This window comes from Bidens hawaiensis, unplaced genomic scaffold, assembly GCF_021521415.1.
Source record: "Bidens hawaiensis isolate Kalapana, Puna unplaced genomic scaffold, B.hawaiensis_p1.1 tig00001511_1, whole genome shotgun sequence".
In the NCBI taxonomy this organism is placed as follows: domain Eukaryota; kingdom Viridiplantae; phylum Streptophyta; class Magnoliopsida; order Asterales; family Asteraceae; genus Bidens; species Bidens hawaiensis.
The window spans coordinates 1528007-1600095 of record NW_027491085.1 but is presented as its reverse complement, the minus strand read 5'-3'; the positions used below and the strand labels follow the sequence as shown (position 1 = coordinate 1600095).

Below are 72089 nucleotides of genomic sequence, written 5' to 3'. Positions count from 1 at the left end.
TTACCGTTTTATGTGTTTATGCGGGTTTTGCCGCCTTCCACACGCAACGACTTACTTCTTACCATATTTATGCGGTGAATACCGGCATATCAGCCTGGGAAGTTCATAACTATAAAGGTAAGGCTATCAACACAATGTGAAAGGAGAATCATTTCCATTAGAAGTGGCTCTAGGCCTTTTCTTTACATGTTTGGAATTGATCTACATGTAACATTTGCGTAATTGAGCTTCGTTTCATGTTCTTGGGATAGGAGTGCCATCGAGCCTTTCGAGCCGGTATGCGCCTTTTCCCAAAACTTCTTTGATAATGTACGGTCCTTCCCAGACCGGTGCCAGTTTTCCTGGGCGCTCTTGGTTTGAAGCCTCGTTGTTACGCAATATGTAGTCTCCTACATTGAAGTTGCAGAGTTTTACCCGCGTGTTGTAGTACTTTTGCATTTGTCGCTTGTAGTTTTCTTCACGTGCTGCGGCTAAGTCTCTGCGTTCCTCGGTTAGCATAAGGTCTAACCGTCTTTCCGCTTCATTGTCTTCTGGCTGAATCAAGACCCTTGGTGAGGGCAAACCAATTTCGACTGGGACCATGGCTTCAGTGCCATAAGTGAGGCTGAACGGGGTTTCTCCCGTACTGGCCTTTTTCAGCGTTCTGTTTGCCCATAGGACGTGTGGAACTTCCTCTACCCAGCCGGATCTGTGTTCCAGGAGTCTTTTCTTTATGCCTTCAACGATGCTTTTATTTGCTCTTTCCACCTCACCGTTACCTTGCGGGTGTGCCACTGAGGTAAAGGTGTGGGTGATTTGAAGTTCTTCTAGCCACTTTTGTAGCTTCTTGTCAGCAAAGTTGGTGCCGTTATCACTCACCAAAGTCTGTGGAAGTCCAAAACGACAAATAATAAATTCCCAAATAAATTTTTTAATATGTTTTGCGGTTGTTTGGGCTAAGGGTTTTGCTTCTATCCACTTGGTGAAGTAGTCGATGGCTACCACTAGGAACTGAACGTTTCATGCTGCTGTAGGAAATGGGCATGTCACATCGATGGCCCACTTCTGAAATGGCTATGAAGAGGTGACTGGAACAAGGTCATTCTTCGGGCGATGCATGTTGGGTGCGTAGAGCTGGCAAGACCTACACTTTCTGATGTATGCCAGCGCATCCGTATGCATCCCCGGCCAAAAGTATCCCGCGTTGTTTAGCTTAGCTACAACAGCGCGTGGACCTGCGTGTACTCCACAGATGCCTTCGTGTACTTCCCTTAGGAGGTAGTCAGCATCTTGGTTGTCCACGCATCTTAAGAGTGGGCCAAGAAAGTTATGTCTGTAAAGGATGTCATCGATGAGTTGATAGTTTAATGCTTTACAACGTATTTTTCTTGCCTGTGTTTTTGACTCTGGTAGTATACCCGCTGCAAGGTAATTTATTATTGGTGTCATCCACGTTTCTGTACCGGTTTGGATGACACAAATTTCCTTGTGCGGGACTGATGGTGCTTCAAGGAGTTCAATGCGGATGTCCTTTCCCAAATGGGTGAAGGCTAATGATGCAAGCTTGCTTAACGCATCCGCAGATTTGTTTTCGCTACGCTTGACGTGTATGACTTTACAATCATTAAAATCGCGCATAAGGGTTTTTGCTTGTGCGAGGTACAGGGCTATTGTGTCGTTCACGGCCGTGTACGTTCCGTTTATCTGGTTGGCTACTAACATGGAATCCACGTGGGCTTCCAAGTTTTCACTCCCATTTTACGCGCAATTCTCAGCCCTGCCAAGAATGCTTCATACTCGGCTTCGTTATTCGTACTTGGAAAATCCAGTCGAATAGCGTAAGTGTATTCTTGGCCTGCTGGGTTGGTTAATTTCAAACCTGCGCCTGAACCCTCATTGCTGGCTGCTCCATCAGTGTAGAGTCGCCAGACATTGATGTCCTGTGCTGGGGAGGGTTGAGCCTCCTCCTGGCACTCTTTCTTCCGCGAAGCGGTGACTTCTGCAATAAAGTCGGCCAGGACCTGGCCTTTCATAGCTGGTCTTGGCTTGTACTTTATCGCATATTCCCCCGACTCAATTGCCCATTTGGCTAGACGTCCCGATAATTCGGGTTTGCCTATAACGTTTGCGAGTTTGAAGTTGGTGAGAATGGTGATTGGGTGACCCTGGAAATATAGTCTTAGTCTGCGTGAAGCTTGTACAAGTGCTAAGACTAATTTTTCCAGGGTGGAGTACCGGGTTTCTACGTCTGTTAGGACACGGCTAACGTAGTAAATAGGCATCTGGATACCTTTCCGCTCTACTAGCAGGACTGCCCCGGTCGCTCTATCTGTGGCAGAAAGGTATATGATTAATTCCTCCCCCGCTTCTGGTGCTGTGAGCGTTGGGAGCTCGATCAAGCGTGACCGAATTTCCTGAAAAGCTGCTTCCGCTTCTGTTGTCCAGCGGAAGTGCGTTTTCTTTAAACAGTTTCTCAATGTTGACACGAATGGGAACGACCTGTCCGCATGGTTTGACAAAAAGCGGTTAAGTGCGACTAGGCGTCCATTCAGTGTCTGAGCTTGCTTGATGGTAGTAGGTGATTCCATTTTGATAATGGCTTCGACCTTTTCGGGGTTCGCTCTGAAGCCATCTTTAGTAACAATGACTCCCAAGAACTTCCCTTCTTCCATCCCAAAGGAACACTTGCTCAGGTTGAGCTTCATGTTTATCTTTCTGAGCGTGTTGAAAGTTTCTTCGATGTCTTTCAACATCGCTTCTGGCTCAGGGCTTTTGATGACCAAATCATCCATGTAGACTTTCAAGTTTCTCCCAATTTGGGCATGAAACTCTTTGTCCATCAGGCGTTGGTATGTGGACCCTGCATTCTTAAGTCCGAATGGCATCATTTGATAACAAAATGTGCCATCGGGCGTCCGAAATGGGGTTTTGTCCTGATCATCTACAGCCACGTGGATTTGATGGTACCCCTTATATGCGTCAAGGAAGCATTTAAGGCGAAACGGTGCTAATGAATCCACTTTGAGGTCAATTTCGGGTAACGGGTAACAATCTTTGGGGCATGCTTTGTTTAAATCTTTGAAATCTATGCACATGCGCCATTGTTTGTTAGCCTTCGGTACCATAACGGGATTTGCAACCCATGTTTGATATCTACTAACGCGTACGATGCCCGCGTCAAGGAGTTCCTTGACTTGGGTTCTACACGCGTTAGCTTGTTCCGCCCCCATTACTCTGCGCTTTTGTATGACTGGCGTAAAAGTCGGGTCACACTTGAGCTTATGCTCTGCCTTACTTCGAGGTACACCAGTCATGTCAGCTGGTGTCCACGCAAAGATGTCAACGTTTTTCTGTAGTAAGCGTTTGAGCAAGGTGCGCGTAGGATCAGTGATTGTTGAGCCAATTGTAACAGCCTGGTCAGGGTATTTGCCATTGAGGGCCCATTTTTCTGGTTCGGTGATGGTTGGTTTAGCCATCTTTGGTTTGGGTTTAGTTGAGATGGATGCGATGCATACCTGGGGGATACCGGTGATCATCGCTACACCCTCAACAGTTGGCCATCCCATCATGCCGTGGACTGAAGATACCACGGCGTTGAATCTTGCCATCCCGTCTCTCCCGAAGAGAATGTCGTATGTGTGGTGTGGCTTCCTCATTACGACAAAGTCCACGTCTTCTGTGCGGGAGTATTTCCCGTCCGTGAGAATGACGGGGAAAGATAGGATACCCAGGGGGGTGCTTGTGCTGCCGTCGAACCCTTCCATTGAGGCGTAAACCGTTTCCAGGCGTTCTTTGTCTTCGTCGTCTAACTTGTCGAAGAACTGCTTGTACATAACCGTTGACGAGGCGCCGTTGTCAGCAAGAGTGCGGGATGTTATGTAATGCCCCAGCTGGCTCTTGATGACGATAGGGCCTTCCTTGCTGGGTCCTCCTGGCACTCGCGGGAAGCGCACCTCAGCTTCCTTCCATTCGCATGTATCTGTCGTTCGTCTTTTTCTTCCTCTGATGTTGCCATGAACCATGTGGATGCTGATGTCAACGGGCTTTCGTCCGTTGCCTTTATACCGGTTATCATTCCTTCCTCCATTCTTGATTGATGCCACAAGGTGTGCAAGTCTTCCATCCTTGACGAATGTTTCAACAATATCCTTCAAGGATGTACACTCCTCTGTACTGTGACCCTTTGTCCCGTGGAAGTCACAGGATTTGCTCTGATCCGCATTAGGTCGTTGCCGGATCATTGGAGCTTTTGGCCATGGGAGTTTTTCGGTGGCAAATATCTCCGTGACGCTTTTGGTAAGTGGCGTACACCGGTGTTTTCGGCTTGAAGGGTGCGTGTTATCCCTTCCGCCAACAAGAGGGCGAGAGCTGGATGAGGTGTCAAAGTTTACCTTTGACTGCCAAATACCTAGCTTCCTCTTTTTGTTCTGCCGGGCGATCCGAACATTGTTTTCTCTGGTCCTCTGCGTGTAGAGATGTGTACTCTGGGGAAGATCCCTACCCAGTTGCTTCTCCGTCTCGGCAAAGCGCTTGGCCGCCGTCATGATGGCATCCCATGTGGATGGCATGCCGTCCTTACTCGTCAACGTGCGGATAAGCTCTGGGTATTCGGCGCCCTGGATGAAAGCGGCGCGAACAAGATCTTCACTTATGTTGCCCAGACTCAGCTTTTTGGAGTTGAAGCGAGTGATGAAGTCTAGTAAAGATTCATCTTCCTCTCTCACGTAGTTGAGGATCGTCCACTGCTCTTCAGTATATTTCCTCTGGTTGACTGAAGTGTTGGCTGAACTTGTGTTGAAAGTCCGCCCAATCATAGATGTGGTGGACCGGTAAACGATCAAACCACGCCCTGGCCGCTCCAACCAGCGTCATCTGGAACATATAACACCACGTGGGTTCCGTCCAGTTACTGACGGTTGCCCCTGCTATGAATCTGTTCAAGTGATCGTCTGGGTCGGATAGACCATCATAAGTGCCGATGTTGGACATCTGTTTGGCACTTCTCGGGGCTATTGCTTCCGCAATGTCCCTTACAAACTTGGATGTTCCCGCATTTGCAGCAGTTGGTCTAAAGGTTTTGGAGAAGTCGCGTGTTTCCCCCCGCGTTCCTTGGTTTGAAGGTTTCTCCGAAATTCCTTTTTGGTTGGAAGTTCGTTTCCTTACGCTTCCCTTTCGCCCTATGGCGAGGGTTCGCGTCGGTGTCGGATTCCTCCCGATCATCATCCGAGTATTCGCACTAACTGTTCATGTTGAGCTGTTGTCGAGTGCTTCCGAATTCGTCAGCCTGCTGGAGTGAACGCAAGCGTTCATCCAACTCAGCTTGGAATTTCTTTTGACGTGCTTCGGCCCATGCCTTAACTTGATCGAGTGTTTGGCGAGGGAGCCTCGTCTGTTTCTCCAACTGGGCATCAGTGAACCCCAGTGAAATATTGTTTACTGCACTTGCCCCGGCTTGGGTAACCGGGGTAGTGTTCGTAAAATTTGTGTAACCGCCGGTGTTCCCCCCAGTAGCTGGGGTTGTGGTTACCGGGGTTTCTTGGTCATTTACTGGCCTTGGGACCGGAGTAACGTTAACCATTTTTTCAGAAGTTTTGAAAAAACTGAATTAGTTCTAGCTTTTATGCACGGATGACGCCAATGAAGAAACACTAATCGACCCCGAGTAGATTATGGATAATCTGGGGGTTAAGTAATGTTTTCCACGAGGGTTAGGTCCGGCAAAGAAGGATGTTCTTCAGATGACCTGCAAAACAGACACCGTGAGCTCGTCACTGAGAAGGGGGGGTTCCTCCTTGTGACCACCTTCCGGCGTGAGAATCAGACTAGATTACTCTGAATATAAGTGTATATTGAGAGAAACAGCTAGTGAAGGTAAAATACCAGATGATCCTACCGTTCCAAGGTGTTGGAGTATTTATAGCCGAAGGTAGGTTTCCAAGCAGGTACAGCCAGCTGTATAATATTCCTGTTCTACCAACTACGGGCTACGCACGTGCCATGCTGGTTGGTGGGTAGGCAGCGGCTGATAGTGACCAGGCCGGCTGTGTACTATTCCTTTTCCACCAACTGCAGGCTATGTGCATGCCACGACAAGGGTTGGTGAGTAGGCAGCGGCTAATAGTGACAAACAGTACTAGAGCATGCTCCTCGTACTGTTTGTCGGTGAGCTGTCACCCTGTGATTGGTTCATGGGCTGCTTTGGTCAGATCTTGTCTATTTTGTCCATACCTTGGCAGGTATAGTACAAAAGATCTTCCAGAAGCATACGGACTGGCTCATTTGGGCGGGAGTGTTCCCGCCTTGCTCATTCCTTCAGGTGACACTGAATTATTGAGTTAGTGCCTTGTGCGTGTAGCCTTGCTATTAGTGCGGGTAGCCTTCCCTGATGGCTTGTATCCGCAGCTGCGGGGACAGGCGGGGTACTTCACCATTGGGAGGCTTTCCCTGCGTGAACAGCTGGCGTACTGCGCGTAAATGGATATCTATGTTAACTTTTTTAGTTATGTTGTTTATGCACATATTTACTGTGTTGTTATGTTTGTTGTTAATTAGGTTTCTATCTTTATGTAATAGTTTTAACCTTTCTTGTGTTGATAAAGGATTCTGGAGTGTGATCAAAACTTCATGAGATTCGAGGTTGCGAACACGGATGGGATTAGTACTTTTGTAACCAGTAACTATTTTCTGTCTGAATTCATCCGGGTCGGGTTTGGATCATTATGAAGTAACATTAACTTGGCCCTACTAAAACTTTTTAGATGTTGGTGACTTGGCGCTAACCAGCTTCGGCTAAATATCACTCGGGATTTGACGTTTCGGGCTCTCGGTGCATGCCCGTAAAGATTTACGTGTTATAGGTTGCGAAGATCTGGACGCATCAAAAGTCAAGCCCATATTGACCATAGTTATATTCTGCTAAAGGCCCTATACGATGTGGGTTATGGATTTGAGAAGGCCCAAATTTTGGGTGTTGAAATTATACGGTTTACTTGTATTATTACCTATTTACCTATGTTGTAACTTGTAAGATTGATATCGCTTGTCACTACCGATATTAACAACTTAGTTCGGGTTCTATTTCGAGGTTCGGGCTCATACAATTTGGTAAACGTCACCAAATTGGGTACTAATGTTCTCACAACTCACACGAACAACCTTTCATGTTGTTTTGATGGGCCCAAAGGTGGAAAAAAACTGGTTTCCGGACCGACCCTGTTGTATCCGACCCAGTACTACAAACCGACTTTTGTGTTTCTCCCAGATCTCGTCGGATCCAATTTCACCTCTACCCGGTCAAACCCGATCGACCCGACCCTAGGGGAAACCCGATAAAAACCCGGTAAATCAAGTCAAATACCCGACCATACCCGAAACCGATTCCTACCTGACCCGGTTCCTGACTTTTGTTGACAATACCCAGAGCCGGTTCCTACCCAATTTTGGATCCTAAAAATATCCGGTTTTTACCCTATTCTCGTTTGGGCCCCTCTAATGTTTGTAACATCCTTTTTTCATGGCATAGCCCTTTCTCAAAAAAATAAAATAAAGAAAGAAACAGATTTTTCAAACCGGGAAACAAAAACCTAAAGGGTCTGCTTAAAACCAACTAGTTTTTAGGACCCCGCGCTTCGCGGCGGGAACGTTAAATCGAATAAAAAACATATCTAAAAACGTTAAACCATAAAATCGCTGCAAGTCGACGAGAAGTCAGTCTGTATCAAGTTACGACACTGAAACTAAACAAAGGAAATAAACCTGTTAATGCCAAAATACCACAAATTATCATATGTATAACCCAAAACTCGGTACATTACAGCTATGAACCCATACAAATTCGGTTAGTATTAGCGTTACCAACACAAATTCGTAAACATATATTAGTAAGCCAATAAAAATATTTTAAATGCGAGCTATCAAACATCGAAACGCGGATATAAAACCGTGCGACGATAGGATATTTTAAATCATGAAAAAAATTTCGGTCATTGTATATATGATCTATATAAAATAAGAAAATCGTTTAACCGCCAAGTAAAACGTGTAAATCCGACACTTGCCAAAGTTTTGTGTTTAAAAAATATAGTTTGTTAAATATTTAAGTTGGTTGAAAAATAATAATAAAGAAAAATAAAAACCTTCATTCTTATTTATGAAATTATGATTAATGATTTAGTAGTTATAATAATTAATAATTATTAAAATATTAAATAGTAAAATGAATAGCAGGTACATGAACAAAATCCTCTATTTAATATATATATACACCTTGTTTTTATCCCCTGTATTACGAAGGCTGTTTTACATTACTCGTTTTTAATATTTATATACCTTTTTGGGTTTAATTTTATTAATTGTAATGAAATTTATAATATACTTAGAGTTTGTTGATAAAAAAGTTTCACAAATAACTAAGATGTTATAACCCGGTTTAAAAGTTATCTGAGTTTGTTAAGACCCAAGACCCGCTTATTTATTTTACTATAAAATTGTTTCTTAATTATAAATAATATATAAAAAAAATCATATGATAATTTTTAGTATATCTAGGATTTTCACATCAATAATTTTGTAAGAATAATTTTTAATTTAATGAGATGTTATAACCCGTTTAAGGAATATCTGGGTTTGGTAAGACCCATAGCCGTCAATTCGGGTCAAATGCATGAAAAGTCTCCATTTAAAAATCAAACAAATCTGGTGACTCCAAAAAAATGGCGAGTGACCAAATCGCGACACGTATAATTTTTATGTCCTCGTTTATATAAATTATTATAGAAAGATAGCCGTGAGTCAAACGGTCAAAACAAGGTTTTTCAAACGGTGAAACATAAAACAAACCGACCAAACCGTGTTTTATTTCACGGTTACGCCAAAAGTGAAACTCCTAATTAAAATTAAAGCTACACCATTTTTGAAAACACTTTGTAAACACACAATTTTGGATTTTTTTTTCCCTATTTGCATGGATGGGAATAAGTCATTCACATATTGACTAAATATCACTGGCTATATATACCGAGTGTGCATCTCTTTCAGACAGGTCACGTCTGGGTCGTGGTTGACCAGTCCAAGCAGTGTGGCGTATCATATACCCGTAACATGAGGTATCAACCTTAAATTATAGCAAATGCCAATAAAAATCATTCATAGTCAACCATAAATATAATAAAAAACGAAATAGAAACATTACCGCTCTTAACAAATTGCTACTTGCACATATTCTTAACAGTTATTTGGAATTTAATATTTATAGTTCCTTAAACTTAAATATAGATCCCTTCACGTATTTTAGAAGAGTATTGGCTATGAAACTCTTAAAAATATTAATGTTTGTTAAAGAGCTTGAGTCTAAATATTTCTTATTTATAAATACCAACCCGCCACTCGTGCGCTCTCGGCCACCACAGCCATGACACCCACTCTAGCCGATATCCCACCGGACATCATTCGAAACCACATCTTACCACGACTAGACGGTCGATCTCTTTCCACCGTCGCCACTGCATCATCCGATCTTAACACCCTATGTTCGGATAATAATCTCTGGTCTCATATTTGCATGTGCATGTGGCCCTCTATAACCCACCCGCGTGTTCATGCCATCATATCCACCTTCTCTAACGGTCACCGATCTTTCTTCCAAGACTCATTTCCTTCGCTAATCACCGACGTCAACGACAGTAATTGTTATCCATCTATCTCCAATTTAAAACAACCAGATTGTTTGTCACAACTTATATCAGCTGTCGATATACGATACCAAACCGATATTATATACTCTACAGTACAATTCACGGACACCACAACTGACTTCATATCATCTGAGTTACACATTAAGTTAACAGAAGATCATGGAATCTCGCGACACATTGACATGAAGGTCGGTGTGCTTGCGGGTTTGGACAAAGCAATATTCGCACATCTAAAAGAATCGGTGACATTAAACTGGATTCTTATCGATTCAAACCTGAAACGAGCAGGCAACCTATCGAGCATTAAACCGACCATTGTAAAAAGAGATTGGGTGAGTAAAGATATTATTCTCAATTACGTCACCGTTTTACCTGGATCATGTGACCCGAATGAGACGGTGGAATGTCGAATACAGGTGACTTTGGGTGTGGGTCAAAAATTGCATGTGAAAGAGGTGTCAATGGAGTTATTAAACATGGATACTTGTTGGTTAAATGGTAGGGATTTTTTGGTCGTGTCGCAAAGGGCGATTTTGGGGGAAAATAGCGTAAGACGGAAGGTGGTGGATGATAAGGAGAGACGAGAAAGCAAGGAAGATGTTAAGGAAATGAACAGCCAGATAATTAGGGAGTTGGCAAGAAAGGAAGAAGATGAGAAAAGGAAGAGTGATACTATAAGGATGGATCATATAATTTGCATCATTGTGTTATTTTGTTTTCTTATTTGTTTTTTGAGTTTAATATTGCATATACCATAACACGTTTCAAACAACGTTTTCATAATGTGTACACTAGCAGATCAAATCATTGATATTTTCAAAATATCATAGATATATGCATGATATTTCTCTATTGTTTGTTTGCCTTCTTTTCTTTTGTATCAGTCTCAACTGATGCCGGTTAATTAGTACCGGAGATGTTTATGCAACAATCTTGTGGGTGTGATTAATGAAAGAATAAAAGAGTGAATGACATTACCAACATATATATTCTTCGCCTGATTGAGCATAGGTTTTGTCTAGAATATGCGAACTAAAACAGCAAGAATGCATTTTGTGCATTCGTATAGTAACCTTCCTATTTGAAGTTGAAGACACATCATATAAAATTATAGTATTATACTCTTTTAGCTTCAAATAAAATGCTCCTAGCTAGCTTGAATTGAAGATATTAGAGAACTGAACTTTGGTTCAGAGTGTTCATACATTAAAGCGGAAAAACTAATAAAACAACGTGGATCAGGTATTGAAGTCCATCATCCATGCATTTTGATGAGGCTTTATTCTCATTTCATGAAATTAAAATAAAACCAAATATTTTGAGAGGTTAATACACTCATCTTCTCCGGCAATATATCAACCTAACGTCTTGACATAAGAGCTTCATTCTCATACTAATCGTGTTGCCGTAAGAGGATTCAATGGCCGTTGATACTCCATTAGTGTATTTTGGGTGGTTTAGGAAAACCATTTGGGTTTCTAGGTGGTTAATCTGCTTAATTTTTTTTATTTTACTTACATGGTGTCTTGTAAAAGTTTAGCTGCAACTGGGGTGTGCCGAGTTTTGAGGAGCAATCTTAAATTCGCAACACAAGACATCTTGGTTACACGTAATTTGATGAATCCCTTAAACTCGCAAGGGAGATTGTTAGTTTTATGACTTATCAAATCAACCAGAGATTTTTGGTTGAAAAATGGCGCAACTTTTGCCATTTAATGCTTTTGTTGTAACAATGCATGGGGTGTGGGAGCGAGTTTTGACACGGGCTAGGATTCCATCTAGGGGTGTTCAAATTCGTATATCTGGGGTTTCGGATATCCGAACATTTCAGATAGTGGATTTCATTATCCGAGCCCGTATCCGAAATTTCGGATATCCGAAGTTCAGATATTTGTTCGAATAGTGAAACGGATATCCGAAAAAAAAAGGAAGAAGATGTTCAAAATTATTGTTCAGTGTTCTCAACCTCACGTCTCATCATATTCTTACTCCGACTCATGCTCCCTTTAATTCACCTTCATCATCAACATTACTCCATGAACATGAGGTTTGATTCCACACAACATGGCACTTCAATTGAATCAAATATTTGGGATCACTTGCATATCAAAGAAACATACTTACCAATTTACTAGCCGCTTGGAACTTGGAACACAGGTACCATTTACCGGTACCACCGGCGACGGAGATGGCGTTGTCAAAGACACCGGCGATGGTGTCAAAGACTGGTGACGGCGATGAAGTTTCGATGTCGATGATGGATAGCGGCGTTCAAAGTGACATGATATTTTAGGGTTTTGCACTTGAGATTATAATAAAAATTATAAACATAATCATGCTCCAAGATGTTTATATAATAATGTCAATAGAACACCCATTAGATTTGTTAATGGGTGAAACAAGACATTAATGAAACGAACTGGGAACATACAATAAAATTATAAAATTTAAATTTTAAGTTGTTATTACAAACGAACTATTATAAAAATATAATACAAATTAACTTTTAATTTACGAAGATAAACAAGCGAATGTCAACAAACATAAATAAACATATTACCGAACGTTCACGAATGCTAATGTACAGACACAACCTCTGTTCATGTTCGTTTATCTAGCTAAATGAAAAAAAGAATCTCGTTTGTATATTTTTATATTTTAAACGAACAAACGAACTTCCCACTGAACAGTTCATGAACTGTTCGCTAAACATAAGATAAGATTTGTTTACATTGATTATAGATCAGAAGTTTTCAAAAAAAAATTGTGGCTTAATGGTCAAATGTTTAATTTATCAGTTGTGTCTAGCTATTGTTTTCCCCTTGTATGTCTATTAGGGTAAATGGAGTGCTCATTCCTTCATTCACCATCATTCACCAATTTTCTTCCCCACATCAGACCTATGTCATTTGGCTGCTAATTATTATTCAACCATGGAAATATTGTCCATCATTTGTCGGAATTCATCATTCAAACGGGGCGGTGTTCCCATCAGGGTTGAGGTGACACCGAGCCCATCATTTGGGCACTCTGTCCATCCCCAGTTAGTAACTTAATTAAGTTTCATATCACGTAGTACACTATTCTTCAAGCAACATTTTCAAAACGTCTTTCAGTTGTAGTTCGTAAATAAAAAAACAATGTACACACAAGCATATGCCGCGTCTCAATCATGTTTTTGTGTTTCTTATTATAGAATATATATATGGATCCAAAAGTTTGTTTTTTTGTTTAACACTAATCACTATAATTTTTTATGATCCGCTAGTTAAAACAAAATTTCTCTCTTCTTGCACTACAAGAAATCCGTTCTTTAGCGATGGCATCATTCCATTAGCGACGAGGAATCAGTAGCGACACAATAGCGGCGACATGTTGCCCCAAATACCTTTAGTAACGACAGCCAACATTATTATCAGCAAAATTTGTCGCTTCTAAACAATATGTTCTTTGTAGTATAGAAATCATTTATTCTTCACTTTTCTTCCTATTTTGGAAAAAATAATGGTGTAGGAGATACTTTTGGGTTGGTTATGTTCAAGGTGTCAGGTATTTTGGTGAGGGTGGGGCGATTGTAAGGACATCGGTGTTTTTGATCATGGTAACAGGTGAGTCAAAGGAGAAATTGGATATGGCGACGATTGTTTATGGTGATTCGGTAGCTTTTCAAGTCGCTCGACCATGGTCATAACCAAGAAGGCAAAGAGGGTTAATAAAAACACCAATTGGTAAGATCATTTGAGTGGGTTAAGCTTTCAAAAACAAAAGAGAAGCCACAACCTTTCTTTGATGCAATTTTTTTAATTCATCTATGTCTCAAATCTCAAAACAAACTACTCACTGAAAATAATGTTTTATTGAAACTTTTACCTTTGAAAGTTTAATATATGCTTCATAAATTTAGGAAATATCATATGCACTCGATTAAAATTTAAAATACTGTATATATGTCCTTAAAAAGCTGCTTAATGTGAAATTATTTATTTCATTAAACAAAATTCAATAAGCCTTAATAAAAAAAAACAATAAAAAAATTAAATAAAATTCAGGAAATGACAATTCTACCCATAACTTTTCTAAAAATCTTTACCTATCATATTCACTTGAGCCTTAAAGTTTTATATGTACAAACGTTTTTCTAAATATATGGTATTTACCGAGAGATGGGTTTAGCATTGTACCGTCACCGATTCTTAAATTTTCAAAAATTTGGTACTAGTATCGATACCGTAGACAAAATTTGATAAATACTTGTATCAATGGCAACCTCGAATTTTCCTGATTATTTTTAAAACTTGGTATCGATACCCTTTATTCATCCTTAGATTTATCCTTTTATTAAAAACAAACTAGCGTGTTCTCTTCGCGTGTTGAGTGAGGAACTTGATAACGAGATCGATATTTTAAATGCAAATCTACAAACATATCATAACAACTATCACTTCGATAAAAAAGTATTTATCTAAGTATAAAAATGGTTTGTATCAGTTCGGCTCATTATAGTATCAACGTGGTACTGCACTCACTATATAACTTACAATAAAAAATTATATTATATTGCGAACACGATTTCGTTTTCAACGAAACTTATATACTTTATTGTAAAAACACATTCGTTTTAACGGCGCGATATAGTTGAAATAAACAAGTCATAATGACATACTAAAAAATCTAAAAAAAATGGTCTTAAAATAGATCAGTAACTTATATATACATATATAATAACAAATTAGAGAGCATATTAAAACCATGAATACTTTAGGAGGCAAAATTAAACAAAGTTTTGTAAAAGAAAATGTTTGGGATCAAATTAAAACAGTTTTTAACTTTAAAGTGGCTAATTTAATATAACTTAAAAGTTAAAGGACTATAAGTGTAAAAGTTTGAAGTTTACTTTAGCAGTTTAGGTTTGCTAGTATAATTATATCACTTTCTTAATTTTATTTAATTGTTTTCCAAGTTTCTTTTACATTACTTGAACCTTCTCGTGAAGTGTTGAAAAGATTTGTCAGAATTTGACAAATTTGGTTTAGGTGCAGAATTTGTTCAAAATGTGAGCGTGACATATAGTCAATAGTAGTCTAACTTTGCAAAACAACAAAAGACCAAATCCACGTGGCAACACAGTTACCACAAACCTTCCTTCTCATTTGACCAGTGACCAGTGTTTGAAAGTTGAAACCCAGTCGGTCCGACTAGTCCACTCAGGTCTATACCGGACCGGGTTAGGATACTTGGCCGGTTGGCAGTCGGCCCGGACCCAATGATCAGCGGGTGAAACGGAAAGAAGGCTTTCTTGATTAAATAAAAAAGGTGTGGCCGCTGGGAATCAAACCATCGAGATTAGATATTGTTGAATACTATACTACACTAACCAATCACCTAAACTGCATTTATGTTAGTTAGTATGGAAAAAATATAAATGTTATATATTTAAAAATTTTGCGTAAACACACATGGAAGTTGGTTGTTTTATATATATTATTTGAATTATTTATGGCGTTATACGGTTCAAACACCGGTCAGCCTTCCTAGGCATGTCAACCTTTAACCCGGTAAAACGTCTGGATCAACGTCTGGACCACGTCTGAAAACATTACCAGTGACGATATATAAGTAAAAGCTTTCTCACATATGATAAAATTATGAACCTTTTACCAAACAAAAATCTTTAACTTAAATAGTTTTTTTTTTTTTTTTTCATTTTTTCCCTACTAAAACAATATAAACTAACAAGATGCTAGAGCTACAAACCACAAAATACATTAAAAAGTTTAAATTGCATCAATTATTCCAACAAAGATTTAAATAAAGACCTATTTAAATCTAAAGAAACCCCAAATACTTGATATCCTCCTTAAAATTTAGTCTATGAAGTAACCAAGTTTTAAAAAATAGTCTTAATTTTTGTCTTCAAAATACATTAATAAGCCATCAATATAATACAATGAAACGCTTTCATCTATTGGTGTCTAATCAAAATTTAGTCTATACTTGAACCAAAGGAAACCAAGAGCTATAATATCTCCAATAATCTCTTCCAAAATAACTTCATTACCATTAAACACCTTTTCATTTCTCACCTTCCATAACCTCCAACACGCTATAATAATTATTCTATGAAACGCCTCCTTTTCCACTACTCCAAGCTTGGTGATCTTGTGTTGCTCTAACCGAAAAAAAAAAACAAAAATAGAAGGAACTTTACATCAACGGCTTATATGCTCCCAAACCACCGCCGCTGTCACAACGCGTCATGAGTTGGCGTGTGATTTAGATCAATTAGTTATTGTGAGTGTTAGAAAAATAAAAATAATAAACAAAATTGGGTAAGGGGTGTAGCGTACAGGATCTAACCGCGTGGTTTACCGATGGGGGTAGATGAACTTCGAAGTCTTCAAACCGGTTTGGTTGTGTTTTGACTCGTTTGACACGAGTCGGTTGTTCTTGCAAGTTTTCGTGAGTTGGTTGATTCAACGGATTGAGTGGGCCATTTTAAGAATCAAGGTTTTGTTCAGGCCCAATAGGCTCTGAATGATCATGTGGGTTAAAATCATGTTGTTCAGATTCTGTTGGGTTGGGTTCATTGGTGGATCAAGCACAATTTTATCTTCCTGAGGAGCAGACCCACCATCCTTTTCATTTGTATTTTCAACTTCACAGTGGTTGTATTATATCAATGACCGGATCAAATAAATGGTCATCTTTTATTTGTTTTGGTGTTGGTGCGCAGTCACGGTGGGTCGAATAAGTTGAGTTCGGTGTCTTTGTATTTATTATGTCTTCAATTAAAAAGAATGCTATTAGCATGGTATTGTCTTATTATTATTACTAAGGGTAGATACGGTGTGATACAGTGGCGGATCTATAAATTTTGAGGGGTAACCCAATTTTTTTTCGTCACCGAGAATTCAAGAGCCATCAGGGGCCCGCCCTGTACGAGTGGAAAAGTGGGCCCCTAATTATCGAATTTTAATGGATTCATATTCTAAACTCTAATTGTTTGTAACAACATATTGACCCGACTCATTTTGAAAAAAATTTACATCGAAACGTAGAACTAATTATTCTTACCAAAATTTATATCGGAACGTACACAAAAATAAACACTTCATAACAAATTATTTCAAAGATAGAAAACACCATATTTTAAAGTTATACAAGAATATAACAATAAAAACAATATGTCAAACTGTGGCCTAAACAAAAATATAATATATATTTATTTATATTTTTTACCTGTGAATTAAAAATGTATTGAACGTATATATAAAATAATATAAAGTAAAAAAGTTAAAATACAATTGACTAAAGCTATACCAACAAATATATAAATAAATAAATAATATTTAGAAATTCAAATTAAAGATGAAGTGATGAGCTTCGGTGTTTCCTATTAATAATATTAAATATTTTACTTTTTTAATTTAATAAGTAAAAGAAGGAAATGACACTAAAGGACAAATAACTTACTTATATGATTATTATCATCTTCTTCTTGCAATTTGCGACTGTACAAGGCCGCCGGAAAAAAATATCCGATGACTTCTTCCTCACTTTTTCTCTTTATATTTTATCAGGGGCATCCTTATATTTGTTCAGGGGTAACCTAATACACAAAATGAAAAACACAAACAAAATTTTGTACTAATTTTACATTTCACCCGGAAAGTTTAGGGGTAACCCGGACATCCCCTAGATAACCCATAGATCCGCCCCCGATGTGATACACGAATTGATAAAAATATATAACTAAAGAAAATTAATAATATAGATGATAATTATTATTGTAGTAGTTGTGATGTTTTATTTGAACAATGTATAGTAAACTTTTAAAACTAAAAGCAAAAAATAATATATACTTTAGACTCACCCAATAAATCTATTTTTCCTTTGTAGGAATTAACAGATTTTCTTCATGTCAGCAACATAACCTGAAGCATTGTTTGCCTTGGCTTTTTTAGTTGAATTTACAATTGCATCATCAACATTTTCAGAAATATTTTCGAGGTTCATGATATAAAGTTGGTGAAACGCAGTATTAAAACTTGGAAATAAATGTAACAAAATTGAGTGAAGAAAAACTTAAGAACTTTAATTCAACAATAAGTTACCCGAAATTATCACAGTGACAAACAATTTCCTTTGAATCTGATACTATTGATTTTCAGAAATATTTTCGAGATTTATGATATAAAGTTGGTGAAACACAATATTGAAACTCGGAGAAAAATGGAATAAAATTGATGTGATATTACAATTCTCTAGATATTTAACAGTCGTATATTGAGGATGTTAATGAATTGTTAAAAGGTGTAGGTATATTTTATTTTATAGTAGGAAAAGGTACCTTAATAATTTCCTAAAATCTTAGAATTTTAAAATCAAAATTTGAATTATCATCAATACGTAACTTACGGTTACATTTGATTAACTGAGATATGTTCATATGTTAGCTAAATATCTTATAACTAGCAAGGTATATACGGTTGAAAAATTAGAATAAAAGATTAAAAAAATTCATATTATTTTTATATGAATTGCGTAGATGGCTACAATATAATTTGAAATAATGTTATAATAAAAAAAGTGAAAACATTATTATTTATAGTGAATAAATTTTTAAAACCATTCATGGTTTAAAGTAGGTAAGAAATTGTTGATGTTTTAATTAAATGAATAATTATAGGAAGCATTAAAATATAATTAATCTGGATTACCAAAAATAATGATAACCAAACTAGGATTATAGTGGAAAATATATTATAGAAAGTATTAAAACAATTATCGAAATAAATTTGAGGAATTGACTTAAAATTAAATATGATGATTAGGTGGAAATTTTAAAAATGAAAATTGTCTAGTAGGATGTATACGTGGATAGGATAAGAGAAGGACAAATGAGAATTGTTTTACTTTAATAGTATAGTTAAATGTTACCGACACAACCTAGAAATTTTGACGTTGGGTAGTGCTATAAACACAATAACTAGTTGGAGATAAGTCAAGATTTCATTAAACAATATTAATAAAATAAATAAATAGTCTCTTTATACAAGTCTAAACTTGGGAAAATGTAGTACACACCATATACAAGTTTAAACGGGAATAATAACAAATATAGCATATATACATACTTGATTCATACCAAAGACCTTAACTTATGCTCTCATATCGAAATTCTTTGACAAGTTGATTCCGGATCGGAGCTGAGTTGGTCATCGTGTTGAAACCGCACCGGAACCGTGCTCGTGTCGTCTAGCTCATGTTCAACGATATGCGAGCATCACTTGCAGGTCGTGTCTTCCTTCACTCGGTTTACCGAACAAATTAAAGTTTCCGACTTTCCGGTTGTGACCGAGATTTCTGTTAAACAGATGTACCTAAAATAGAATGCTAATGTACACTATCCGACCGGTCAATCTATCTTACAAAAGCTGCTTGTAATTGGTTATTGCACCAGATACCAAACTCAAAAGGTAAAAAGAAAAGCAAAACAACATAAACAAGCCAAAATGAATCATCATCATATCCCTGTTCCTTTTCTTTTCTTCCTTTCTTACCAACTTCTTTCTTTGGCTTTTCATTTCCTTACACTCACTATGCCTTTCCCACCTCTCCTTATCATCCACAACCTTCCTTATATTATTCTCCCACAAAATGGCCCTTTTTAAAATTACCAAAAAGTCCCTACCACTTAACCAACATGAATCCAAGTTTAACATCTTCATAGTCACCTCTTTCACTTTCAACCCCTCCCCTTTGTCATCCAAACCCAAAACCACATACATGCAACATTGCACCATCTCATTTGGCTCACATCCAGGTAAAACGGTGACGTATTTAACAATAGTCCTGTTACTCACCCAATCCATCTTTACACTAACAGGCTTGATGGTAGATAAGTTACCGGCTCGTTTAAGTGTTGGGTCGATAATAATCCAGTTTAATGTCACCGATTCTTTCAGATGTGCTAATGTTGCTTTGTCCACACCCGCATGCACGTCGACTTCCATGTCAATGTGTCCCGAGATTCCAAGATCTTCGGTTAACTTAATGTTTAACTCGGACGACAAGAAATTAGTTGTGATGTCCGTGAATTGGACTGTGGAGTATATAATATCGGATTGGTAACGTATATCGACAGCTGATATGAGTTGTGACAAACAATCTGGTTGTTTTAAATTTGTGCAAAAGTTATGGTTATTAACGTCGATGATTAGCGAAGGAAATGAGTCTTGGAAGAAAGATTGGTGGCCACCAGGGAATGTGGATATGAGAGCATCAACATGTGGATGGGTTATAGAAGGCCACATGCACATGCAAATATGAGACCAGAGATTATTATCCGAACATAGGGTGTTAAGTTCGGATGATACGGTGGCGACGGTCGAAAGAGATCGACCGTCAAGTCGTGGTAAGATGTGGGTTCGAATGATGTCTGGATGAAAATCGGCGAATGTGGTTGCCATGGTATATGGGGACGATAGCACGAGTGGTAGGTTGATATATATAAATGAAAATAATAAAGAACGGATTTCTTCTAGAATGCATGACATGTTAATTTACTAGAATGACATATAAGGTAAAAAAGATGAATTGAAAGACTACTGTTTTTAATCAATGATTAACTTTAATTTGCTTTAAATAGCCAAGATACAATGACATAAACAACCCACAAATACAGCTAAAAATAACAAAAGAAAACGATAAACTTTTTTTATGCATATATATGTTTAATATATAAAAGATCTTGAGTCAAACGGCATAGTAAATTGGTTGATTCGTTCGTTAATTTTGGTGTTTAAAAGTCACCAGAAAAATAGTTTCACCGGATGACTTTGACAGAAATTAGTCTTGGTGGAGAAGACATGACAACAAAATCAAGTTTCAAGTAATGACAAATATAACCCATGCTCTTTATTTCATAATTAAATCTATTAATTACATACTCACCCCTTTTAGTTTTTTTTAATTATACTTCACCCTTAACTTTTATTTCAACATATACTATATAAAATTACTTTAAGCAATTTTAAAAAATTGAGTTTATTTTAACATAACCGTATTAATTCTAACAAATTTGTATTAATAAAACTCATATATGCATTAAGTTTTAGGGTTTCGGAAATTTGGGTATTACGTTCATATTATATTTTTGTTATACTTATTGTTATAACAATAATCGTCGTTTATAAAAATTAGCTTATATATTTTGTTACTCGTTAAGACATGTTGGCCTTTTTATTTCGGCTCGACCGAGGTATTTAAATCTTTGAAGAGGGCCCTGCCTGAGTAGTCTAACAACCGTTAGTACTTCATCTTATCTTCCTTGCTATATCTAAATGAGCATGCGCTCTCTAGCCGTTGTGTTTCGTAAGTTTTCTTGTATTAGTGGATTTAATGCTGTGAAATTTTGTCATCCTATGATCATTTTGTAAATGCCCTCCAGATGCTCATGCTGGTGCGCCTTATACTTTCTTGTATAGTATTTATTATATACTAGGTTAGAACATGTAATATATTGGATGGTAATAAAATAATAATAATAATAATAATAAAGCAACAAAAATAATTTCAAAATCATTGCAATCCACTTGTAATGTAGTACACAGGCTGAACAGCGAAAACAATCAACTACATGATTATACAACCTGAACCACAGGGATACATGATGTGTAGTACTAAATTCAGTACATGACTTACTATTCGAATATTCATTACCCTGTTACAAAACATCTGGAACCTTTTAAAACGGATTTTAAAGGTCGAATTGAAAATTTTCAAAATGAAAAACTCAACCCTTCCAAGAGCAACATAAGTATGAACAATTGAACATGAAAGTCTTTTACTGTAAATTCTATAAATATATACAGTGGAATTATTTAACAGAATGAGGTTCACATACATATAGCCTTAAGATCAAAGTCACTTTTTATTTCCCATATGTTGACCTGTAAGCAATAGAATGTTACTTGATAATCTGTTTTTGTTAACGACATAATTGAAGCAATTATTTTTATTTTTTATTTTTTTTAACAAGAAAACGTTATTATATATAACACAAACCGAGCTACATCTGGATAATGGGTAAGCGAGCAACAAGCTGCGCCGCTATCCCCTTTTGAATCGCAAAGCATATTATACTAAATATAAATCCTTGGTTCCACGGGCTCTGCGAGTCACTGTGGACCATCTTCTGCACCCGCTCTAAATGTGTCGAAGGCAAATGGAATGAACACGTGCTGATTCTCCAAACACGCCGCCTCATGCTTAACAACCTTCCTAGATTCCGCTCTCAAAACCGTCTGTCTCGATACGAAACCACTGTTTAAATGAGTGTTACCATGCACCCATAAATGAGTGTTACCATGTCCAAATAAAATTTGGTTTGCTCCAATAAGCTGCCATGTTTTTAGAATTGCGGCTTTATGAACTTCAAACATAGTCAATAATACAGTTTAAAAACCAGATAATAAAATAGACATATTTGACTTTTCAGGGTTAAAGAGTTAACATTCATACAAAATGCATACCACTAAAATATAAATAATTACAAACATTTTTTATTCATATCACTAAAATAGGAACGAGTTTTTAAAAGGTTGTTATTCAATATTAAGAAATTTCATTTAAAAACTTGATATAACTTATTATTATATTACGAAAAGAGTTCTGTTGATAAATATCTTATATCTTTTTGTTCACCACATAAATATACTCCTCTTATCAATTTGGAAAGAAACGCCTTCACTCAAAACCTTGTTACAACTAATCAATGTTTATATAGTATCATATTCATCATAAATAACAAAAACAAATATCTCACTAAACGGAGGGTCGTTAATTTTGCATTGCGTAAATAAGAAACAAAATACTCATAGCTTCATCCATCTCTTCCTTTCAAAACCCTTTAATTTCAGTCATTTGTTGACTATATGCTGCATATGATTTTTGATTTTTACATCTTTAAACTTATTGTCTCATTATTCTTATGTCCAACCCAGCCATACATGTCACTTATTCTGAACCATATCCATGCATTCACATTTTGACTTCTAAATGCATCCGATATTTGACCCTGGGACTACAACTGATGCCATATTGTCGTCACACCCGGCCTCGAGGAGTCTAGACGTGCGATCAATAATTGATACCTATTTTACAAATATACCATAGTTGCATTACTTTAACGGAAATCTTTAATAAAAAAATCATTTTATATAAATACCCATCTTTTATTACAAAAGACATCTTTGATTTGAAATATATTATTTTGTGACTTCAAATATTTGAGCCGCTATATAACATCTAACAACTATATATCCAATCTTTTAATCTGTCTTTTCTTATTGATTACTTGTAAATCGTTAGACACTAGCAAACAGCTAGTGACTAACGTTTTTAACACTATAAATGTTTTTATATGATTAACATAATACCCATAGCCAACAATTCAAATAAGAATATGATTTATAACTATGAAACCTCTCATAGCCAAATCACTCGATAGAACCGAATTGACCTTTGGATTGTGATACAAATTTGCACATAATTAACTTATGTTGATGTTTGTGCATATTCTATGTGACAACAACTTAATGGATTTGTAATTTTGTTTATCATGTAATCGTTTATGTTTGTATTAGGCGAACTTGAGTAGGCCAGCGAACTTGTTAAGCGAACTTAACAAGTTTGCCAGATTAAAGTCCAGGCCCAAGCCCAGCGAAGATGTCATGTATATAAATGACATACTGTTTAAATTTTAGGTTAGACATCACAAATATTACAACCACCAAGTTTGCCGTAAGATATTTCGGCCATGTGTTTTTCAATAAACGAACAAAGTGTGTTCATGATTGGCGTTCTTGTATTGATTGTAATAGTCATTATAATCAATATAAGAGAAGTATTAAAAGTGATTCGGTGTTCTTATTATACTTGTTATATTTACTCCTTGTCGTTAATCAAGGGGATTCGACACCTAATAGATCGATTCAATCTCGTCAAGATCCGGCTAGGGAACTACAATTGGAATCAGAGCCTTTGCTCTAAATTGTGTGGTTCGGGATTGATTAACGAGTATTATATGAGTGTTTACCGGTGATTTTTTTTAAACTGATTATAGTTCATCGTCAATGGTCTGTAGCTGCCGTCAATATCTCCAAAACCAATATTTTTGGAATGTCACAACCGTATAAAACTAAGCCCCTGATAGGTTTTATTTTGAAGCGAACATATTGTCAGCAAACTTGTGTTAGGTTTTCATTTGAGCGAAAGGGGCTGTTTGTTTACATCTGAATGGAACTACTCAGATGTTTACATCTGATTTATTCAGACTTCAGACTGTTTGGTTCCAAACAGAAAAACATCTGAATGGTTAAAATTAGGTCTGAATCATTCAGACTTGGTGTTGTTGCTGAATGGGACATATGCTCATTCAGATCTGACTCATTCAGATCTGAATGAACCAAACAGCCCCTTAATGGGGGATCAAGCAAACATGACTACCCAAACTAATTAAATTAATCGGATAGTCATTGAACCCAGAAAAGTTAACGTGCCCCCACAAAATTCAATCCTATTACAACAACAATACAAGTTTTTTAGTTACTTATATTACAACAATACAAGTTTTTTAGTTACTTATACAAACTCTACACCTGTGATACTTACAAGCAATTTAGTCAATCTTAATAATAGAGAATTCATACTACCTACACCTGTGACGATTATAATATATTTCCCCTAAAGTTGATGTCCATCATTCCTAAAGTTGATCTTAACGTTTCTCTAAAGTAATAAGGTTGGTACTAAGATTTAAAAGTTGCAGGTATTGGTACTAGGGTTTTAATTTTGTAATAATACTATATACTAATTTTAACATATGTTAAAATTAACGAAATCTGCGTCAATTCGCCGTCGTAAAGCTCGAGTTTACCAATATTGCATAGGCTTCAACGCTCAGATTTAAACAACGCCCGATTTTTACCGGCCGAATAAACATCGTTTTAAATATTATTTTTATGTTAATCTTTTTATATGTTACTTCAACAAATTAATATTTTTTTATTAAGGTACGTACCTTTACTAACGTAACCAATACCTAACGAATATGTGTCAATTCGTTGCTGCAACACAATGCCTGGTTTTACTAGTCGAATAAATATTATTTTAATATGATAATTTTAAAAATAATATGTTGTCGGTCCCTGACGTTTACAGAAAGTAATGTGATCAGTACTAAGGTTTAAAAGTCGCAGATATAGGTGCTAAGGTTTTAATTTTGTAACAATGCTAGGTAATAATTTTAACTTCCGTTAACGACTACAAGGATTTGAATCCTTGATCTGTTATTGCACACTCTAATAATCTTATTATTACCTAATTAAAGTGGGAATAACAGTGCTGCGTTATCATTCAAAAAACACTTTTAAATTTTCTTTTTAATTTTCATTATATAATTTAATTATTATTACTAGTGTTACATTCGATTATTATTTCTCACTACTAATATCAACATACATATCTTAACCATGCTTGATTATTAACATTTATTTTTATTAAATGGTTAGTTTAATTTGATTGTTTTAGTTCTTTTTTTCTATAACCTGCAAAATATGAAAACACAGTGCATATCATCACATAACAACTAGGGTTGTTTAAAAAGCTCACACCTCGAAACTCGCTCGAAAAAAACTCGGAGAAAGATCGCTCGAAATTGGCTTGATTGTAAACGAGCCGAGCCTAGCTCGAATTGATTTCTAAACAAGCCGAGCCTGAGCTAGCCCCGGCTCAACTCGAGCTCGCTCGATTGGCTCGAACTATTTTATTTCAATTTATTAAATAAATAAATACATACATGCATATAATTATCGAGCCCAATTATTTTAACACATGCGATTTCCTTTAATCCAGTACAATTTCCTTTCTCACTCCACAGTCCATATTCATAATTCCATGTACTGAGTAACAGAGAGATGAGACTTCATAATTCACACACTCAATAATCAGCATACTTTCCATTTTCCATCCTAACCCTAGACGCTCATGTTCACCTCCGCCACCGCTCATATTCACCTTTGCCATCGGCCGTCGCTCATCTTCCGCCATCGGCCGCCAATTCTCTGCTTAATTTTGTATTAGACGTATTTATTTAGTTTGTATTTGGTTGGTGTTGATCTCAACGTCATATTTATTTAGTTTAAATTGATGATTGCATATAATTGTTATTATTACATGTAAACTCGAGCCAAATCCAGCCGAGCCGGCTCGATTTAAAACCGAGCCGAGCTTGAGTTCGTATTTTTAGCTCGATTAAAAGTTCGAGCTCGAGTTTGTCTTGACTTGGACTCGGCTCGTGAACAGGCCTAGTAACAACATAGGGCGTTACTTAAAAAAACAGACAACATAGACGTCCATTTATTAAAAAGAGAGATTACAAATTTGATTATTCAGAATAAATAATTATTTTTTGATACTTTAAGGGGATTAAAAAAATTATTTTTTTCCCAGAACATTTTATTGCAACTTTTCTAACTTTTATATTCCTAAATTATGGGAGCCACTTTCTTTTTTTAAAAGAGAGAATTCCTTTGCAACTAACATTCTATTGCAAATTTCCGAAATTTGTATTGCTTAACTATAGGGACCAGTAAATTTTTTGCGTATAACTAGGTTATTGACTCATGTACAACACATGCGAAAATATAAACTGTCAAGTAAACACATATATAGTTTCAAATGAAAAGTTATTTTTCCATATATTTTTTGAGACAATAACATGATTTTTAATTGCAATTCATATTCATAAGCAAACAAAGTAATGAAATACATAAACTTACAAAAAATGACTATACATAGTTAAATGATTACGAATAAAATTAAAAACTTAAAACATAAACTTCATAAACTTTTAAAAATAATATTAATATAAAACAAACAAACTTCGCTAACATTAGTCTGGAAAATAAGCATTCAGGAAAAATTCCCGATAAACATCCAAGAATGATTCGAGCTTCCTTTCTTCATGGACCAAGAACACAGTTGATGACATAAACATTCATACACCAATCTAATAAACTAACTGATACGAAAACTGTAACCAACCCGTGGACCGAAACTCATTCTAATCATAAACTGTATTGACTTGAACCATGTTTGATACCTTAACCGGTTAAAGAAACCCGCTCATTTAAATTAACATAAACACTAAGAATACATCAATAGTGAATTTGTATTTTAAGGGTTAGAAAGAAAAAAACTTTTAATTTAGTAAAAATATCATATATATTTAATAAGTTAAAGTTTATTGAAATTTTAATTTTGGATTAATCTTGCCTCTTCATCAAATGATATCATTTCTTATATAACCTTAATATTAATTATCTAATATAATATATTTAAAACCTTAATTTTTGGAATTATTATTTAAAGTGAACGTGAAAATTGGTTACTTATAGAAACCTAATATTAATAACTAATACAATATATTTGTATAAAACAAAATAATATATTTATGATGATATTAAAATTTTAAAATCAAGAAATAACTATTAAAAAGAGTAAATGGAAGATTAAGAAGAAAAAAAAATGAAATACAAAATTACTAATAAAAAGAAAAAATTATTTAATATGAAGGAGATGAGGGAAAATTTTGTAAGAATTACTATAGTCACTAGTGATGACTTATGACATTTAAAAAAACTTTGTTTATTATATAATAAGTTTAGATACTATCGTTTTCAGTTTAAAGAATACGACAATTTTATAATTTAAAGTAATTTATAACTATATTTTACTCTTTTGTAAGTGATAACTACTTATTATATTTATACATTGTCACACCCCGACTAGGTAGTTGCGGAAGCGTATTACGGGAATGTAACAGATAACACTGGTATCAACAACATTGTTTATAAAGAAATTCATAAACTAATTTACATCATAATACATGGGTTGGTACTAAGTTTACAAACTAGATGAGAAAAACACATAACCGGTTTACGAGCTTCTTATACAGTATTATATCAGCGTCTATTCACAGCTATTCAACTTTCTTCCTAACACCAAGCATGTAAGCAAATCATTCCACTTTTGCTTTACCTGAAAAGCATGTTAAAACGGGTCAACTACGTCTAGTTGGTGAGTTTCAAGTTTCACGAGTATCAATGAAATCAGTTCACGAGTTTGTAAAGTTTACAGTGTGTATGTATAAATGTCTGTGTATGATGCATTATACTAAGCCACAAGTGAAACCGAAACGAGCTATACTGCATGGCCTCTCCTGCCCATGCACTCCTGTTGGCATTTAACAGCCAATTTGCCCCATGTATGTACTATGTCTAACACCACATAGCAGTATGTAAATATATAATGACAATGTGCAACTGGTTTTTACATATGTTCCGGCTTACCCCACCGGCTCTGTCACAGTTGGGTTTGTCAAACCGATAGTACTATCCACACGCCACCGGCACGAAGTTAATCACTTGTGTTTGTGGGGACTTGTCAAGTGTTAGTACTTAGATAATCCACATCATCACACGTTTTCAAGTATAACAGTTTATGTAAACATGCTTTTCACCCCAAAAGTTCGTAACACAGTTTAGAAAGTGGGGGTCGTGAAACTCACCTTATCGTAGTTCGCACAGAAATCACGTATCAAATAGTCAGATGTCTCGTTTATAGCCTGATTCCTATAAACGGTATCGTATTGTTATTACTAGTACAGTGTTTAAGCTAAGTCGGGCTGTATAGATAATCTGGGTATAGCTGTTAGGCCCAGAACATGATCATAGTCTTAGATTGTGACGTTGTATACTATGAAATGTTTAAAACTGGATTTGGCTCAGTTTCACCGTTTTCCGAGCCTAGCTCAGTTGATCGTTTATACGTTTCGGGATTATGTAAGATCACATAAAACTTAAGTAAATATATTGATTGATAAAATAAGTTGATTTATGAGAGAATTTTAAAGTTTCGGTATCTGGTTTGATTGCAGGGCTCGTTTCCGTTTTCACACGGGTTTGATTATACAAAACGCGCACAATGCACCCGAATTGTCCGGAATTCTCGTAAAAAGTTTGTTTTTATTAATATAATTCAAAAATATGATATTTGACCACTTTTGACATTTTGACATACCAGTTAGTCCGTTAAACACAAAACTGCCGGTTTCGTTAAAACAATTATAATTTAAATCTTTAATTAATCCTAACTAAATATGTACTTATATATAAATTATGCAAATTTTTGTAAAAATACATTAAGACATGGAGAATTTTATAAAAATATTTTCAGAAATTTTATGATTATTTATTTATTTATAAAAATTCATTTAATAGGTTATAATCGTGTAATAAATGGCCCGTTTATATCAAACGACCTCCGAAAAATCCGATAATTTTTACCAATGGCCTCAATGTCATTACATAGCCCCTGCAAAATTTCCAGAACCTAACTCTTTTGACAAAATGCCTTTTTGTGCGTTTTTCGGCTGTTAAAATTCGGTTAAGCCATGATAGCACCAACCATACTTAGACATTTCCAATGATTCCAAAACTTTACCAGTGATCTTACCATCACATATTAAACTCCAAAACCAAGTTTCATAATTTTTCAATATGTTTAGCTATTTTTCCCAAATAAACGCTCATAAACGGGAATAAATTCACCAAATATTCTCCGTTTATCAAAAAATTACCAAATTTGAACAGGGACTCATTTATATGATCCCTAATGTCCCTGCAAATTTTCACAAGCTAAAAACAAGCACGTCACAACCTAATACTAAACAGCCCCTAAACGAGTATTACGGGTTTACCTTGTCGGTTTTCGATGAATTTTGCTAGCTTAAACGACTTTCCGGGTCTCGGGTTGCAAACTCAGTATATCTACATATCATATAACATCAAACCAAGCATAAATCATCCATGTAACAACCTTGATAATTAGGGTTTCGGTTTTGGGTTCAAACCGAACTTTCTAACCGTAAAAACGTTGTATTCATGTTCTAATCCGCGTTTTTGACCAAAAAAGTATATGTTCCTGGTTTGTAAACATGTTTAACATCAAAACATAATTTTACTTGATTTTTAGGGTTTTTGGATGGTTAAACATGTTTAAAACTAACTAAAACATGTTTATATATTAATTATATGCATCAAACTTGATTAAATCTTTATAAACTTTGATCTTACCTTAGGGTTTTTGAAAGGGAGTTGAGAGAACAGAGGTTAGAGCTGCTGGACTTCAAATGTTTTGTAAATTAGAATGAATGAAAAAAAAACTTAAGAATGAAGTTATGTAAAAAAAAGAAATGTATAGTTTGGTGGATTTCCGATCGGAACTCTTTAGAAGCCCTTAATGGGCTGTTTTGGCCCATTAAATTATACATACAAGCCCAAACATGAAAAGCCCATTTCAAATTTAGTTCGGGTCCGGTTTTTCGCAAGAAAATTAATTCGGGTATGAGAAATAGCGCAAAAACGCGTGTTTTTCAGCTTATTTTTGTAAAATAAGAAAAACGTACTGACTCGTTGTAAAATTCCAAAATATTTTCACGGATTGCTTAGAACATGTCATATAAGTGTTTTATAAATCTTTTTCGGCTTAACGGATGCTACAATGCTTGTTTTGACATTAACGATTGCGTTTAAGCTTATAGCGTATCGATAAACGAAACCTTTTTCGTTTAAAGAGTTTTAAACGTACTGGAGCCTAAATATCAATATGTTAGCCTCTATAACATATATATAACTCGTATATGACCCCTCAGTATGTATACGGGTCATAATTAGTATCGGTCGGTTACTCGTTTAAGCACTACGAATTAACCGATTTATCGTTTACTTGTTACGTAAAGAATATAGTATACCTCGTTTTATCATGAATGTCATATTCTCCCCCCGTAAAGAAATTTCGTCCCCGAAATTTAATGTGTCATCGGTTTTCTAGGGAACAGGTGTGGGTATTTCTTTCGGAATTCGTCCTTTCGTTCCCAAGTATATTCGGGTCCTTGTTTTGAATTCCACCGAACTTTTACCAATGAAATTTTGTTGTGTCGTAACTGTTTGGTTTTCCCGTCTACAATTTCTACCGGTTCCTCTATGAAGTTGAGTTTTTCGTTGATCTGAACATCTTCCAGTGGTACTATTGTCGTTTCATCAGTCAAATACTTTTTCAGATTCGATACATGAAACACGTCGTGAATAGTGCTCAGTTCTAAGGGTAGTTTTAATCGGTAAGCTACGGGACCAATTTTTGCGACAATCTCAAAAGGTCCGATGTATCTCGGGGCTAGTTTACCAGTCTTTCCAAATCTTATAACACCTTTCCATGGCGATACTTTTAAAATTACCTTATCACCTATTTCAAAAGATAACGGTTTCCTGCGAACATCGGCATAACTCTTTTGTCGGTCACGGGCAGCTTTCAATTTTTGCTTAATCTGGTGAATTTTATCGGTGGTTTCCTGAATTAAATCGGATCTTGAAATTTGAGTATCACCCACTTCTGTCCACATAGTGGTGATCTACATTTTTGCCCGTATAGAGCTTCATAAGGTGCTGCTTGTATACTACTGTGATAACTGTTATTGTAAGAGAATTCAATGAGCGGGAGGTGTTGATCCCAATTCCCTTTAAAGTCCAGTACACAAGCACGAAGTAAATCTTCTAAGGTTTGGATGGTTCGTTCGGATTGACCATCGGTTTGGGGATGGTAAGCTGTACTTAGGTCGATTCGGGTTCCCAAGGCTTCTTGTACTGCTTGCCAGAAATGTGAAGTAAAGTGACTGTCTCGATCGGAAATAATCGAAAGAGGTACTCCGTGTCGAGATACTATTTCATCGATGTAAATTTGAGCGAGTTTTTCGGTGGTGTAGTTGTTACGGATGGGAATAAAGTGTGCGGATTTGGTTAATCGGTCCACAATTACCCAAATTGCGTTGTGTCCTCGAGAGGTTTTAGGAAGGTGTGTCACAAAGTCCATGGTAATTTGTTCCCATTTCCATTGTGGGATTTCGGGTTGTTGTAACATTCCCGAAGGTTTTTGATATTCCGCCTTTACCCTTGCACATGTTGCACATTTACTTACATACAAGGCTATATCCTTTTTCATACCAGGCCACCAGTAAAATTCTTTGACATCCTTATACATCTTATCAGTACCTGGATGAATAGAATATTTGGATTTGTGTGCTTCATCAAGTATCAGCTTTCGGAGTTTATGAAGTGTTGGAATCCAGACCCGGTTTTTGTAATAATATACTTCATCGGTTTTCTTCTCAAAATTCCTTTCATTTCCATGTAGTTCTTCTTTTTCTAGCTGATCTGTCTTCAAGGCCTCATCTTGTGCAATGCGAACTTGTTCGGTTAGGCTACTTTGAACAATCATTCCGAGTGCTCGTACCCTTAATGGTCTGATTCTGTCTTTTCGGCTTAAAGCATCAGCTACTACGTTAGCCTTACCCGGATGGTATTTAATCTCACAATCATAATCATTTAACAGTTCTACCCATCTCCTTTGTCTCATGTTTAGCTCTTTCTGATCGAATATGTGTTGTAGGCTTTTGTGATCAGTATAGATGGTACATTTAGTGCCATACAAGTAATGTCTCCAAATCTTCAATGCAAAGATAACTGCTCCCAATTCCAAATCATGGGTCGTATAATTCTTTTCATGTACTTTTAATTGTCGGGAAGCATATGCTATTACTTTCTTTCTTTGCATCAGTACGCATCCTAAACCTTTACGAGATGCGTCACAATATACCACCAATTCATCAGTTCCATCTGGAAGGCTTAATATTGGAGCCTCACATAACTTCTGTTTTAACGTTTGGAAGGCCATTTCTTGTTCTTCTCCCCATTCATATGCTCGATCTTTTTGAGTTAGGAGGGTTAGAGGTTGTGCAATACTTGAAAAGTTTTCAATGAATCTTCTATAATACCCGGCTAGTCCTAAGAATTGACGAATTTCTCTTGGTGACTTAGGCACTTGCCAATTCTTAATGGCCTCAATTTTACTTGGGTCTACTTGGATTCCTTGATGGTTCACAATGTGTCCCAAAAACTGTACTTCTTGTAGCCAAAACTCACATTTGGACAACTTTGCGTATAATTTCTCTTGCCTCAATAATTTTAAGATTTCCCGCAAATGTTGTTCGTGTTCCTCCTTACTTCTCGAATATATCAAAATATCATCGATAAACACTATCACAAACTTGTCAAGGTAAGGTTTGCAAACTCGGTTCATGAGGTCCATAAACACTGCAGGTGCGTTTGTCAACCCAAACGGCATAACCAAGAATTCATAGTGACCATACCGAGTTCGGAAAGCTGTTTTTGGTATGTCTTCTTCCTGAATTCTTACTTGATGATAACCAGATCTAAGATCAATTTTTGAAAAATACTTCGCACCTTGGAGCTGATCAAACAAGTCATCAATTCGAGGTAAGGGGTATCTATTCTTTATAGTCACTTTATTCAATTCCCGGTAATCAATACACATTCGAAAGCTCCCGTCTTTCTTCTTTACAAACAACACTGGTGCTCCCCACGGTGAGTAACTAGGGCGAATAAAACCCCTGTCCAGTAATTCTTGTAACTGATTGGACAGTTCTTGCATTTCAGAAGGCGCAAGTCTATAAGGTGCCTTAGCAATGGGTGCTGCTCCCGGTATCAAGTCAATATGGAATTCAACTTGTCGGGTCGGTGGTAAACCAGGCAACTCATCGGGGAATACATCTGAATACTCGTGTACCACTGGGATGTCTTCCATTCGTTTTTCCTCGGGTTCCTTAACTGTCACACTCGCCAAGTATAAAGTACAACCTTGGCGTAAATATCTCAATGCCTTAAGTTGAGATATGAGAGGCAGTACCGTACCAGATTTCTCACCTTGAACAATTATAGCCTCATCATTCGGAAGAGGTATTCTAACGGTCTTATCCTTACAGACAATTTCAACTTTATACTTAGATAGCCAGTCCATACCGACTATAACATCGAAACTTCCCAATTCCACTGGAAGTAAATCAATAAGGAATGGGTGGTCGTTTAGGATAAGGGAACAGTCTCGGACTATTCGGTTAACAAGTATAGACTTACCGTTAGCGAGTTTTATAGTATATGGTTTTATTAGTTCACTAACCGGCATATTTTCTAAAGGTAAGAAGTTAACAGATATGAAACTTCTATCGGCACCCGTATCAAACAAAACTGAAGCATACTGACCCGAAACTAAGAATGTACCTGTCACCACATTTGGATCATGACGCGCTTCACTCGGTCCTAATACAAACGCGCGTCCCTTAGCTGTGTTGGAGGTTGATGCTTGTGCTTGGTTCTGCCTTCTCACTGTACTCGGGTTCAAATTAGGGCAGTATCTCCGAAAGTGTTCCGTACTGCCACATTCATAGCAGGCACGGAGGTTCGTGGTAGGTGGGGTTTGTTGGTTGAGTTGTGGGCGGGTTGGTTGAGGTCGAGGGAGTTGAGTTGATTGCGGTGGACGGTTAACAGTGTTGGTGGGGGTTCTACAGTTGGGGGCATAGTGTCCCGTTCTTCCACACTTTTGACAGATTATCGGTTTGCAATCACCCACATGATGAAAGTTACATCTTCTGCATTTCGGTAACGTCCCTTTATAGGTTTCTTGTTTTACATTAGAACTGGTCATGGCATAACTTCGGGTATTCGGACGAGTCCGCTTGTTTTGAGGGTTTCCTTGTATTCTTGTCCCATAATCAGTTCGTTTTAAACTTGTTGTTTCACCTGGCATCCTTATCACTCCACTTCTCATCATATCAAAAGTAACGACACCCGTTTGAGATACAGCACTTTCTAATGTCGGGTGGGCAACTGAATTCACTATACTTCTCACAGCAGGGGTCAGTCCCCAGATATAACGTTCAATTCGCTTTGCTTCCGGTGTAACCAACCACGGAACTAAGCGGGACAGTTCGTTAAAATGATTCGTGTATCCCACGTGATCCGCTCCTTTCATCTCCAGATTCCATAACTCGTGTTCCAACCTCTGAATCTCACTTTTAGGACAAAAATGCTCTAACATGAGGGTTTTTAATTCAGTCCATGACATACGATTAATAGCATCTTGTCCCCTTATTTGGACCACTGTGTTCCACCACATCAGCGCTTGGTCTAGAAACATACTGGTAGCAAATTTGACCACGCGGTTCGGTGGACACTCACTGATATTAATTACTGATTCGGTCTTTTCTATCCATTTGACCAGTCCGCTAGGTCCTTCAATACCCTTAAACTCAATCGGTTTACATGATGTAAATTGTTTGTATGAATACTCCTGACGCGGGGGTTCTCAGTTATTATTATTATTATTATTAGTTGTGTTAACAACCGGTACAGGGTTCGGGATATTATCAGGGTGCACAACAGGTTCTGGGTTCCCAGTGACATTCATAGTTGGGAGAGTGTTATTATTATTTATGACATTATCAGTATTCACCGGGGTAGTAACACCCGGGGCTACATTAGTGTCCGGCGGAGGTGTATTAACAGTGGCCGTGGTGGTGCTCGTAGGTTGATTAACAGTATTGTTAGCACGTATGCCTGCAGTGACTTGTGCTACAATTGTTGGTATCACTGCTTGTAGTTGACGAGCAATCATTGCGGCCACTTCCGCCTCAGACAAAGGGTTTGCTTTCTTCGGGGCCATTCTATAGAATAATCAATTATATAATAATCAATATCGTTTCACTATGATCAACACAACTTTACGATATTACACCCTTCACAACACATAACTATGCCAAAGAAAACACGTTTGTATTAATTATAATCATTACTGTACATATGCATCCAAAATTAGCGCATAGGCTTAACCTGGTATAGGCCAGCGCTTGTATATGCGTATCAAAATTTGTCACCAAGTGACATGTAGACTTAACCCGATAAGGGCCAGTGCTTGAAATAGTACTAAACCACAAACAACTCCCAAATCAGCCCAACACGCTGTAACAAAATGCTGCTTGGGATATCAAAAGACTATATACATAAGACTAGACTATTATGTTATATCCATTCTTTGCAACATGGAGCCACAACCAAACAACAGCAGCCACTAGGGCCGCATTAACCGCTAAACACGCTCCCAGTAGTATCATCGCTCGATCCTGACGCCCATGGCTGTGAGCACTGGATCTTTGCACAATTCTGATTTCCTGTTGCATATACCTCATGTGATCTTGCATATCATATCTATGCAGGTTTAAGTTATTTATAGAATGTGAGTGGTCTAAAAGCTGATCAGTCGCTAAACCAAACCATGCTGAATCAGAATAACGAGGTGGCTCGGGTATTGGGGCGGGTAAACCCCAAGTAGGAATAGGTATCTCGGTTACCTGGACACGCGATGTTTCTCCCCTATGGTACGTAGATCGAGGTGGGGGAAAAGTGTGCTCAGGTGGACGCACTGAAATGCGAGCAGTCTGACGGTTTCTAATGGTGGGTGGAGGTACTGGTGTATGCTGTACAGGTGGAGTAGGGGATCTGGGTGCTCTAACAGGTGAACGATAAGCACTAGTAGCTCCCTGTCCTGTAACATTCCTAGGGGATTCCCTAGGGGGGTAGGTGTCACAACGGTAATCCGATAAGTCGGGTTGATCTGGGGGTACCTCGCGAGGAATTACCGCGTTTGCACCTTCTTCTATCTCCTCTGGTTCCTCCTCAGTTTCTTCTTCCGGATCCTCCTCCTCCTCCTCAGGCCTTGTTGGTAGGGCATTAGGTACACGATCAGTAGATCTTGACATATTCCAGCACAATGGTTAGTGATAAGAATAATATCCTTCTATATTAATCATAGTAAAATACATGTAGGTATTATATACACATAAGCACAAATAATCATTTATATACACAAATATTTATTATTATATTTTATACACATATGTTGCTGTTTTTACCTATTCGATTGTTTATCGACTTCTTCTCGAATTTCCTCGTACAAACAAGTCTGTTATTACGTTCCGGACCATAATAACCCACTTTTCCATTCGCGTTCATCACGAGAATCATTCGTGTATATAATTTAATATTATTTTATTCCCAGAGTTAATCGAGCCTACGGTTATCTTAGGGTATCCTAAGGGACATCCTAATTCTTTATAACCAATGGCTCTGATACCAACTTCTGTCACACCCCGACTAGGTAGTTGCGGAAGCGTATTACGGGAATGTAACAGATAACACTGGTATCAACAACATTGTTTATAAAGAAATTCATAAACTAATTTACATCATAATACATGGGTTGGTACTAAGTTTACAAACTAGATGAGAAAAACACATAACCGGTTTACGAGCTTCTTATACAGTATTATATCAGCGTCTATTCACAGCTATTCAACTTTCTTCCTAACACCAAGCATGTAAGCAAATCATTCCACTTTTGCTTTACCTGAAAAGCATGTTAAAACGGGTCAACTACGTCTAGTTGGTGAGTTTCAAGTTTCACGAGTATCAATGAAATCAGTTCACGAGTTTGTAAAGTTTACAGTGTGTATGTATAAATGTCTGTGTATGATGCATTATACTAAGCCACAAGTGAAACCGAAACGAGCTATACTGCATGGCCTCTCCTGCCCATGCACTCCTGTTGGCATTTAACAGCCAATTTGCCCCATGTATGTACTATGTCTAACACCACATAGCAGTATGTAAATATATAATGACAATGTGCAACTGGTTTTTACATATGTTCCGGCTTACCCCACCGGCTCTGTCACAGTTGGGTTTGTCAAACCGATAGTACTATCCACACGCCACCGGCACGAAGTTAATCACTTGTGTTTGTGGGGACTTGTCAAGTGTTAGTACTTAGATAATCCACATCATCACACGTTTTCAAGTATAACAGTTTATGTAAACATGCTTTTCACCCCAAAAGTTCGTAACACAGTTTAGAAAGTGGGGGTCGTGAAACTCACCTTATCGTAGTTCGCACAGAAATCACGTATCAAATAGTCAGATGTCTCGTTTATAGCCTGATTCCTATAAACGGTATCGTATTGTTATTACTAGTACAGTGTTTAAGCTAAGTCGGGCTGTATAGATAATCTGGGTATAGCTGTTAGGCCCAGAACATGACCATAGTCTTAGATTGTGACGTTGTATACTATGAAATGTTTAAAACTGGATTTGGCTCAGTTTCACCGTTTTCCGAGCCGAGCTCAGTTGATCGTTTATACGTTTCGGGATTAGGTAAGATCACATAAAACTTAAGTAAATATATTGATTGATAAAATAAGTTGATTTATGAGAGAATTTTAAAGTTTCGGTATCTGGTTTGATTGCAGGGCTCGTTTCCGTTTTCACACGGGTTTGATTATACAAAACGCGCACAATGCACCCGAATTGTCCGGAATTCTCGTAAAAAGTTTGTTTTTATTAATATCATTCAAAAATATGATATTTGACCACTTTTGACATTTTGACATACCAGTCAGTCCGTTAAACACAAAACTGCCGGTTTCGTTAAAACAATTATAATTTAAATCTTTAATTAATCCTAACTAAATATGTACTTATATATAAATTATGCAAATTTTTGTAAAAATACATTAAGACATGGAGAATTTTATAAAAATATTTTCAGAAATTTTATGATTATTTATTTATTTATAAAAATTCATTTAATAGGTTATAATCGTGTAATAAATGGCCCGTTTATATCAAACGACCTCCGAAAAATCCGATAATTTTTACCAATGGCCTCAATGTCATTACATAGCCCCTGCAAATTTCCAGAACCTAACTCTTTTGAAAAAATGCCTTTTGGTGCGTTTTTCGGCTGTTAAAATTCGGTTAAGCCATGATCGCACCAACCATACTTAGACATTTCCAATGATTCCCAAACTTTACCAGTGATCTTACCATCACATATTAAACTCCAAAACCAAGTTTCATAATTTTTCAATATGTTTAGCTATTTTTCCCAAATAAACGCTCATAAACGGGAATAAATTCACCAAATATTATCCGTTTATCGAAAAATTACCAAATTTGAACAGGGACTCATTTATATGATCCCTAATGTCCCTGCAAATTTTCACAAACTAACAACAAGCACGTCACAACCTAATACTAAACAGCCCCTAAACGAGTATTACGGGTTTACCTTGTCGGTTTTCGATGAATTTTGCTAGCTTAAACGACTTTCCGGGTCTCGGGTTGCAAACTCAGTATATCTACATATCATATAACATCAAACCAAGCATAAATCATCCATGTAACAGCCTTGATAATTAGGGTTTCGGTTTTGGGTTCAAACCGAACTTTCTAACCGTAAAAACGTTGTATTCATGTTCTAATCCGCGTTTTTGACCAAAAAAGTATATGTTCCTGATTTGTAAACATGTTTAACATCAAAACATAATTTTACTTGATTTTTAGGGTTTTTGGATGGTTAAACATGTTTAAAACTAACTAAAACATGTTTATATATTAATTATATGCATCAAACTTGATTAAATCTTTATAAACTTTGATCTTACCTTAGGGTTTTTGAAAGGGAGTTGAGAGAACAGAGGTTAGAGCTGCTGGACTTCAAATGTTTTGTAAATTAGAATGAATAAAAAAAAAACTTAAGAATGAAGTTATGTAAAAAAAAGAAATGTATAGTTTGGTGGATTTCCGATCGGAACTCTTTAGAAGCCCTTAATGGGCTGTTTTGGCCCATTAAATTATACATACAAGCCCAAACATGAAAAGCCCATTTCAAATTTAGTTCGGGTCCGGTTTTTCGCAAGAAAATTAATTCGGGTATGAGAAATAGCGCAAAAACGCGTGTTTTTCAGCTTATTTTTGTAAAATAAGAAAAACGTACTGACTCGTTGTAAAATTCCAAAATATTTTCACGGATTGCTTAGAACATGTCATATAAGTGTTTTATAAATCTTTTTCGGCTTAACGGATGCTACAATGCTTGTTTTGACATTAACGATTGCGTTTAAGCTTATAGCGTATCGATAAACGAAACCTTTTTCGTTTAAAGAGTTTTAAACGTACTGGAGCCTAAATATCAATATGTTAGCCTCTATAACATATATATAACTCGTATATGACCCCTCAGTATGTATACGGGTCATAATTAGTATCGGTCGGTTACTCGTTTAAGCACTACGAATTAACCGATTTATCGTTTACTTGTTACGTAAAGAATATAGTATACCTCGTTTTATCATGAATGTCACATACATAGTATTAAAAGGTATGGTAAATGTTTTAAAAACCAGCATTTTACTCGTATCGAATTTAGTTTAAAAATGATACAGCTGGTTGAATAATTTACCTTGTAATTTCATATAAATACAATTTCAGTTCAAAAAATAACCAAAAAGTATATTAATTCACACTTATACCAAATATCACACATGAACAATGGTTGAATGAGATAAACTGTTTGTACTTTGTATACAAAATTAGTCAATTACAAAAGATGTAAATAAGCCAACATTGGACTTGCATGATACAAAATTGGTTGATTAATGAATCGTCATTTACCGTGTTTACTCGTTTCAATTTTAATCCGCTATGTTAACAGTCATTTTAAAAAAATAAGAGCCGCAAAAAGTATCAAAAAGCTCTTGGATTTAAAACCAAGTTGCCTGTTTAAACCGGAATTTTTAAAAAGTTGGCGGTACGATATTCTAGCAGCAAACCGTCCAAAATTACCTAGCTCTATTAACCGGATGTCTTACAAAAATTCGATATAACCGGTTCAACCGACTGATACATACAAGTTTTTAAAACATTGGGTATGACTATGGTCACTATCGCAAACATGTCCCATGCCACGTTTCATGTTATTATTTGGTCACATCATGAATTCTTTTTGCTTTTTTATTTTATTTATAGTTTTGTCTTTTTTTTTTTTGTTATGTGAATTTTTTATACAACGAACCTACCTGAATTTTTTCTTATGGTTAGTTTTTATCTAACGAATCTAACCAATTCCACTGAATTTGTGTCGCCTTGCCGTTGTAACACATAGAGTTTACTGACCGAATTAACGTTATTGTACATATGTTACTTTTTTACATCATAAGTTACACGGGTGTCATTACCGTTATGGATATTATTATCACGCCTGCATAGGATACAGGTGTAGCCTGTAGGGGTAATATTACAGTTAATAGAAATGTGTCGATATCTATATACACACACAAGGACACACAAAGATAATCACACGGAAAAATCATTGTTTCAAGCCTAATTTCAACTATACATTAAAAAGGAGTGCTTTAATGTAAGCCCATACCGTGGTAGCCTACATTAAAGGGTGTTGTACACTATGAGGTAAATTATACACGGTAAGAAATACCAGCCATCATCATTAAGACTTCACAATGGAACTATTTAGATTAAATCCATCTATGCACAACCCTAAACGAATGTTCCATACATCAATCGCAAAGCTAGGATGGTGCTAGTCGAAATGCTTCATCGTGTTCTTCATTTATTACAAATCCGACACTATTACATTTTGTATATTTTTATTAGGTGCCCTAGTTACGTTTGTTTTTGTATTTTGCTTTACATTTGTGGTCTTTATTCACCTGATTTTTACATATTCATATCCTTCGCACATAATGTGGTCTTAAAGACCTAGACTGATGCAATTGATGTAAGACCCAGCATGTCAAACTTTCTTAACCAGTTTTGTTTTACTTTATACTTTAGATAACCAACTATATTTGTATCGAAAAAAACCACCTAGTAAATGCTAATTACTATTATACTAGATAACAAATTATGAATTTAGCATTTTTTTTAAATCTTTAATATAAACTTAGAATGAAGACATAATTACACTAAACTATTCAAACTCAAAAACATTTTCATAACACACCAAGAGTCTTGACAAAAAAAAACATTATTTGACTAAAACCTCCGAGAAAATTACACTATTTTACGCGCTAAAGATTGTACTCATTAGCTATGTGGTTCAACTAATGAACACAAGTAGAGGGGCGTAATGACTTACACACCCTTCCTCAATTCATCATTCTCCTTGGTCAAACAGTCAGCACGAGACTGAAGAATGCTAATCATTGCTTGGGCTCGCATCACTTCAATCTTCAAAGTCTCCTTATCCATCGACACGTTTAAAATCTCGTTTTCCAGATTACTAATGAATTTCAGATACCCCGGAGGCACGGATTTCTCAAGGGTAGAAGCGTCAAATGAGGGTGAGGTGATCAAAGGTTGACTTTCTTTGGCTGAAACTGGTTCTAGTAAAGGGAATTCTACAAGTGCTGATGACATATTGGTGGTTATTGGATTTTCACTAGTTGTTGAATCCTCTGAGCCATTTGCATTGCTTGAATTCGGGTCGGTTTCTTTTGACTTTTTGTTAAACAAAGAGAATGTTTCACGGTCTTCTGATCTTTCTCTTTTGCAGACAAATGGGATTGTTTGAGGATCTATCTGCAAGTTTATCAATCAAGAATAAAAAAAATTCAAACAAGGAACACCTAGATGTCAAAACGCGTGTTGTTGACTAAGATAGCATCTTTTTCGGGTCAACATAACTTTTCTTGAAAGAATCTGTTGAAAAATTAAAACTTCATACAAGAGCAGCATACATTTGCCACTTTACCCTATTGATATCGTGAGCTAAAAAAAGTTAACAATGAAATGCTATAAACGTCCTATGGTTTATATAGCTGTGAGATACTCTTGCTAAAAGCTCGAATCGAGCCGAGCTTATACGAGCTCTAGCCAGAGCCAGCTTGTGAACCTAAACGTCCTATGGTTTATATAGCTGTTACTATATATATATATAGGGTGCAGTTACTGTACGCTAATGCCTTAACATACGGTAGGTACGCGAGACGCTCAAAGACAAAAAACAAAGGCAAAAACCTAAAACGCTCAGAAAACTTAAACGCTCAGCAAACGTTCAAAAAACGGTCTCCGTGAAAAAAATGAAAAATTGATCGATTAACCATCCAAAACTGTTTTTTTCGGAGAACAAATGATTGATTGGATATGTATTGACGATTCCGAGATGTTTGGATGTGATTTCATGGATCGATTCGTGAAAAAATGGATTCGCGTACGTTAATGTACGTTAAGGATTAGTGTATTGGATCTTTTCACTATATATATATTAAATAGAGTAAAATACGGTTTTAGTCCATTAGTTTAAAGTTGGCCATTTCGGTCCAATAGTTTAGTTGTCGTATCAACTGAGTTCCAGCCCACTAACCCCATCCAAATTTTATGTTAACTTTTTGTTAAACGGTCAAAACACCCTTGGATTATTTGTGTTATTTAGTCAAAATAATAAAATAAAATGTTTGTTGGCTGGACTTTAACTTATACGATAATGTAACTATTGGACTAAAATAGTCAAATTTAAACTAATGGACAAAAAAGGCGATTTTGGTCACACTACAGGAACAAAAACCATTTTAACTCTACTAGATATATACTATTATGTAAAAAATTATGATAAAAAAAAGACTGGATAATATATATCATGTAAAATATAGAAATTATAGTTAAACATATAGTTATATAAATGTATCTAAATTAACTAATAATAAGCGAACCAGGCTCGAGCTTTTAAGAAACTACTACTCACGAGCCGAGCTCGAGCAAGTTAAACAAGCTGAGCCCAAGCAAGTTAAGTGAGCCAAGCTCGCGGCTAGTCGGCTCGACTCGACTCGTTTACACACATAAAACTATCCACGACATCAATAAAGGAGAAACATATACATTGTAGATATTAATATACCTGTATAATATCACTTCGAGTTCCATCACCATTAGTCGCCACATCATCCTCCGCTGCTCCACTGGGAATGAAGTGGGCCCCATCATCTTCCCATTCTTCCTCAAGAAACGGTGCATATCGGTCCCCATTTGGTGGGCCCAAACCACTCTTTTGAAAGATTCTGCATAACACAAATGCATCCTTCTCCCCACAAAACCATATCATAATTCATAATAACATATCAAAGTACAATATTACATACTTCAAACAATCACAGTTCACATGTGAATCAAACCTGTGCTATTCGGGCTCTCTCTAACTCTTGATCTGAAAGTTTATATTCATGCATGACCCAATCGGTGCGTTTGCCATCTGGGGCCCGCCCACTATGGAAAACCAATGTCTTCTTCGTCCCTATGATTTGGTCTTTATGGCGTACGATTCGGTCCTTCCCGGTTGCCTTCCAATAGCCATGCCCGGTTGCACGGTTCAAACGAGAACCATTGCCATATTTTTTGTCAACAGGGCTAAAGAAGTACCATTCTTGGTCTCTTGAATTTAATTGTGAAAAGTCTATAAAACCACATATCATAACAGATCAATATCTTTATCCTAAACATACATATTGTGTTCTCATGTGAGATAACGAATTCAGCAACAAAAAGAGAAATATTCTAAAACATCAATCTGACTAGGTTCTGTAAAGTGAAGCCGTCATTAGAGATAGCGACTTTAACCATAAAGTACAAAAAAAAATTAATAATAATAAAAATAAAACAAAAATCCATATATCCTTATGTGTTTGAAAAAAACTAGGGCTGTAAACCATATGACCGAACCGGAAACGATCTTGTCTGCGTTTGTTCATTAAGCTTTTGTTAGACAACGGACGGTTCAAGAACAATATACTGAACAAAATTCCGTGTTTGTGTTTGTTCGTTAAGGAACTGAGCTTGTCCATGTTTGTTTGTGTGTGTACGTTAATTTCGTAAACAAACGCAAAGGGACACTAACAGACACAAACGAACATAAGACTAGGTGTAATGGGGCGAGGAAACGGGTGAAGAGAGGCGAGAAGATGGGGGAACACCGCCCCCCCCCCCCCACGCCCGGCCGATATGTGGGCGAAAAGGGGCGGGGGCGGGGTTGTATTGTCGCCGTTCTTCCTTTTCTTTTTATTAATATTATATTGTTTGTGTTATATATATATATATGTATATATATATTGGGCCACCACACGATTACACCCCAAAAACAAATTCCCACCCCTTGCTGACTGGGCGCCACGTGTCGCAATTCGCCCCAATTTGTAGCCCCTCCACTACGCATAGCCTAACCAAACACTAATGAACAAAAATGAACATATATTGAGTTGAGAAAAATAATCATTAAATCAAAGTTAAATCACGAGGGAAAAAAACACCCGAAAGTAAGCAATAGTAAAAACCTAATAAATGAACTCAACTGAACAAACATAAACGAACACATTACCGAATATACATGAACACAGCCTCTGTTCATGTTCGTTAGTTAAACTTACCGAATGAAATTCTTTGTTCATGACCGACAAACACAAACGAAACTTTATAGTTTTCAATATATATTGTACATTTGAACAATTAGAGCAACAAAATACATTTGTGTAAAATGAGTATCTTCAATTAAGTGAAGATACTAATTAATAATTCAAGTAACAACACATTGTGGATACACAATCTTAGCATACTTTTTAGTTAATTAAACAATCTATTATTCAAATTCCTAAATTATGAAATCACAAAGCCAGAAAAGAATAACAAATTACCGGCAAGTTCCCATGGTTCAGATTTGTATACATCAGTTTCTGATACAGCCTGAAACCTAAAAGGCAATCCACACACCTTCCGTCTTAAATAATACCTCACGAGCTCCTCGTCGGTTGGGTGGAAACGAAACCCAGGTGCCAGTGACGTCGGCGGCGGTGCTGGTGGCGGTGGCGGCGGCGGCGGAACTAGCATCAATTCATGACCCATGAAATTGAAATTGAAGGTATTATTTTGGGGTTGATTGAAAGAAAGAAGGTTAAGAGGAAGACATGAGAATTGTGGGTTACGGCACACCAACGGGATGAATGAAGATGATGCTTGCGTCACACGATAATCAACAAGCAACTTAACTTAAGTGGCTGTCTTTTCTTTTCTTTTTAACCAAGAAACAAACCCCAATCTAGGAAAAACCTAACCACTATTTAGTAAGTGCCAAATCTAGAAAAAAAAACTTGTTTTTCATAGGGTCCTATACAAGACTCCCGCACTCGACCTAAGTAAAAAGATAAAATAAAAAAAAAATTGAAGTATTAAAAACCAATATCCCTAAGTAAAAAGAGTGATATCTACTAACGAGAGATAAAATGAAAGTTGGGAGTGATATCTACCAACGAGTGAAAGTTTGAAGTAAACCAATATCCCTAACTAAAAAGATAAAATAAAAATAAACCCTATACAGTATAGTCTTAAAAACAAGCATTGTAATCTTATTAACATCTTTTATGTTGTATACTAGTGTTGACATCTTATTTGACTATTTCCTTAGTTCCTCAACTACAATCCATATGATACATCTTCGTGACGCATGCTTCTTCATTCGATATCATCTCTTTTCCACAAAATTGTTACGTTTTCTACCCAGAGGGTTGAGCATATCGCATCTCAAATTATGGCAAACACGATGTCATTTGGCGGTCCATAGCATCCTCCCTTCATATAGAGGTAGGGTACCAAAAAGACTCAAACACCCTTAAGTAATACCCGCGGTCAACCAGAAGTCCCTCATAAGGCACCCGCGGGGCATATGAACCATCCGGATAAATCATCTGAGGAAGAAACAATCTCAGGGCACATGCGGAAGCATCCTGACACCCTCAAAAGCCATCTGCAAGAAAGAATACCCTTCCGCGTAAATGACCACGAGGTAATGCTCCGGGACAGCTGTCGATAACTAATTACCTTCTAGAAGATCTGCCAAGATGCTTTCTTGGGCAATACGTGATCCTTCGACCAATCAGCCAGTGACATCTGGCAAGGCCGTTATAACCGTGCACATGGCTAATATTACCCTTTAACCAATATCAGAAGGACGCGTGTCTAAGTTGTTATACATGCACATGCAACGTATAAACTGGACCTATCATATAAGGACACGTGTCCAGGCGGTTGTAAGGGCATCTTCTAAAAGGACAGCTAGCCCAATCACTTCCCCAGACTCTTCGGCTATAAATACCTTCTCGATCATCATGAGGTATTCATTCACTCCCATTGTACTCTCTCAATTTACTTAAGTGCTTATCTTCCACGGAACAGTACTTATTCTCACGCCGGAGGGTGGTTACGGGAAGACACCCCCTCGTGTCCTTCCCGTAACGAGCTCACGGTGTTTGTTTTGCGGGTCTTCGTCACTGGACTTTGGGCAATTGAGTTCATATCGTATTAGCAGTTAACCGTATCCTACCTTGTTGACTCACTGGATCTAGGACCCATTAATGGGGAGTACATCAGTGTTTCTTCACTTCATCTCCGTTTGTTTTGAATTATCAAACTTTCATTAAATTTTCAAAACAAACTTTCATTAAATTTTAATAGTGCAATTCAAACATTACATTTTTAGTATATTAAACATAATGGAACATATCTTTGTGATCAATTTCTCAATTGAGTGTCACAGAGGAACTTATTCCTTGAGATGTCATTTATGTTCCTTAAAGTTGGATCAAAGTGTATGATGAGCCTCTTGGTTGTATAAACTTTGGAATTTCGATCTTGTAACGCTTTTTTCTTGAGTTTATTAAAGAAAAGAAAGGAAAAGGAATTAAGGAGAAAAAGTAAATTAGTGGGAAACAGAAATATAATGTGATTTTGTGTTCCAAAGTTCAAATTAAAAAACAATAAATTGAAATTTTTATGTGTTACCGAGTAGAAAGGAAGAGAAAAGAACGAATTTATGTTGTGTTTTACTTTTTAGCATTGGTTGAGGGCAATTTACAAATTTATCAAAAAGTTAAGAGTTTGATTCGACTCGTTATGATTTTTCTTCCGCTTCCTCCCAATTCCTTTCACTTTTCTTGATATATTAGAGGCGGGAACATAAGTAATGTTGAAATTTTGTTCGGGTTTCATGTCAATAAGTTAACAGCTTATCTTTTCTCACAAAGCGGCCAGTTAAATATAGCATAACTTTCATAATTTATAATCATGTTATGTATTATAATGCTTGCATACTGGATATCGTTTATTGCTTGCAAGATCCAAGCTCTTGTTGGGCTAAGTGTGTGTTCCATTGAGCTTGGAGGACACTAAAGGCTCTTTCGACACACTTTCTTGCTGATTGTGTTCAGGGCCGGTTTTTGGGCCGTGCAGCCCGTGCAATGGCACGAGGCCCAAAACTGCAAAGGGCCCAAATGTTTTAAGTTTGTTTAAATACATATGCAGGCCCAAAAACGTGAAAACTAGGTTACCAGGAAGTCAATAATTAAAATATGGAGATCAGGCAACTGGCAAGGGAACGAAGTATGATTTCTTAGAATGGAGATTTGGAGATAAGGGTGTAGTGATTAGGTCACGGGAATCGAATCCTTGAACGTATGATTTCGCTTTGTTTATATCAGTCGCGTGTCTGGCCTAATTTTCTTTTTGCAAAATTGAATATGGATTTTAGGCATTGTTTGATATGAATTCTACACAAAAGTATGATTTTACTTTTAAATTCTTCTTAATTCTAGAAATAAAATGGATTTTTTGTTTGTTGGTTGTTTTACGATGACATTTGTATACTTCAATTTAATCGAGGCACTTTTCTTCAGTATATAAACTGACAATTTCTTTGTAGATTTTTTTTTATTATCCGGTTATCGGGTTATTGGACCTAGATGGTTTGGCGGGATTTTGATATTAAGTTTTCACAAAGATTAACTGTTTTTGAGAGAAAGTGTTTTGTGTTTGTCTAATAGGAGTTTGCCTATAAATTTCTTTTGACAATTCGGTAACCGTGGATAAACTTTTCAAAATTAAAGTTGTTGAAGTCTTAAATACGATCGACAATGTCTTAATATAAAATTAACATATTGGTAATGATGTCTATCGAAAACGAAATATTTGAAGGTATGGACATAAAGACGTGATCGAGAGTTTTGCTTCACAAAACGCTAAGAGGGCCTCAAAATTCGCTTAAGTAAGTTCGATCATTTTGGTATGATACACTACTTTTGTTTTGTTCATGGTATAACAATTGTATTCGTGTTGTGGTTTTTTGATATATAATTGACGAATTTATATTATAAGTAGGCCCATTTTTTTTCTCGCACGAGGCCCAAAATTTTTTTATCATTCTTAGGGACGACCCTGATTGTGTTATTTATTCCATATGTTAACTTTTTCACCAGTGTAACACATTATGGATCTGTATACAAGATAGTATCCTGTGTGTAACGAAATATATATATTATGTCAATTGCATGGGTGAGCATTGCCTGCTAAGTCAAGCTTGAATACAGGGGAGGCTCAGAGGGTGTGCGAGCCGCACTATCGGCCGGGACACAAACTTTTATATATATATTACATATATATATATATATATGATTTTTGGTGTTAAAAATAAGGTTATTTGTTATGGTTTATGAGATAAGTACATGCTTAGAATGGTTTCAGCTTATAATAAAGCGGTCGATAAAAGTTTTATCCATTTATGCTAAAGAATAAAAAATATTCGTTAAGGCATATGGGCCTTTTTATTTTTGCTCGACCGATGTATTTAAATTTTCTGAGACGGCTCTGCAATAGAGACTAACTGAGCACATTAATGATGTTGTTAGAGCATGCTATTGCTACCCTCAATACATATGGTAAATGCTTCCCATTACAATAAACTCGTGTTTTGTTTGAATGTGCTTCTAGGAAACATATGGCATGTCAAAAGGCTTTGGCTTTCTTCGATATTGTTCTTAAAATTTTTCAATAACACATCTAGAAAACATTTATATATAGGCATTTGACATAAGTTGTTTCATCAATCTATATATATATATATATGTCTAATTCATTGATCACATATTGTGCTATATGACAACTTTCATATGACACGTATGTCTTAATGTAACTATTAAGATGCTATCAAACTAGTCTTTTATCTCTCTACTCAAAGTTATCTAAGCTCTAAACATTATTAGAATAAACTTCAGATCCAATGTTTAAACTCTGAATATTACATTCTATAAAACTTTCTAAAGAAAAGGAAACAATTTTTATTCAACAAAATAGACAATTGTCAGTCATTTACATATTTCACAATTTATCAATACCCTAACTAACAAATTATGGTACAAAGTTTGGTCTGTATAGATTAATAAAGCTAACATCTACCTTTACAAGAGATTAATTTAACTTATGCATAAATAAAATTTTAAAACATGAGGCCACACTTTTGTTTAGCTAGTAGTGACAATCCACCAATGATGGGGTGGCGGACAAATGAACGGCCGGTTGTTCTTTGTCCTCATTTTCCACCGCCGGTGGCAATGCAAAGGTCCGTTTGTCACGTTCATCGTCCTTCGCAATGGTTGTCGTGGTGGTTTCACGCGGTGCAGGAAGGTTAAGATCCAAACCTAAACACAATGCATCATTATTCGACTTCCGATCATACACCTCCATGGTGGTTACCGGAGTGTACGGTATTAAAGACAATGTGGTGGCGTTGTTATGTCCTGTGGTTTTGTTTCGGCCACCGGCTGCCCGGTGTCGCCTCATGTGACCGCCTAATGCCTGACCGGAATTAAACTCGGTGCCACAAATCGAGCATTCGTGGAGCTTGGAGGAGGAGGCCTTCATGGTGTTTCCGATCATGGAAACTCGATTATTTAATTGAAAAGAGAGAGAAGACGGAGGATAATGATCATTGGAGGAGAGGTATTCCGGTGGTGGTGGTTGTGGTGGCTCGTTGTTGTCTAGAACCGCCATGTAGGGTAGCGGTTTACGTATGTCTTCGTTGTTTCGAGGCTTTTTATGGCTGGCCCTATGGCCTCCGAGTGCTTGAAACGACAAAAACGTCCGGCTGCATGTCTTGCATTCGTAAACATACATTCCTGCGGCTCCTGTGGCCGAGGATTGTATGTACTTTTTGCTATTAAATTTGAAACCTCCATCATAATCGTCTTTGTTTTTCCTGGGTGTCCAGAGGTCTAATGACTGACCTCTGGACAGGAGGATTAGGGATTCTGCGGTGTCTTCTTCTTCAGCGGTGATTTCACCTTCTGGAAAGCCAGAAGAAGACACCGGAGAATACGCTAATTCATTGATATTGGAGGATGAGAATGTGAAACGAATTGGGGATTGTGGCCTTTGACGCTTGGTTCGTTTGCCCTTAGCGACGTTGGTCATGTCCTTGGGGCAATCATCTTGATCGGAGGCGCCACCAGGGACTGCTGCGGTGGTGGTGGTGGCGGTGGCGGTTTGTTCTTCGGCAGCCTCCATGGCAGGCTAGGTTTATGATTGCAATAGGAATAACCACTCAAGACCATCACCTAGCCACCTAATTAAGATAGAAAAATGCATGGAGAGAAAATATAGGGTTAAGAGGAAGCAATACAAGTAGTGAGAGGTGGTGATGCATATGCATGTATTTATATATTGTTGTGCATGTGAGTGGGAGATCGAGAGAGAGAAGTGGTGAATAGTGGATGGCACACAAAAGTTTAAAAACTAAAGGCCAAATCTTTTCTTATAAATCATGTGTATTCTCTCTCTTATTTCTGTCTCTAGATTTTTGGTTTTGAATAAAAGAGATTGTGTTAATTCTGACCATTAGTATTGTTGAAAGGATATACAAGTGTGTTGGTTAAAAGTTTGTTTCATAAGCATTTCCATGTAAAAACTTAAGTCATAAAATTAAAAGGGAACTTGAATTTCTGGTATTGGCAGCAACCCCACCAAGGTTTCATATATATTAAAACTAGACGGGTGCCCGCGCGATGCTACGGGAAACCAAAATCCTGGTAATTATGTAACAATTACGGATGTAGCTTGTTTGAAATCTTGAAAACGTTTAAACAAATCGTCACTTTTGATTAGCTGGTTTCTGAATGTTCAAACCATAGAAAACAGTTTGGTTTACGGTTTATACCAAACATAGGCCATATAAAGCCGGACCGGACTGTAAACTTATTATTGAAACTCAATGCGTAAAACCAAACCATTAGTAACGATTCAGTTTAAATTTTCGACGCTTTAGTTTTCGTTTTCAATGAAAAATATTCAAACCAACGGTTTAGCTCACTATTTAACTTAGAAACTTTTAAAACTGAATTGTGAACGCCTATATGTAGATGTTAATTTTTTTAATTGAAAAAAACTATAGCAATACCATACCCAAATTAAAGACAATAAAATGCTCGTTTTTACGATGTAATTTTTAAAAAAATGTATTAACGTATGAAAAAGTTACGGCCGTTGGAAAATCGTTGGTGGGAAGTTGGTTACAATTAAAATAAAAAAGAATACATAGGTAAAGATGAAGGTTCAAAGTTGTAATGATTTTTTAAATTTACAAAAGTTGAGTAAAGATGAGAGGACAATGTTGTAACTTTTTTCATGTATATTTTCAAATGGACAAGTTTATCCCTATCTTACATGCAATAGAAGGTGTACCTTAAGCTTTACAAGTTATGAATTACTTAAATTATAGGTGTCTTAATTTGCCCATGTTTCATGCATTATATATAGTATTGATAATACAATATGATACAAGGTATAATACACTTATCACTTATGCCTCTTGTGATGTAGAACAAGCATGCAATCACTTTCAATCATTGATTTTATTTTAATGTCATCCAAACCATGTTTTTATACTTTTGTATATTCCTTAATTATGATTAATAAAGGAAATTGTATAAAAAATATGAATTACATCCCATTTGAGTTTTGGTGGATTAAAATATTGTAATATAACTTAAGTTTTAGGTTTATAATGATCAAATAAGAATCTCATGACAAATATAGTCTTTTAACCCAAACATGATTGCACAAGAGTGCATATAAGGTAAAAATGAAGATCAGAAAACCCCGAATGCCTTAGTGATGTGCGTGATCAGAATCACGCAATTAGATTTTAAGTTTTATATAAACGATTAATACTCATATACTACATGCACGTAGACATGTGCACCTATCATATTTATAATATGATACTTGTAAGAACCAAGTATCATTTGAGCACACAGTCTATGCAACTCATTGATATCTAAATCATTATCAATATCTATTATACTGCCTTTTGTTATGATTCCTTTTCTTACGCAAGAAAGTAACAAGCGTAATAAAAATCTAACTATAATATAAAAAGAATACCTATTATCCATATGAGATTAAACTAGGCCTTTCACATAGGCTGCCAAGTGTATAGGTTTCTAATTTAACAAATTCCATGTAATTATCCATTTTAGTTTGATTAAAATTGTTCCATCTTTATAGTTTTAAATCGGAATGATAAAACGAAAAATATATTTTTGGTGACAATCGAACTCCCCACCTTGCTTTTTTAAAATATTTGTGTTTTACCGACTCAACTATAATGAATTGATACTAACTTTCTCTTTTCTTTAATAGGTATTAATTCACAATATTCCATTTTGATTTCTTCTAAAATACAAATACAATATTTATTTATTTTAAGAATTATATTATGTGTTATTAATGTTTTAAATAATATTAGGGATGAATTTAATATCAATTATCTTTGTACATACTGCTTCTATTATATATATATCTATTATCTTCAGAAGCTCATGATTACTATGATTAAGAAAAATAATGGTATGTAAGTATAATGTTTTCACATTAAATCAATGTAATATGTTTTACAAATTTTCATATTGCAGAATCAATGGATGTTCAAACTTTATATATTGAAGATAGGTTATTCTTTTTGTAACTATCTAGTTTAAATGTTGCAACTAATGTTCACTTATTATTTTTCTGGTTTCTTTGTTTTATAATCTATCATCTTGTATATGTGTTTCTATTTCAATGTTTATGAAAGAAACAAGACTTTTTAAATGTTGCGTAGTATTTAGGGTTTATATGAGTTCATTACCTAAATATTACCTAATAGATGATGAATGTTTTACTATATATTTTTTTATGGTTTAAATACTAAAGATGTTTGAAGGTATAATTTTACTTAGTTTTTCTATATATTATGTTGTTTTGTTATAATAAAAGCAACAATGTAAATTTAATTTCAAACAATGCAATTACTCATTCATTAATATCCATTATGTAAAACTTTAAAATTTATAAAATTAAAATATTTATTATGCAATTTATATATGTATATTTGACGTGATAAATATTTTGCAATTGTGTGTGTTGTACGTGACACTAACATAGTAAATAAGACTGTGTAGTTGAGAGACTACAAAATGAGACGATTTGTGCCGTGTGTAACCCAATCAACACATGTGGGGTTTTTATTTTAGATGTGTAATAGTGTTGTAACTCAATATATATGTATGTATATATATCACACACATACTAATATAATAGTATTAAAAGTTGGTTTTTCATTCTTTTTAATATTTTGGTTTTGAATAATCTATGTTGAGTTGGGGTTCCACTTTACCAGTCCATCAAGTTTAACCACCGTCCCACGCCTGCGATCTTTACCGTTATATTATCCGTTAATCTCCGCTGTTAATCACCTTCTAATTAGGGTTCTTATTCTTCATTCATAAGGTAAATTATTCCCAACTTATTATCTAATTTCTATCTTCGATCTTATACTTGATCTATAATTTCAGTTCTACTACTGGTTTCTTCTTAATCATGCGTAATTTTGCCACCGGCCCAAATTGGTATTGGTAATTGGTTATTCTTAAATCAATTATCTTTTTTTTTTAATTGAATTTGTCTCGAGTATTGATTGTAAGTGCAATCCTTTTGATTGATTGATTAATAAGAAGATTACATGTCACAATTTAATATGCACATTAGGTGTTTGATGAAATGCCTCAGTGAGTTATGCATCATCTTTTGGTTTGTTTTTAGTTACCACATTTCATTGACTTGATATATAATATTGTTTAAAGTTATCAATTTTTGGTTTGTTTACCGTTGTGATGCAGGTAATGTGATTTGCATCTAAACACGCAATTATAGCCCGTTGCCTATTGGAAAATGATGGATTTTGTCTCGCTTGCTCTTGCTGTGGTTATTGCTTTCACGTTACTCGTGGCCCGGGTTTTATATGTTATGTCTCAAAGTAGCAAACCCGCGCGGAATACTTCTCAGAAGAGTTTGAGTACCCTTGTTGTTCTAGGTTCAGGTATGTTTTTAAACACATCCACCTTTGATCTTACAAAAATGTAACTTACACAATAACAATTCACAAGATTTCAATCGAAATTCACATTATTTCATCACATAAACTCTATTATTATTTGAGTTTTACTTTGTGTAGGGGGGCACACAGCAGAGATGATAAATTTGTTGAATGTTCTGCAAAAAGATCGATTTGCTCCAAGATTTTACATTGCTGCAGCAACGGATAACATGAGTCTTCAAAAGGCACGTGTTTTTGAGGACGCGTTGGGTGATAAGGTAGTTCAAACAAATATGATATTGCCCGTAATTATTGTTCCATTGATGCATCAAGTTTCGCATAAGATCATATAGTCGTTATCTGTGGACAGTGTAATTAGTTTATCAAATTTGCTTGAGTATTGTCAGTCGGTTGGAGCTGAAAATTTGCAAAGTTGGGCTGAGGTTTATTTAACCAATAGTAACTGGAGTTCATGGCTTTCCCTGCTTGCGGTGCGCGCATATAATGTATATATGTGTGAACCCTCGGGTGGGCAAAAGTGAAATTGCACTAATTTTGACGTTATTTTACTAATCTCGTGAAACTAACGTTAAAAGTTGCGGAAGGTTAATCAGGCATCATGTGGTGGCGTTGATAGCCGAAAGACAAGGGTACATTCACCAATCGGTGGTGTCCCGATGGTTGAGTGTTATGTGTCTTATGTTCAAGGCTTGATGCAAAACTACTATCGAGCCGGGGGTCTCATCGGAAGCAGCCTCTTTATTCCAAAAGGGTAGAGGTAAGGCTGCCTACATCTTACCCTCCTCAGACCCTACTATAGTTTTGCTATTGGTGGGATTTACTGAGTACGATGATGATGAAACGAGCCGAGTAGAGCCCGAGCTCGCCTAAGATTGAACCGGGTTTGTTTAACTTAAGAAAGCTCGAGCTTGGCTTTTTTTGAGCTCCATTTATAAAGCACGAGCTCGGCACGTGAGTAAAGTTCGAGCCCGAGCTCAACTCGAGCCCGACTCAGTTTAATCATGCTTGATAAGCGAAGCTTGAACTCGAGCCCACTTACTAAATGGGCTGCCTCCAACAGAGGGCTTGAGTTCGTTTAAGTTTTCCTCGTTTCGAGCTCTTAGCGAGCCGATTTAAGTAGCTAATAAGTGGATCGACTCGTTTACACCCTTAATCCTTGTATTTAAGTTATACTTTTTTTCATTTTATTTCTTACTAGAATAATGCCATTTGTAACCAACTCGTTTACAACCCTACTTGTCCAGACAAGTTTGCAGGGGGCAGAATTTATGCAGATATATAGAAGCCGAGAAGTGGGTCAATCATATATGACCTCAGTTGGAACAACATTATATGCTTTAGGTCATGCTTTGTGGCTTATGGTCAAAATCAGACCCCAAGTGGTACTTATTATCTTTGTTTGCTTCATTATTAATCCTATTTTGTACTTTTGTTGTCATATTATAGTTTTAATAACATTTCGTATACTATGCAGATTCTATGCAATGGTCCCGGGACTTGTATTCCCATATGTGCAATCGCCTTTATTTTCAAGGTTCAACTTTATGTACTACTCACTACATTTAAATCGCTTCATTTCATTTCACACACGTTTTTTTGTTATAAATTAGAGGTGGTTTGACCTAGGGTGTGCATGGGTCGGGTTGTGTCGGCTTTGGGCTCAAATTGAACTAAAAACTGAAAATTCGGGTTTTGAGTTTTTAAAAACCCATGGGTTTCAGTTTTTTCGTTTTGGGTTTTTCGGTCTTACCTTATGGGTTTGAACTTTTGGTGCGGAAAAATAAACTGGCACAAAATAATTAATTTGGAACTAAATCTTCTGATTAGTTGACGATTAATTGATTATTATACATTTGTCTAAAATATATGGGTTACCCTATTTGTTAATTTCTTATTAATTACTTAAAAGTTCAAATCTAAAAATGAAAATCCTTACATCTGGTTCGGTTTTTTCTGTTTTCGTTACTTGCAAAACTGAAACCTAACTGAAAATTCGGTTAACGTAAAACAAAACTGTCGGTTTTTATTTGGGTTCATTTTTGTAGTTTTATGCACGCCCCTAGTTTGACCCGAATAAAGGTGTCTAAAACTTTTATGATTAATTAATAAAATCAAATATTATTACAAAAGTTATACTCCGTATTATTTTTCAGAGATGCTCTGTTCTTTTTGCTTAATCGATTTATGCATTAAAAATACCACTTTAGTGACTTATTATTAATTAATTTAATCCGATATCATTACAAAAGTTATATTATTTTTCATTGATAATGATAGTCTATCCTTTGTATTTAATCGATTTATGCGATAAACTACACTTTAGTGGCTTATGACGCTTTTGAACCATTTTGCTTTATGCTATTTTTTTTTTACTAATTGACATGTTTGAGATATAACATAAGCCAAATATCTCAATTAATAAGTAATTTGGTTGAAACTGCATGTACTAAAATCAGTTAGTGCTCATGTGAAACACCTACTAGTCAAAGTCAAGCAATGTTTATTTGCATTTGAAACTTCAGGTTTTGGGAATCAGATGGTCATATATTTTCTATGTTGAGAGTATTGCAAGAGTCAAAAGACTATCACTTAGCGGTTTGCTTCTTTACAAATTACGGATGGTGGATCAGTTGTTTGTGCAGTGGCCGCAACTACAAAAACAATATCCTCGGGCTCATTATGTGGGGCGACTTATGTAGGCCAGTGGGTTATTGCTTGTTTGTGTTTAAAGTTATACAACTGCCAAGATTACACACATTCATATAGGTTTTGGATCCAATTTCTAGCTTTTTGTGAAATAGTTCTACAAGTTGAGGGTGGTAAAGGAAATATTACTATATATCTGAGGATGGTTGTCACTGCAAGATTTTTGAGATCCTATGCTTTGCGGTTAAAGCGGTCCAAAATCAAATAATAGTCAAGGGCCGCTATTTGAGATATAGTTTATCACAATTAGATAGCGGTAATTTTAATTTCATGCAAAATTTATAGTATTATATACATATATAAACATAAAATGTATATATATTAATAGTAATATTAAAAGTCAAAACACAAAAGTGTAATGAGGTAGAACATGATCTAATCATAAGCAATGAAATTTTCCTCAAAGTCCACAACCAAGGAGTTCAATCGCTCATCAAGATAGCGGTCGAATAACGGTGGGTAGTAGCAGTTCGCTATTCCGCACCACTATATTACAATGCTATTATGCAAGGGACCACCATCCTAGCGCTATTGACAGCATAGATCACTATTCCGCACCGCTATATTACAATGCTATTATGCAAGGGACCACTATCCTAGTGCTATTGACAGCATAGAACATTGTTCTTCTTCTTCACCGGTCATCTCTAGTTTGTGATTTTGAAAAGAGAAGAAGAACAATAGTTATGATTACAATCCACCAGAAACACATGCGTAATATTTGTTTTGTTTTGATCCACCGGAAAGCGTGGATGTGACTCGCGATCTCTCTCGTCTTAACCTTTTTACTTGTTCTTATGGTTTTAAACTTTTATATTTTAATATTAAAAAAGTCAATTTTAGTATAGGTGTACAAAAAAAAGTCACTTTCATATTTGAATATTCTTTACATATAAATGAATAGAAAATTGGTGGGAGAAGAAAAATTAATTTAGAGGGAATTAGAAAAAATTATTTACTACTTATCAATGGGGAAAAGATTTAGAAGAGAAAAGTATAATGTTAAATATGATATTTATTAAGAGGTGAATGTAAAAAATATAAATTGTAATAATATTCACCCAATTAATGTTTTTTACATGTTCCTTTAGGACACATGTTAGAAAATCTCTTAATGATATATATGGGTTTGAATTATCATCACTTCACCACAAACTTCCTTCAATATTTATTCTACTTGATTGTACATTCTGTTACGTACGATGGACAACCCCCCATCCCCATGAAAGTGACGATGTCATAGAAGACTACATTCAACAGACTGTTCAACAGATCGTCCTTGAAGGAGGTAGGCTTAATGTATATCTTATGAACTTAATTAACAGTTAATGTTGATATCTAGTTATGATTATTTGTATTGTAACTAAAGCTCAAGCCGACGCTCAAGAACTAATCGCTGAAATTGGAGCTAGTGAGGATGTCGAAGATGTTGTTCACAAAGAAGAAGTCGATGACTTTGAAATCCATGGTGGAGGTGATTTTAATCCACCATCTTTTTGTATCTTACAAGATATCATGAATGGAATGATTACTGGGTGTGACACTAAATGTCAAGGGTTATATTACGTGGAAGAGGTAACTCAAAACGACACTGTGATGCTTGTTCATGGAACATCAAATAGAGAAACATGGTTGTGGTATAGAAGATTGGGGCATCCCTCTCGTGTTATCTCCAAATTTTGTTTTCGAAACTTTTTTCGTCCAACACTACACTAAATTATGAAACATGTATTCTTGCTAAAAGCCATAGACAAACATTTAAATCCACTAACACTAGAGTGGGTTTAGCTTTTTCTTTAATTCACTATGACGTTTGGGTTCCGATCAAGGTTAACGGCGACATGATTTCCGTTTCTTTTAACTATCTGTGGATGATTGTACTCGTATGACATGGGTATATATGTTGAAACACAAATAAGAAGTTTTTGATAGGTTCACAATGCTTTACACTATGATAAAAACCAAATTCTAGACCAATATTCAAACCATGTGATATGATAATGGAGGAAAGTTTGTTAATGCCTCTATGAAACATTTCCTCGATTCTACATCAGCCGACTCATATCTTTTTTCCGACTAAACACCCTAAATCATCGGTTTAAAATTCTGAAAAACACTCAACGACGTTAAATGTTTTTTAACAGAGGTATATTGAGAGAAAAATAGTTGAAATACTGGACCATTAACAGGAATTTTTAAAGAAGAAATTAGTATTTGCTTATACCTTGTAACTTTGATTAATTCTCATTTGGAATCGGGTCAATTCCCAAACTGGTCTACCCGATCCGACTTAACAATCGGATGATTCGGATCCATATCAAGTTTCATACCAAAGCTCGAGCCTTTTATTCAAATGATCCATCAATCAATCAAACCAATCTTCATCTCTGCGACTAACTCTTTCAAGTATACTCGTAACTCATCGGCCACCGTCGTACAACTCCTCCGACGTGGCAAACGGTAAACCCTAATTTAACCTAATCTTTTATTAACTTACCCTTGGTTCATTCGTAACCCTAATTCTGTAATTTAATTGTTATTTATTGAATAGGTTATAGAATACATTGAATCTGTACTAATTTTGACTGCTTAGTTTGTTAAATATCGAATATTTAGATTATTAAGGTTATTGTGATAGGTGTAGGTTCCATCAGCTATGATTTACACAGCTATAGACACATTCTATCTAACCGATGAGCAACTCGAGAACACGCCTTCGAGAAAAGACGGAATTGATGAAGCAACCGAAACAACGCTTAGAATATACGGCTGTGATCTTATTCAAGAAAGTGGCATTTTACTTAAGCTGTATCCTTTGTTTTTATTTCATTTAGTTGTATTGAGAAGTATATCAAAAGCTTATTTGTTTTCTTGTTAAGTAATCGGATTGTTAAAGACCTTAACTGCATACCACACAGACCACAGCAGGTTATGGCTACGGGTCAGGTTTTGTTTCATCGGTTCTACTGCAAGAAATCGTTTGTTAAGTTCAACGTTAAGGTTTGTTTGTTTTTTGTTTTAATATGTATACAAGTTATTCCAATCCATCTAGGCCTGTAAACGAACCGAACGTTTAGTGAATTATCTGTGAACCTTTCGGTGACAAGTTTGTTTATTTAATCAATTAATGAACATGAAGTCATGAACAATATTTTAAGTTCATTGGCTTAAATGGACGAACATGAACACTTGGATCGTTTGTTCGTTTATGTTTGTGAACGTTTGTTTTTGTTGGTTTATGTGCCTTCGTTTATGCTCATTTATGTTAGTTTATGTTTGTTTAAGTTCGTTCGCTTATATATTTGCTAAAAAAGTTTAAGTTAATTACAATTTAGTCTAGTTTTATGAAATTAAGGTATTAGCGATTGCAACTTAGTTTAGTTGCCAATTTTTTAGCCAAACAGGTTGATGTTCACGTTTGCTTTTAATTGTTGTTCGCCCAATCATGTTCAGTCTTTTGTGTCTGTTTACGTTTGTGAGCCGTTTGTTTATACTGTTAATGAACAAACATAAACAAACACAAACATGTTCATTATCGTAACGAACAAACACAAACAAGAAAACTCTGTTTGTTTGATTGTTCGTTAATCTATATTCGTTTACGTTCGTGAACCGTTCGTTTATATTGGTAACGAACAAACATAAAGGAACACAAACATGTTCATTTTCTGAATGAACGAACGCGAACAAGAACACAACACTTGTATAATTGTTCGTGACTTCGTGTTTAATTGTTCTTTTTGTTAAGTTAAACAAACAAACATCAACATGCTTCGTTCATGTTTGTGTTCTTTTACAGGCCAAAATTTAACTTAGTAAAAGCTTATATTTTTATAATCCTGAGGGTATATTTGTAATTTTCTCAGAGAATTGCTGCTGGTTGCGTGCTACTCGCCTCAAAACTTGAAGAAAGCCCTAGAAGAGCAAGATATATCCTAAACGTTTTATATAGAATGGAATGTAGAAGAGAGAATCTACCAATCGAGCATTTAGAAGCCTTTTCACAAAAATATTCAGAATTAAAAATGGATTTAATAAGATCTGAACGCCATTTATTGCGTGAGCTCGGTTTCATCTGCCACGTTGAACACCCTCATAAATTCATATCAAATTATCTTGCTACCCTTGAGACACCCTCAGAGTTAAGACAGGAAGCTTGGAATCTTGCAAATGATAGGTATGAAATTATGAATGCTCAAATTCTCACTCCTTTCACCAAAAGTCAACTCACGAAATAATGATATAATTATGTTTTTGACAGCTTGCGGACAACTTTATGTGTGCGATTCAAGAGTGCAGTTGTGGCGTGTGGAGTTGTGTATGCGGCTGCACGCAGGTTTCATGTACCCCTGCCTGAAAACCCACCATGGTGGAAAGCGTTTGATGCTGATAAAGCGGGCATTGATGAAGTTTGTAGAGTTTTAGCTCATTTGTATACTCTTCCAAAGGCACAATATATACCGGTTTGCAAACTAGATGGCTCGTTTACGATGTCTAATCGGTTATCTGATTCACCTTCACAACCAATTCCCAAGGTTCACTTCTGTTTGTATTTTCTATCTGGGTTAGGTTGGTTGGGGTTGGGTTGATTCATCAACATTTTCATAGCTCTTTTCTTTTGAGTTTTTAAATAACTATTTTGTTAAAAAAAACTAATATAATTTGATGAGTTAAGGGATCTTTGAACAGAGCTAAAAGAATTTTTGATTGTTTCAGCTGGTTTCATTAGGCCTATAAATGAACCAAACGATCACGGGCTTAACAAGTTCGTGTTTGTTTGTTTAATTTTAATTGAACAAACAGTCGGACATGGACATTTAAACGAATGGGGTTTCCTTGTTCGGGTTCGTTCGATAAGAAAACGAACATGTTCGTTTATGTTTTTTTTGTTAACTGTATTAACGAATGAATGTAGTTGAACATAGATGACTGACCATAACTGAGCTAAAACCAATTAAAAGTAAACTTGGATCACAGTGTTGTGATTGGCTAAAATTTTTATATACTTGACTAATAGGTGAATGACTGAGTTGATTAATGAACGAACTTAAACAACCGTATACTAACTTACATTTGGTTCGTTTAATTTAATGAACAAAAACTTTTTTCAATGTTTGTTAAACGAACGTCCTGCCGAATGGTTCACCAAACGTTTGGTTCGTTTACAGCCATGGGTTTCATTGTTTACCATGCTTCAAAAGTCACCCGTTAGACATGCAATATTACACATACTAACTTGTTTTTAGGTGTATCAATTCAAAATGCCATCTGTGTGTTGTGTGTGTGTGTATATATATATATAGAAAAGAGTTCAAATAAAAAACAAGTGTTTTGTGAGAAGTGTGAGAAGAGCTTTAAAATAAAACAAACCACCTAAATATGACACTATACAATGTAAATATGAAACAATACAATTATTTAGAAACTACCAATCTCAACCACTAGATCATAGATCCAAGGGCCTAGATCTATTCTTATTCTTCTCACAAAAATATATATATTTCTTTTGTTATTTTAGCACGCAACATGATTCAAAATTTTGGTATTGTTATGTGTTATAGGAAGTTCCATCAGGTGGGCCCCCGATTCTTGATGATACGGATACAAAAGATGTTAAGCCTGCAGCTATTAATCCTGATTCAAAAGATGCCCTAGTAAAAGATTCGACAAAGAATGATGGTGATATTCAGAAGATTCCGGTTGAGAGGGATGTTAAAGAAGAAACCGTTTCAAAAAGTAAAGAATATGCAACCGATACCAGCATTGAGCGGTTAAAGGACAGGGAACGGGATAGGGATGGAGATAGACACAAGGTTCGTGACCGTGAAAGAGGGAGAGACTTTGAAGGTGATCGGGACAGAGAAAAAGTAAAAGTCAGGAGACACCGGTCAAAGGACAGAGGAAAAGATTCAGGTTAGTTTCTACTTCTACTTTGTTATGATTACGCATGTAAACAAACTGAATGTTCATTGAACTTTTTGTCGCCAAGTTTGTTAATTAATAAACGAACGAACATGAACAAATTTTTTTCTTAGCTAAACAAATGGCCATGAACATATGTCTCGTTTATTCATTTATGCTCATGAACGTCCGTTTACGTTTTTTTATGTTAATTTACGTGTGTTTAAGTTCGTTCATTTATATTTTGAGCTTTTAGCACCCACTTCAATTTAGGCTAGTTTTATTAATATTTAGGCTTGACATATTGATGTTCACATTTAATTTTAATTGGTGTTCGCTTGGTTATGTTTTTCATCTATGCTTAGTTATGTTCATTCATTTGTGTTCGTGAACCGTTCGTTTATACTATTAACAAACATTAACACACACATTTTTTTAACAAACCAAAACGGACTGGAAAACCTCGCTCTTTTAATAGTTTTGTGTTTGATCATGTATTCGTTTAATTCGATTAAAGTTAAGACAACAGTTGGGTTAGCTGGAAGCCCTTTTTATACATTTTTATTATAATTAAACAATCAGGGTCTGGCGTATGATAACAAAAACAATATAACTACATAAATATCAACTTTAAAATAAATAATCTAGTAGATTATTTTTTCTCAAGATTCATCCAGTTTGCTATACATGCTGTTCCATAAAGTCTGATTTATCTCTTTACCTGATTATTAAATATGCAGGACATGCAGAAAAGCCGAAGCCCCATTCTTCTCGAGGTTAGTTTTTTTTTTCTGATGTTTTTTACTGTGCATATAATTTTGGAAGATGATTTTAGTTCTACTTTAAAAAAAAGTAGTGAAATTAATAGTTACACGCTGTTGTTTCAGATCGGGACTACCATGGCTCCTCATATTCTTCAAGGGAGAAGGACCGTCACAGGCATCATTCTTATGGCTAATATGTCAAGGAAAAACGGTCAAATAGAATTGAATATTTTTTATGTTACTGAGCACGATGTGAGGCCCAATGAGGCTTGAGATTTTTGTGTCCGATGTTGTGTTAACTTGACTAGTTTGTATTGGGCATTTTCGCAAGAATGTGTTGGATTGGCTTTAGAAAAAAAACATAGGACCATTCACTGTATTATAATACCAGCTTATCTTGGATTTATATTTTATTCTCTCTACTTATGTTAATTTTATACTGTACAAGAAACCTCTCTATCTCCTGAATAGAAGACCATACTTTCTTAGTGGAATGTTATTGGGTATGTTTTTTTTTCTATTCTTATTTCCAATTTTATTTTTTTATAGATATAATATATTCTCTTGCATTTGCAAGATTTGTGAAACTGTTTTTAATATTCATAAGTTTGGGGATTAAAACTGTTTTCAGTATTCAAGACATACCAAAACATGTGAATTATGTTGACAGATCATTATGCAATTGTTTGAACCGTTGCAGTGGTTTGCCTTGATCTGTTAAGGCGAGGATCGCATGATGGCCTGTATATATGTCACAAATCTGTGCATACAAGGTAACAGTAAACCCCCACTGCCACTTTCTCTTCATATGATGAATCCTTTCGTCGCAAGAAATAAATAGTTGTGTGGACAGATATTCCCTACAGGAGTTAGTGGAAATATCAATGTTGAGAACGAGTGAAAGTATAAATTAGATATTGTACCCCTTTTACCGGTTCGGTGTATAGCAGTACCATTGAAAATACCTAAGCCTAAATGGGACCAATACCGAAAACATAAAAACGAATGTAGGTACTGGTACAATACTGGTAGATAAAATAATTCTCATCTCTTGTGGTCCGGCACAAATCAACCTTATCAGGATTTGGCGACACTTTAGTTGGTCAACGATTGACCACAAGTGACAAGTTTGACTTTTTATTAGTCAATGGTGACTTTGGTTCCCAAGATAATTTGGTGAGTTATAAATAAATAATGTATCATATGTGTATATATATATATATATATATATATATATATATATATATATATATTAGTGAGCTATATTATGGTTTTGGATTTTGATTGTTTATAATGCGTCTTATTTGGCCTTTACATGTTTGATTTGATTAACCATGTATGTTATTTATCATGAGTGACCAATTATGCCGTTTACTGACCATCGGTTTTTAATGAGTTACAATTGGTCATGCATGTTATGGTGAGCCATATGATATGGGGTCTTAAAAACAAGTTCTTACTTGTGCATGAATATATGATGGTGTTTATTAGATTTTAATGTTTGAATTTTTGGATATATGTCTATGGTTTAATCATGAATGGCCAATTTTGACTTTATTTGACCAAGAGTGACTTTGTTTGATTCAAACTGACTTTGTTTCACGAATTCGGTGTTGATGTGTTACATTTATATCATTACATCCGTGATTTACCATGATTGATAATGTGTAACGAAGTTTAATTTTATAAGTCACTAGCAACTTTGGTTGCCCATGATAGTTTGAAAGAGTTATAATGTATCATGCATATCTTAATGCACTATATTATGCATTATTGGCCATCAACATGTATATGATTCATCATGAGCAAACACTAGACCACTCGGTTATAGGTAATATTCGTGGCTAAACCTATTAAAATCCATGTTATTTAGTTGAGTAGGTGAGAACCAACCCTAGCAAAGTGCATATTTTCTAGTTGAGTAGGTGAGACTAAAATAGAGAGGATAGAGTCCAAAGCATAACATTAATTACACCTTTAACGTTAAGTACTACAATGTCAAAGAATAAGCCTACATGTCCTAAAATGGCCATTGTGTTTCCATTGACCTATGAATCAAACAAATAAGTTGCCGACACACAATTAATGCCAAATACAGAGAGTATAATCATTAATCAATATCAACATTTCAATTAGTTCCCGAGCCATAAGAATATAACATCTCTAATTAGTCTCTCTAACGTTATCAACATATCTTTCTTTTATCATTATAGTATAAAATGCCTAAAAAAATCTTTCTAATATACAATACTACAATTCATTACATTAAAATTTAAATGTATGTATTGTTGGTAAATTCGAACTCCAAAACTTAAGCCTTAAAGGACCAACATTGACAAGTAGGCCATAGTTTTTTGTGTATCATAATTAACTAAATTGTAATTAAAATATATAATGTTTTGGCTAGCAAGTTACGATTAGTCTATATAAATCGAGTTATAATTAGACATTAATTATAGAACACATGAGACACGAACGAGTAAGAGTTTATCAAGAGAACACGAGTTATGTGTAATAGAAGTTTTTAAATTATATTCTCTATAATATATTAAGAGTTATTTCATATATTTTTTGTGTTTTTTACATTTTGACGAGTTATATCAATTCCTCCTTGATGTATCTAACCTTTCTAGCTAATTATTTTCTTCTATGTGTTCTTAGCACCCTTAACTAATTGTATAATTGTTATACATCTAGCATGAAATATAAAAATTAAAATACTTAACTAATTGTATAATTATTTCAATTTCGTTTTCAATAAATTAATGTTAAATAATTCTTAGATAGCATGCAATTATGAATATATGGAAAAGTGAAAAACATATATAAAGGCATTCAAAATTGTCTACTTGGGTACAAAGTACAAACCATACCAATCCTCAAGGGAGAAAAAGGGAAGCCGTAAAGATACAAAACTATGTAAAAAGATGTCAAGCGTGCTGATTGCTACGTGCATTTGGAGTTCTCACGTCATGATTGGCAATAGCAAAGTTAATACGCATTTTATAGGATAACAATATATTATATATATAGTACTCGTGGGTAATGAATAGGTAAATGTAATATCAATGAATAGCACAATCTAGGAGGTAGAAATTTTTATATATGGATTGCCGATGAAACATAGATGTGATAGAATCAAAATTTGGTCGTTGTCTATGGGAACTAGTTTCTAACGCACTATCGACCCTCTTAAGATTTCGGATAAAATTCTCGCACATGCTTTTTAGGTGTTTGTCGAGTGAGAAAGTGTTGCGAAAAATGTCCCTAGTCTGTCCGTAATTGTAAAGATAAAAATCTAGACAAGTCTCTAATTAGTCCATGATTTGTGGTCGTTTACAGGTGAGAACACAAGGTACACACAAAATTCTCCATCATTAATCTCTCGCCAATAAGCAATCATCTACCTCTTTCAAGCCTATAACTTGTAACAACGAATAGGCCCATCACTTCGATATTAACAAGGCTACAAGTAAAATTATTTTCCTTTTGTGGTTGAAACTAAATTGTTGGAATTGTTGCCATCGGATCCGCTAACAGTGGCTTTGGTATCCACATTTATGTAGGTGCTAACATTAAATATGTAACACCCCGACCAAAGGCGGATTATACATCGGGGCGCCACATATTGTTTCATTACTCGTGACACTATTGGGTGTCAATATTTAATAAATACTTTCATTCGCGCACGCGCAAAGTAAACAAGATAACATAAATCATCATAAATCAATATATTATAAATCATAATATTCGAACAGCAAAAACTTGTCTTGATACATTTTAATCTAGGTCCAAAATAAAGAAAACTTCCTACGTGTCCACAAGCTCCAAAACAGCTACTGCAAACCTGAACATGTGTTAAAATAAAACGTCAAACACTTGCGTGTTGGTGAGAAATCAAGTTTAATACAATACATAGATAACAATAAATCTGCGCGCAACATGTGTATGTCTGGTTTTCAACAAGGGTGTAATCCGATCGGGACCAACTCTAAGATTCATAGACTGCCAGTGCTCACAATTGAGCTCACAAACAAGAAAGACTGTGCAAGTGTAAACAAAAGAGAAAATCATAAACGATAGTTCTCCCGTGTTCATCTAATGGATCCATTAAAACTTCGGAATAGGCCGAACAAAGCGGTTAATGATACACACATACAAATAAACAGCCAAGTAAACGTCCTCAACACATGGGATACTGCGCGACTAAAGTTCATAAACAAGTTTAAGACTCAAGTTTGTACGAACACATGAACATCCCAAAACATTAAAAATAAAAAGGGATTAGGTACGAGATTACTCACTTGATAAACGATGCGGTGTAAGATAAAGCAAGAACCAACTTTAAACAAGCACAAGTTAACCTATAAATAAGATTATTGTTTTAATGATTGGTTTTTAGTCTTAATTACAAGTTAGCATAATTAGTAAGTAAATTATTATATATAACATATATTACCGGAAAAGCAGGACAGAACAGGGAGAAAGACGGAGGCAGAGAGGAAGACGGCAGAGAGAGCAAGGAGGAGGTTAAATTAAGTGTTTGTGTGTGATGTGTTAGGAAAAATAAGATTATTATTTATAGGGAAACCCTAGGGAACACAATCCCTAGAAAAGAGGAAAAGATCTCCAAAAAGTAAAAGATTCCAAAAGCAAAAGATATCAAAAGATATGGCAGCTGCAGGAGACAAGAGAAAGCTGACAGGGAACAGTAAACAGGCATGGGAGGGTCAGATAAAGGTACTGGTCAAGCATGGAAAAGCAGATCTCAAAAGATAATGTCAGTCACTTTTTCTGTCAACCAATGGGGTTGGTGCGCATGCTGCGCCAAAAGTGGCTTTTTAGACATAAAGCAGATTAGGTCAACGGCTCAAAAGATAAGATAACACAAAAGTAAACAGCTGGATTAAACAGAAGAAAAGACTCAAAGGGTTTAGCGCGAGAAGGCTGGAGCGCGCGAGCGCGAAGGCAGACAGAACCAACCTTAACGCGTCGCGGGAAGAACTACATTTCTAAGCGCGCCGCGGGAAGAACTTCAATTCTAAGCGCGTCGCGAGAAGAACTATATTCCTTAGCGCGTCGCGGGAAGAACGGTATCCATAGCGCGCCGCGGGAAGAACTAAAATCCTTAGCGCGCTGCGGGGACAGTTCGTCTCGCGTATCGCAGTAACAGGTGGTCTTCACGCAGGCTTCCTTGTAAGGAGTCTGGCGCGTGGAGCTGCGCAGACAACCTTAGGCGGGAAGGAACAAAGGACAGTTAGGGGTTCAAGGCTTAAGGGCGGGACGGCGACAAGAGGGAAAAGAAGGCGGAAAGAGAGAAGAAGAGGGACGGGACGGCGGAAAGAAAGAGAGAGAAAGAGGCGGAAAGGAAAATATATTATTATTATTAAAAGTAAAATATAAGTATAAATAAATATTAAATCATAAAAGAGAGAGATCGGATCAGAGAAACGGGTACCTGGGTCGGGTCGGATCGGGGCAGATGTCACAGTCTCCCCTACTTTAAGAAATTTCGTCCCGAAATTTATCTCGAAGTAGGTTGCGCAAAGAACAGGTGCGGGTACTTGATCTTCATTTGATCTTCCCTTTCCCATGTAAACTCGGCTCCGCGCTTGGACTCCCAGCGAACTTTCACGATAGGGATGCGACTGCGCTTGGTTTGCTTAACCTCGCGATCCATAATCTCAACAGGCTTCTCAACGAAATGCATGGATTCATCAACTTGAACTTCATCAAGTGGAATGTGAAGGTTCTCGTCGGCTAAACACTTCTTGAGATTGGATACATGGAACGTTGGATGCACATTACTGAGCGCGGGCGGCAGGTCAAGTCTGTAGGCAACTTTTCCTACACGCGCGAGAATCTTAAATGGTCCAACATATCGAGGAGCAAGCTTACCTTTCTTCCCAAAGCGGACAACACCCTTCCAGGGCGACACTTTGAGGAGAACAAGATCACCAACTTGAAATTCGAGAGGCTTTCGCCTGCGATCTGCGTAACTCTTCTGTCGGCTTCTGGCAGTCAGCAGATGATCACGGATCTTGGCGATTTTATCGGTTGTCTCTTGAACTAGTTCGGGTCCTGTGATTTGAGCTTCTCCCACTTCGCTCCAACAAATCGGGGAGCGGCACTTACGACCGTAAAGTGCTTCAAATGGGGCCATACCGATACTGGAATGATAGCTGTTATTATAAGAGAACTCAATCAAAGGCAGGTGTGAATCCCAATTACCTCCAAAATCAAGAACACAAGATCGGAGCATATCCTCAAGAGTTTGAATAGTTCGCTCAGACTGACCGTCAGTCTGAGGATGATATGCCGTACTCATGTCCAAGCGAGTTCCTAGCGCAGATTGGAGAGATTTCCAAAAGCGAGATATAAAACGGCCATCGCGATCGGATATGATGCTCAAAGGAGTACCATGGCGGCAGACAATTTCCTTGACATAAAGCTGCGCGAGTTGCTCAACACGGTAGTTTTCACGAATGGGCAGGAAGTGAGCAGACTTAGTCAATCGATCCACTATTACCCAAATGCTATCATGTTTGCTTGCTGTCAAAGGTAACTTGGTAATGAAGTCCATCGCTATACTTTCCCATTTCCACGTAGGAATTTCTGGTTGTTCGAGCAAACCAGATGGGCGTTGGTGTTCAGCTTTTACCTTAGAACAAGTCAGGCATTTAGCTACGAACACAGCAATATCCTTTTTCATGCCGGGCCACCAATAAGTAATGCGCAAATCCTTGTACATCTTATCAGCGCCGGGATGAATAGAATACCGAGATTTGTGCGCTTCACTCAGGATATCAGCGCGAAGATTCTCATCAAAGGGAATCCAGATGCGATTAAGATAGCAGAGAATTCCACTCAGATTAGGGACAAAGTGCGCTTCCGCGCCACACGCTAACTCGGCGCGAAGGTTACCATTACTGATGGATGCGCGCTGCGCGTCACGAATGCGCGATTCAAGGTTGCTTTGGATCGGCTCGAAGTGAAGCTGCGTGCGCGGCAAGATACAGTTAAGCTGGCAGGGTTTTCGGCTGAGCGCATCGGCTACCACATTAGCCTTACCAGGATGATACCGGATCTCACAATCGTAATCGCTGATGAGTTCGTTCCATCGGCGTTGTCTCATGTTAAGTTCCTTCTGATCAAAGATATGCTGAAGGCTTTTATGGTCAGTGTAAAGGATACACTTAGTACCATAGAGGTAGTGTCTCCAGATCTTCAAGGCAAATACGACTGCACCAAGTTCGAGATCGTGAGTTGTATAATTCTTCTCGTGAACCTTGAGTTGCCTCTATGCGTAAGCGATAACCTTGCCTCGTTGCATAAGAACACAACCGAGACCTTGGTTGGAGGCATCGCAGTACACGACAAAATCATCATTACCCTCAGGTAGCGCAAGGACAGGAGCTTCACACAACAAACGCTTGAGCGTTAGAAAGGCTTCTTCTTGCTTCGAGCCCCAAATATATGGTTTACCTTTGTGCGTTAGAGCTGTTAAAGGCAAAGCGATCTTCGAGAAGTTCGAAATGAAGCGCCGGTAATAACCAGCTAAGCCCAGAAAGGAACGGATCTCAGAAGGAGTGGTCGGCGTAATCAAGTTCTTGATTGCTTCAATTTTGGATGGGTCGACATGAATACCCATCTTGTTAACAACATGGCCAAGAAACTGTACTTCATCAGACCAGAATTCACACTTGGAGAGCTTGGCAAAGAGCTGCTCGGTTCGAAGCTTTTGCAATACTAATCGAAGATGTTGCTCATGCTCGGCCTTGGTCTTAGAATAAATCAGAACGTCATCGATAAACACAATCACGAATTTATCCAAGAAAGGCCTACACACCCGATTCATTAGATCCATGAAAACGGCGGGTGCGTTGGTTAAACCGAAGGACATGACCAAGAATTCAAAATG

At 36.2% G+C, this 72089-nt stretch overlaps 6 protein-coding genes across 6 annotated transcripts; 3 read left to right on the top strand and 3 right to left on the bottom strand.

The window, feature by feature from the left end:
- Positions 1-9388: 9388 nt before the first annotated feature.
- On the top strand, positions 9389-11964 carry LOC143581616 (putative F-box protein At2g36090). The gene is made up of 2 exons (XM_077064370.1): positions 9389-10377; positions 11829-11964. Exons 1-2 carry the CDS (start codon positions 9389-9391, stop codon positions 11962-11964), a joined length of 1125 nt encoding a protein of 374 aa, XP_076920485.1.
- A 7110-nt stretch (positions 11965-19074) lies between these two features.
- LOC143580797 (F-box protein At2g27310-like) lies at positions 19075-20143 on the bottom strand. The gene has a single exon (XM_077063734.1). It carries the CDS (start codon positions 20141-20143, stop codon positions 19100-19102), a length of 1044 nt encoding a protein of 347 aa, XP_076919849.1. The 3' UTR covers positions 19075-19099.
- A 21369-nt stretch (positions 20144-41512) lies between these two features.
- On the bottom strand, positions 41513-45566 carry LOC143582762 (NAC domain containing protein 50-like). The gene is made up of 4 exons (XM_077065254.1): positions 45238-45566; positions 43729-44006; positions 43455-43634; positions 41513-42139 (listed from the first exon to the last, which is right to left on the bottom strand). Exons 1-4 carry the CDS (start codon positions 45443-45445, stop codon positions 41693-41695), a joined length of 1113 nt encoding a protein of 370 aa, XP_076921369.1. The 5' UTR covers positions 45446-45566; the 3' UTR covers positions 41513-41692.
- A 4310-nt stretch (positions 45567-49876) lies between these two features.
- Positions 49877-51390, bottom strand: LOC143580789 (zinc finger protein ZAT5-like). The gene has a single exon (XM_077063727.1). The coding sequence runs from the start codon at positions 50927-50929 to the stop codon at positions 49892-49894; it is 1038 nt and encodes a 345-aa protein (XP_076919842.1). The 5' UTR covers positions 50930-51390; the 3' UTR covers positions 49877-49891.
- Positions 51391-54063: 2673 nt separating this feature from the next.
- LOC143580781 (uncharacterized) lies at positions 54064-57643 on the top strand. Its single transcript, XM_077063722.1, has 6 exons — positions 54064-54190; positions 54580-54779; positions 54915-55054; positions 56042-56179; positions 56272-56331; positions 57320-57643. Exons 2-6 carry the CDS (start codon positions 54632-54634, stop codon positions 57494-57496), a joined length of 663 nt encoding a protein of 220 aa, XP_076919837.1. The 5' UTR covers positions 54064-54190; positions 54580-54631; the 3' UTR covers positions 57497-57643.
- A 2194-nt stretch (positions 57644-59837) lies between these two features.
- Positions 59838-64650, top strand: LOC143582753 (cyclin-L1-1-like). Its single transcript, XM_077065248.1, has 8 exons — positions 59838-59963; positions 60142-60311; positions 60422-60503; positions 61370-61680; positions 61765-62038; positions 63065-63416; positions 64145-64180; positions 64292-64650. The coding sequence occupies exons 2-8, from the start codon at positions 60160-60162 to the stop codon at positions 64360-64362; spliced, it is 1278 nt and encodes a 425-aa protein (XP_076921363.1). The 5' UTR covers positions 59838-59963; positions 60142-60159; the 3' UTR covers positions 64363-64650.
- Positions 64651-72089: the final 7439 nt, after the last annotated feature.

Bases quoted from the DNA above. Each gene is read 5' to 3' on its own strand.
- LOC143580797 (XM_077063734.1), bottom strand. From the start codon at position 20,143: ATGGCAACCACATTCGCCGATTTTCATCCAGACATCATTCGAACCCAC.
- LOC143582762 (XM_077065254.1), bottom strand. From the start codon at position 45,445: ATGGGTCATGAATTGATGCTAGTTCCGCCGCCGCCGCCACCGCCACCA. The intron at 44,007-45,237 runs GTAATTTGTTAT...GTGGTTTTATAG, and splicing joins TGAACCATGGGAACTTGCCG to ACTTTTCACAATTAAATTCA. The intron at 42,140-43,454 runs GTATATTAATAT...ATAAACTTGCAG, and splicing joins CTCGAAGTGATATTATACAG to ATAGATCCTCAAACAATCCC.
- LOC143581616 (XM_077064370.1), top strand. From the start codon at position 9,389: ATGACACCCACTCTAGCCGATATCCCACCGGACATCATTCGAAACCAC. The intron at 10,378-11,828 runs GTTATTTTGTTT...CTTGGAACACAG, and splicing joins CATATAATTTGCATCATTGT to GTACCATTTACCGGTACCAC.
- LOC143580789 (XM_077063727.1), bottom strand. From the start codon at position 50,929: ATGGAGGCTGCCGAAGAACAAACCGCCACCGCCACCACCACCACCGCA.
- LOC143582753 (XM_077065248.1), top strand. From the start codon at position 60,160: ATGATTTACACAGCTATAGACACATTCTATCTAACCGATGAGCAACTC. The intron at 61,681-61,764 runs GTATGAAATTAT...TGTTTTTGACAG, and splicing joins TGGAATCTTGCAAATGATAG to CTTGCGGACAACTTTATGTG. The intron at 63,417-64,144 runs GTTAGTTTCTAC...TTAAATATGCAG, and splicing joins GGACAGAGGAAAAGATTCAG to GACATGCAGAAAAGCCGAAG.
- LOC143580781 (XM_077063722.1), top strand. From the start codon at position 54,632: ATGATGGATTTTGTCTCGCTTGCTCTTGCTGTGGTTATTGCTTTCACG. The intron at 55,055-56,041 runs GTAGTTCAAACA...CTACTTGTCCAG, and splicing joins AGGACGCGTTGGGTGATAAG to ACAAGTTTGCAGGGGGCAGA. The intron at 56,332-57,319 runs GTTCAACTTTAT...TTGAAACTTCAG, and splicing joins CAATCGCCTTTATTTTCAAG to GTTTTGGGAATCAGATGGTC.